The sequence below is a fragment of the Taudactylus pleione genome, unplaced genomic scaffold, assembly GCF_031769625.1.
Source record: "Taudactylus pleione unplaced genomic scaffold, aTauple2 ptg000374l, whole genome shotgun sequence".
Taxonomy (NCBI): domain Eukaryota; kingdom Metazoa; phylum Chordata; class Amphibia; order Anura; family Myobatrachidae; genus Taudactylus; species Taudactylus pleione.
In genome coordinates this window covers 4135136-4207224 of record NW_028284775.1, presented here as the reverse complement: position 1 = coordinate 4207224, position 72089 = coordinate 4135136, and the positions used below count along the sequence as shown (strand labels likewise).

The window sequence follows — 72089 nt, the reverse complement described above, 5'->3', positions numbered from 1 at the left end:
GAATGGTGACCATATCAGATGGAGTCACGGTAGAGGTCTCATTAATTTAATTGTAGTCAATTATTTTAGACCCGACCAGATGTCAAAACTTGGTTGTCTTGACTCATCTGCATCATCAATGGGTCTTTTGGGAAAGTTTAGTTTTTCCTTGGCAGCTGCACTTGCTGGAGAAACTGAAGAAGCCACCATTGCTGCATCACGTGCCACTTGAGCTGACAATTTGCTTACTAACAGGTCTTTGCATCTCTTCAGATCTGTGTCTGTTGGGAAGACAGACATGACATATGACTTAAACCTGGGATCGAGCACAGTCGACAAAATGTATTGAATCAATTGGAAGGTGCTGGCAACCATTGGATCCTGGTGAAGCGAATAAAGGACTTGATCCAATGTACTTTGCAAAACTGCTTCGTTTCAGCTCCTCCTTCAGTTTCTCAAGCTGCTTTTCCAACAGTCTAATTAGGGGAATTACCTGACTCAAGCTGGCACTATCTGAACTCACTTCACAGGTGACTACTTTGAAGGGTTTCAGCACTTTGCACAACACGGAAAGTATATTCGACTGAGCTTGAGTAAAGTGCATTCCCCCTCCTCTTCCTATGTCATAGTTCACTGTGTGGCTTTAGATGGCTTTTTGCTGTTCATCAATCCGCTGAAGAATATAAAGGGTGGAGATCCACCTTGTAACTACCTCTTGCTTCAGCTGGTGGCTGGGCAAATTCAACATTTCTTGCAGGTGCTGTAATCTTATACATGCACCTGCTGAATGATAAAAATATCCATAAATTTTTCGGGCCACAGAGAGCATCTCCTGCATGCCCCTGTCATTTTTGAAAAAAATTTGTACCACCAAGTTGTTTGCATGAGAAAAACATAGGATGTGTTGGAATTCACCTTGCTGTAATGCTCTCACAATATTGGTGGTGTTGTCAGAAATCGCAAATCCTGAGGAGAGTCCAAGCGGGGTAAGCCATTTTGCAATGACTTCCCCAAGTTTTTCCTAAAAGGTTGTCAGCAGTATGCCTCTTAATGAAACCGGTGATACACAGAGTAGCCAGCATCTGAATGAGCTGCTGTTTCTTAGATGCTGCTGCTGCTGTTGGTGCCACTGAAGGCAATACACACACCCAGTGGGTTGTTACAGTCATGGGATATTTGCGTTTGCTCTGTTCCACTTGTCCACATATCTGTGGTTAAGTGGACAGTGGGTACAATGGCATTTTGGAGGACACTAATTACGTTTTTTTAACGTCCCTGTACAGTCTGGGAACTGCTTTTCTAGTGAAGTGGAATCTAGATGGGATTTGGTAGTGGCGACACAGCACCTCAATTAGCTGTCTAAAACCCACTGCATTATTGGCGTATATTGGATACACATATAACACCAGCATAGATGCTATGGCGTCAGTGATCCGCTGTGCAACTGGGTGACTGCTGTCATACTTGCTCCCCCTTGCAAAGGATTGTTTAACAGTCCATTGTTTCTTTTAAACTACTAATAGTAGTCTTTCTGGTTTCCTTCTGGGATGAAGATCTACTCCCAGCAATAGGTGTAGCGCTCAAGGATTCTTCTGTGGCAAGGACTGATGTGAATGATTGAAATATTTTTTGTATTTTTTGTAAATGCCTCCCCTCCTCCCTCATAAATTGGCATTCGGAATAAAAAAATTTAAGTAAATGTAAGACTAGTCAAACCTTAATTTCCCTGCCTTCAACTACATACATACTCAAACTCCCTCAGGCCTCTTGAATAATAAAAACATTTGTTTCCTGATGTGCCATGTTGGAAGTTGAATTGCCAAAGCTGTTGCAATCTTTGACATGCGGTTGCTGAATGCCGAAAATGTCCAGAAATGTTTATGGCCACAGAAAGCATCTCCTGCATTCCCCTTTTAATTTAAAAAAAATATTCTGAACCACCAAGTTGATTTTGTGAGCAAAACAAGGGACATAGGCCCTGATTCAGAGCCGGACGCTCTGACCAGAGCGCTCGCTCTGAATCAGGGCCCACCTCCATAACTATGGAGCGTCCTCCTGGACACTCGTATAGCTGTGGGTCACCACCCACAGCCTATACGAGCGTGCAGGATGATGGTCGCGATGGTCTTGACCATCGCGACCATCGCCAGTGCGAACAGAAGCCTGCGGTTGAGTTTTTCAACCGCAAGGCCAGGAGTGATTTTGGCTCTATCAGAGCCAAATCACTCCCACTGACATCACTAGTGATGTCAGTGGGGCCGGCTTCTGACGGTTGGTGTTCCCTTGGGAACGCCTCCGTCTGGCAGGCACGCCCCCGGCACGCCCACCAAAGGGGGCGTGCTGTCAATCAACATCGACAGCATGCCCCCTTTGATCAGACACAACGAGCGAAGGAAAGTCCTTCACTCATCGCATCTCGTGCATGCGCACGACGGAGCTCCCTCCATCGTGCGCATGCGCAGTGCACACCATCGACCCACTTGCGAGCGGACAGCCGCTCGCGAGTCGGTCTGAATCAGGCCCATATTGTTCACCCATGCTCTCCCCTCCTTCATAAAAAATTTAATTAAATTTACTATTATTACTATGAATCAACCCTTCACTGCCTTCAACTACATACATACTCCATCTCCCTCAGGCCTCTTGATTAATGAAAACATATCTTTCCTTATGTGCCATGTTGGGCATTGAACTGCCATATGATTGTGCCATCCACTGCTGCCACTTAGCTTAGTTAGCCAGCTAGCTTGGTGTAACTTTTGGGCCTAAACTGGATGAAAACTATATTGTGAGGTGGTCAAAATTGACTGGAAACGAGTTGAAATTAATGTTATTGAGGTAAATAATACTGTAGGAACAAAAAAAAAGGTAAAATTATGTGATTTTATCAGTTTTTGTCAATTGTTGAAAGAAAATACAGATCCAAAACCAAAACTAAAACATGCAAGGGTGGTTTTAGCAAAACCAAATCCAGATCCAAAACACGAAGGAGATACAGATCCAAAACCAAAACATGGGGGTCTGCGCACATCCCTAAAAGGAACCCAAGGTAACCTCTAAGCAACTGAAGGCCTTTCTCACATTAGCTAATGTTAATGTTCATGAGTCCACCTTCACGAGGACACTGAACAACAATAGTGTGCATGGCAGGATTGCAAGGAGAAAGCCACTGCTCTCCAAAAAGAACTTTGCTGCCCATCTGCAGTTTGCTAAATATCACCTGGACAAGCCAGGAAACTATTGGAACAATGTTTTGTGAACAGATGAGTCAAACATAGAGCTTTTTGGTTTAAATGAGAAGCGTTATGTTTGGAGAAAGGAGAACACTGCATTCCAGCATAAAAACCTCATAACATCTGTGAAACACGGCGATGGTGGTATCATGGTTTGGGCTTGTTTTGCTGTATCTGGCCTATGATGACTTGCCATCATTGATGGAGCAATGAATTCTGAATTATACCAGAATATTCTATAGGAAGATGTCAGGACATGTCCATGAGCTGCATCTCAAGAGAACGTGGGTCATGCAGCAAGACAACGACCCAAAGCACACAAGTCATTTGACCAAAGAATGGTTAAAGAAGAATAAATGTAATTTTTTGGAATGGCCAAGTCAAAGTTCTGACCTTAATCCAATGGAAATGTTGTGGAAGGACTTGTGAGCAGTTCATGGAGGAAACCCAACAACATAACAGAGTTGAAGCTGTTTTGTACGGAGGAATGTGGTAAAATTCCACTGATGTTCAGGACTAATCAAAAATTACTGGAAACATTTAGAAGCAGTTATTGCTGCACAAAGGGGTCATACCAGATACTAAAAGCAAAGGTTCACATACTTTTGCCACTCACTGATATGTGATATTGGATCATTTTCCTCAATAAAAAAAAGTAAGCACATCTCATTTTTTGTCTCATTTGTTGTAAGCCAAACTTCAGCAGAAATCTAGAAAATTCTGAAGGGTTCACAAACTTTCAAGCACCAGAGTTTGAAGGGTGACCATTAGTTGAATATAAATATATTGCCTACACTGTTTACTGTGGGCACAAAGTTTGTACTGAGCTGTACTGTGGAGCAGAAGTACTTACTGGGTAGCATCGGGACTAGAGGACTGTATGGCCATGGCTTGCACTGCGTGACATGTGGAGGAAGGGATTATGACATAAACAAATGACATACAGTGACATGAAATTAAATATAAAGCTATCCCTGTCCCATTGAGCTTACAGTCTAAGAGGTTTGGGGAACACCTGATACATAAAGAAGGGAATTAGTATTATTGCCCCTTATTTATAACAATGAGAATTGTAGCCGATAGAGGTGACAGTGTGTTGTTATTAGAGGCCAGCAACTTTATCCTTCGTGAATGTCCTATTTGTGCAGCTATCGATGGGGGGTCACACAAATGTGTACTGATGCTATATAAATGTGGCAGGTAGGACACAAAGCTGATTTTCCCCCAGTTCATACTTTGAGGCAGATGTATGAAGCTCTGTGAAGTGATAAAGTACAGAGTGATAAACCACCAGCCAATCAGCTTCTAACTGTCATGTTACAGGCTGTGTTTGAAAAATGACAGTTGGAAGCTGATTGGTTGGTCATTTATCACTCTGCACTTTATCACTTCCCAGAGCTTCATACATCTGCCCCTATGCCTGTTGCATGTCATTTGTTTCAGGCTGCTGGTACAATGGTGTTAAAGGCAGAACTATAGTCTACAAACAACAATATTATATAAGAGTCCTTGTTCTCCAAATGACAAGGAACCTTATGAAGAACCGTGAGAGCAGCATTCTCGGTGGATCTGTTTGACCTATATGCAAACTGATGAAAAACCCACCGGTATGCTACTCCCAAAGTGGCCTAAAACAGCTCTCTCAAAACACTTCATCAATAACGATGTGAGGGCATTTGTATGATAGTCATTCAGGCCCATTACTGTTGTAGAGTTAGGGACAGGAATAAGTGTAGACACTTTAAAACATTGCAGAACAATACAATGAGCTAGTGAAAGATTAACAATCTTGGTAAAAATGCCTGCTAACTGATCAGCAGATACCCGCGAAACTTAACCCGGAATATAATCCGGACCTGGTGCCTTACTAGCATTAGTTACTTGTTACGATAGACTTCCAATATTATGCCCTCAACCAAGATGGCCGAGGAAGCCACTTCCACCCGACCATCAGGTGACAGCAGCTTGGTGCAGTGTGGGTGTGTTGTGGACATGTTGCCGTGTGTCTGAGTGTGGTATAACTGTTGAGCCTAGTTCCTCTTTGCCGTAAGGACCTGGTACTTATGGTGAAGGGGAACTAGGCTATCTTATATCAGCAGGCTATTTCCCCTTCGCCTTAAGGACCATTTTGCTTCCTAGTGGTCAGGTCCTGCATGTGAAGGGGAACTAGCTGTATCTGCACAAACATGGCTACTTCCCCTTCATTGAAAGAAACTTTTTAGCCCCCTAGTGGTCAGGTCCTGCAAAAGAAAGTGACTGCACCTTTTAGCACCCTAGAGGTCAGGTCTTTACGGACAGCTATGTACAAATACACCTATTTCCCCTTCGCCGTGTGAACCATTTTGCCCCTAGTGGTCGGGTCCTACATGTGAAGGGGAACTAGCCATATATTTACAAACCGGGCTATTTCCACCTTTGCTGGAAAGACCTTTATAGCCCACAGTGGTCAGGTCCTCCATGTGAAGGGTAACTAACCCCATCTGTACAAACAGAGCTATTTCCCCTTCGCTGAATGGACCATTTTAGCCCCATAGTGGTCAGGTCCTGTAAATGAAGGAGACTGCACCTTTTAGCACCCTAGTGGTCAGGTTTTTATGGCAAAGGGGAACTAGCCAGCTATGTACAAATACACCTATTTCCCCTTCGCAGTAAGAACCTTTTTGCCCCTAGTGGTCAGGTCCTGCTTATGAAGGGAAACTAGTCATATCTGCACAAGCATGGTTATTTTCCCTTTGCTGAAAGAACCTTTTTTATCCCCCTAGTGGTCAGGTCCTGCATATGAAGGGGACTGTACCTTTTAGCCCAATAGTGGTCAGGTCCTTATGGCGAAGGGGAAATAGCCCAATTTATAAAAACAAGGCTATTTCCCTTCACCAAAAGGACCTTTTAGCCCCATAGTGGTCAGAAAGCAACTAAAGCTGAATACGCATAATATTTGGGGAATCACATTGTATGAATTATCCATCAGTTTTTTCTACAGCTAAGGCCAATGTAAAACTGAATATTTCAAACAATAGGGGAGAAATCGTATATTGATAGGTCTTAGCTCTATTACTTAACATTAATAAAGATTCTCCACGTATATCCACAGCTTGACTCTAGATCAGGTGAACAGATTGTAATAAAGAAGGAAAATTATATCCAGCAAACCGCTACATATTGATAAACCAACTTATAAATGAGACACAGTACACAGGCACTTGTTTTATACACTATCTATATTCTTCTAGCACAATTTATATGTATATATCTTTGTTTTTCTTCGATTTTAACCTTTAGACTTTACCCTACCCAGTGGAAATGGGACAACAATTTTAAACATATATAATTAAAAGTGAAGTTTATTTAATGTGGCTCTTGTGCACCTAATATATACAATCACTCTCTTTTCTTCTATATTTCAAGTAGTTTAAATCAAACAGATTTAACCAACTTGCCTGATTAACCTTTTTCTGGTGTTTGGGAGCAAATTGCTGATTGTCATTTGCTCCCACGCATTACCGGATTTTCATTCCAACCAACCAACTGGTTGGAGGAAAGTTGGTCTGGTGTATGGCCAAAGTTCGCTATCTACATTATTACCAGAATCGACGCTACAACTCCATCTCCTCCCTCCCCCAATGCCGCCTTCCCTATTGCAGAGGGTGAAGCTCACATTTTTTCCTTATCTCCTGTCTCTACCTGCCCCTGATGACCCCATTCCCTCTCACCTCTGCCACTCTCTCTCTCCTGATGCTTGCTCCCATCTCTTCAACCTGTCCCTTTCTCTGGTCTCTGTCTCCTCTTCTTTTAAACATGACATAGTCTCATCCAACCTCAAGAAACTCTCACTTCCTAGCTACCACCCTATCTCTGTCCTCCTCTATGCCTGCAAGAGCTCTTTGAGATAATTTTCCATCACCTTATTCCTCACCTCCAAATCACTTCCTGACCCTTTCTTAGCCCCTTTTCTCCTGCTACACCTCCTCCCTTGGAAATCTCATGAGCCTCCAATACCCTCAATCATCACTGATAACACACAAATCTACCTCCACTCCCCTGACCTCACTCTCTTCATCCTCTCGTGTCTCTGCCTTTCTCCCATCTGATCCTGGAGGTATCAGTGTTTCTGAAACTTAATATGGTCAAGACCTAACTAATTGTTTCCACCCTTACAGGGACTCTCTTTCCTTACTCTGTTATCACCCTCTCCTCTGTCCACCAAGTCTACTACCTCAGAATCAAGACATCCTCTCCTTCACTCGCCACATTCCAGCAATCTCTAGAATCTGGATCTTCCTCACCCCCATGCATCCAAAACTCACATCACGGTTTCATCATTTCTAACTAACCTTCTCTTCACTGGCCTCCCACTCCCTTCTAACCTGTCCCCACATCTATCTTTACTACTGCTGCTTGCCTCATTTTCTTCTCTTGATGTACAGCATCTGCTTTCCCCATCTGTAACCAGCTCCACTGGCTCCCACTTCTCCCCCTACATATCTAAGCTCATTTCTATCCACTCTCCCTCCTGATCTTGCCACCAGGGGTGTATCTAGGGATCCAAGTGCCCCTGGCAATGTAATGGACTGGCGCCCCCCCTATGAAGTGCCCTCAGTAGTAACCCTCCAGTAGCAATCCCCCTATGCTGCATTCCCCCCATTAGCAGCCCCCCCTATACATTGCCCCCAGTAGTAGTCCCCCCTATACAGTGCCACCAGTAGTGGCGACCCCCCTAAATTACCCCCAGTAGTGGACACCCCTATACAGTGCCCCCAGTAGTGGCCACCCCTATACAGTGCCCCCAGTAGTGGCCACCCCCCTAAATTGTCCCCAGTAGTGGCCACCCATATACAGAGCCCCCAGTAGCAGGCACCTCCCCCCATAAAGTTCCCCCAGTAGTGGACACCCCCTATTTCAGTGCCCCCAGTAGTGGCCACCCCCCTAAATTGACCACAGTAGTGGCCACCCATATACAGAGCTCCCAGTAGCAGGCACCCCCCCATAAAGTGCCCCCAGTAGTTGCCTCCCCTATAGAGTGCCCCCAGTAGTGGCCACCACTATACAGAGCCCCCTGTAGTGGGTGCCCCCCTATAAATTGCCCCCAGTAGCGGCCACCCCCTATTTCAGTGCCCCCCCCCCACACACACACACACAAAATAAAACTTACCTGATCCTCGCTCCTGACGCGACCGCCGCTATCCGCTCAGTCCCGGCCACTCTTCTCCTGCATGGGAGAGACATCATACGTATGACTTCTCTCCCATCACATGCTGCAGAGGGAGCCGGAAGACGGAGCTCATGAGTGAGCTCCAGCCAGCTCTGTCCGCGGACGACGCAGCAGCTAATGAGAGTTAGGCAGACTCTCATTAGCTGGCTGCTATTACAAACACATAGCCGCCGCTGGCGGATATGTGTTTGTAAACTGTGTAGGGCAGACCGCTATCACTGCGGTCTGCCCTACACTTGTGGGGCCCGGGGGACTTGTCCACCCCTTGGCTACTGGTGGCACTGCTGGGTGGCACCCCCCTTTGGTCGGCGCCCCTGGCGAGTGCCATCCTGGCCAATGGGTAGATACGCCCCTGCTTGCCACTCCTTCTCCGATCGCCACTTTGAACACTAAACCTCAAAGATATCACTCTAGGTTCCCCTCTAACTCCTTCACCTTGTCCACTCTCTCTACCAGTCTCAATACTGCAACATCACAACGAGACTGATATATTCACAGATTATTTCCTGTTTTAAACCAAGAACATAGGCCAGGGCACACTTCCTATATTCACTTCCTATTTTACTATTATTTTTTTTAATTTTACATGCTAACAAACAATGCATTTAAAATTGATTTAATAGTTAAGTTTTAATACATTTGCAAGGTCGCAGTGCACTCCCAAATATAAAACTACTTTTCTCAGTAAATATTCAATACATTTTTAACATTCACCTAAGCTTTAAATGTGCACTTAAAATATAAATTTTTATTGGGATGTGGTTCAGATCCTGACAACCGGTATGCTGTCTGCCAGCACTGGAATCCTGATTGGCGAGAGAACACCGGCGATGAAATCCCGATATGACTAGGGATGCCAACGTCAGAATCCCGGCAGATGGCATCCCGATCGTAAGAAGACTGGGGAAAGGTAAGTATCAGCCGCTGGTGGAAGGAATGTCTAGATTTAGGCACCCCAGAGGGACTTAGGGTTAGGCTGCGGAAGGAGGGAGTTTAGGCTCTAGACAGGGAGGATTAGGTTCAGGCACCATCGGGGGAGGTTAGGGTTAGGCACTAAGGGGGGATGGTTAGGATTAGGCACTTACCGGGAGGGTTTAGGGTGCGGAATCAGTATGATTTACCGCCGGCCGTTCAAATCCCGACAGCGTCTGCCCGACACAGGAGGAAATCCCGATCGTCTAGAAAGGTAAGTGTAACTAATCTAATTCCCCCCTAACCCTCCTTTAGGGTGCCTAATCCTAACCTCCCCCCAGTGCCTAACCCTAATCCCTCCTCTAAGTGCCTAAACCTAACACCCCCCACCTAAGGGCCTGATTCAGAGCCGGACGCTATTTGCGGTCGTTCGTTCTGAAAAAAGGGGTGGCTATTCAAATGAACCGTTCGCTCTTTGCGGTCTGTTGCCGCCTCTATGTCTGAACGAGCGAACAAAACATGCGGACGTTTATTTGAAAAATATGCCCCCTGGCTGCTCGCATCATACGTCATGTCCGCTATTTATTAGATTAATCGAGTACATCGAACAGCGTATGAACTGCTCGCTATTCTTGTGGTTGGTTTTTGCTACCACTATATTGCGAGCAGTTCTGACTATAAAACAACCAGGTGACGTGGTCAATGACGCTGCTGTATTAATTATGCACACCCATAAAACGCCCGTTTTGACCTTTAAGCACGCCTGCGTTCTGATCTCCACTCCCCGTTTTCAAGCACCTTCCCCTGTTACCACCCACATACGCCTCCTCATGTCATTCAAAATAGCAGGCATTCGCTATATAGCGAACAAATGATTTTCGTCCGCACTGACTGGTTCGCGCATGCGTAATAAAAACCGTACACATGCGCAGATGGGCGAACATCGCTCGGAACGAGCGTACTGCCGCTTACGAGCGGCTCTGAATCAGGCCCTAAGTCCCCCAGGTGGGTGCCTAACCCTAACCTCCCCCCAGGGGTGCCTAACCCTAACCCCCCCCCTTCCCCTAGCCTAACCCTAACCTCCCGAGGGGGGTGCCTAACCCTCCCCCCATGGCAGCTGTCAACGGCGGCCCCCAGCATCCCTTCGATCGGGATGTCGGGCGCCAGTCTTCCGGTGTAGGTAAAATGAAAGGCGTCGGGATTTCGACTTCTGTCATTTAACGCTTGCCGGGATTAAGCAGTCGGGAAGCCGGCAGTCGGCATTGCATCCGCCGGCTTCCCGACTGCTTCCCTTTGGGTGCTAGGTAGGGAAGGTTAGTGTGTGTGTGTTTGGGGGGGTCTATTAATGTGATTCTGTGTGTGTGAGGGGGGTTCTATTAATGTGAATATGTGTGTGTGTGTGTGTGTGTGTGTGTGTGTGTGTGTGTGTGTGCAGGGGCGTATCTACCCATTGGCCAGGATGGCACTCGCCAGGGGCGCCGACCAAAGGGGGGTGCCACCCAGCAGTGCCACCAGTAGCCAAGGGGTGGACAAGTCCCCCGGGCCCCACAAGTGTAGGGCAGACCGCAGTGATAGCGGTCTGCCCTACACAGTTTACAAACACATATCCGCCAGTGGCGGCTGTGTGTTTGTAATATCAGCCAGCTAATGAAGAGTCTGTCTGACTCTCATTAGCTGCTGCGTCGTCCGCGGAGGGAGCCGGCTGGAGCTCACTCATGAGCTCCGTCTTCCGGCTCCCTCTGCAGCATGTGATGGGAGAGACGTCATACGTATGATGTCTCTCCCATGCAGGAGAAGAGCGGCCGGGACTGAGCGGATAGCGGCGCTCGCGTCAGGAGCGAGGATCAGGTAAGTTTTTTTTTCTTGTGTGTGTGTGTGTGTGTGTGTGTGTGTGGGGCACTGAAATAGGGGGTGGTCGCTACTGAGGGCAATTTATAGGGGGGTGCCCACTACAGGGGGCTCTGTATAGTGGTGGCCACTACTGGGGGCACTCTATAGGGGAGGCCACTACTGGGGGCACTTTATGGGGGGGTGCCTGCTACTGGGAGCTCTGTATATGGGTGGCCACTACTGTGGTCAATTTAGGGGGGTGGCCACTACTGGGGGCACTGAAATAGGGGGTGGCCGCTACTGGGGGAACTTTATGGGGGGAGGTGCCTGCTACTGGGGGCTCTGTATATGGGTGGCCACTACTGGGGACAATTTAGGGGGGTGGCCACTACTGGGGGCACTGTATAGGGGTGGCCACTACTCGAGGGTTACTACTGAGGGCACTTCATAGGGGGGGGCGCCAGTCCATTACATTGCCAGGGGCGCTTGGATCCCTAGATACACCCCTGTGTGTGTAGGGTTCTATTAATGTGAATCTGTGCGTGTGTGGTTTCTATTAATGTGAATCTGTGTGTATGTCTGTGGGGGGTTCTATTAATGTGAATCTGTGTGTGTGGGGATCTATTAATGTGAATTTGTGGGGGTGGGTTCTATTAATGTGAATGGGGGATCTGTTAATGTGTATGTGGCATGGGGAGATCTAGTATTAATGTCAGAGTGGCAGGGCAGAGATATTGTCAGTGGGGGTGCTAGGGTGTCAGCATATAGTAAGATTATAGTATAGTAAGTGTCACGACTCTAGAAAAGTTGGCCTCCTGTGATGAATCAGACTCTGCAGGCTGAGACCGTGGTAATAAGAACTGAGGAGGTTTTAGATAGCTTTTCCTCATAGTAGAATTAAGACTTAAATCTTAGTAGCTTTTGAAAGAACACAAGGTGTTATTGAACAAACAGCGGAGAGTTGGGAATGATGGGTAGCATCAGAACACAAGTCCAGAACGATAAGAACATGAATCTGTGACAAGAATGCAGCAGCGTAGTAGGAGTGGGACGACTGGTATTAGTGCATGAACTCCACAACAAACAGGACACCAGTCAGATGATGCTGACATCCTCAATTGACAGATGCAGGAATCCTGGGTCCAAGTCACCGGGGTTCACCCAGTAAGACGAGACAGGAATCCTGGGTCAAAGGTGTAGAGGTAAATCCAGCTAGACTGTGATGTCTTAGGCTTGTGATGAGTGTGAGTCTTGTGTACACAATGTTGCATCGAACTCCAGATATAGTACACTGAGATGTGTCATGGTGATATTGACAAAGGACCTGATTCAGAGCCGGACGCTCTTTCAGAGCGCTCGCTCTGAATCAGGGCGTTTTTTTTGTTTGTGTGTTTCGGCCTCCTGGCCGCTCGCATAGCTGTGGGTGACCACTCACAGCTTTTGCGAGTGGCCAGGTGATGGTCGCAACCATCGGGGCTGGCGACAAGACCCTTGTGGTAGGGTCTCATTCCTGCAAGCTCCAGTGAGCTTCCAGCTCTAAATAGAGCCGGAAGCTCACCACTGACATCACTGGTGATGTCAGTGGTGCCTCTCACAAACGGCAGGTGTTCCTTCGGGAACGCCTCCGTTTGTGTAGCCACCACCCCTGCCCACCTCCAAAACGGGGCGAGCTGTCAATCATAATCGACAGCCACCCTGTTTTGGTGCGAGACCCGTAGTGACGGAGTGCCTGTCGCTGGCCGGGTCTCGCGCATGCCAGAGCCGGCATGCGCAGTGGGGGACCATCGACCCGCTTGCAAGCGCAGTGAGCTTGCGAGCGGGTCTGAATCAGGTCCAAAGTACACAGGTGTGCGTCAATGGGTGCTTCGTGTTTTGTACCCAAAGTGGCGTCTTTTAAGTGCTGCGGGCTTTGTACCCAAAGTAGCGTCTTTAGGTGCTGTGGGCTTGGTACCCAAAATGGCGTCTTTTGGTGCTGCGGAGCAGGACACGAGGATAACAGGAAGTCAAAGATCAAATGATATCAGGAGCTAAATACTAGGACTTCAGAAGACGTTGTACAGGCACTGAATGAGCATCCAAGAAGGGTTTATATATGCAGTGCCTGTTGCTGATTGGTGGCTAACTCCCAGCTGACTAGAGAATCAGGAATCACTTGTGAACTCTGGCTACAGCAAGATGGCCGTGCCCATGAACTGGAGATTCCGCCGGCAATTCTAGAGGATGACGTCACCCTACACGAGGGACACCAGTCAGTGTGGAGGAGAGGTCTGTGCTTTGCGACTGGAGCTTTGCCGCGAAGAAGTCCGGCGGATGCCCAAGCCCATGAACCGGAGAGCAGAGGTAAGTAATGTTGCTGGGTGGGCTCTCCGTCGGGACCCAATGTCGGTGTTCCTGACAGTAAGTTTATTATGTAATAATCATTTGTGCCGGTTACCACAACAAATGTCATCTGAAATGCTGTGTGATCATATATATATAACTAAATTGAAGGTTGAAGCATTTTAATTCTAATGATTGTGGAGGAGCATATTCTTATTTTGTCCACATTTCCTTTTGCCCACTTATGCTCCTGTCTCCATATGGAAATGTACTGACGCCAATTTGCCTCCACTGTCAGCAATACAGAATATTTTGGTGACTTACATTGTCATATGTCAAGTGTTTACATAGTCATTGCAATTTAATTTGGTCTAAAATAGGGATGTGCAGGCTCGGTTTTACTAGGATTTACTCGGTTCTTATCGCCACTTTACCGCAAATTCAGATTTATTCTATTGGCTATCCAAAACACGATAGGCGATAGCCAATAAAAAGATCCGAGTAAATCCGAGTAAAACCGAACCCGCTCACCCCTAGTCTAAAACACACCCAATTGGCAATACATATGCCCATAGGTGGATCTAAACACGCCTTTTGGGTGGTGCTGGCCATGCCCCTCAACGGTGCGGTGCTTGCTACTTCCGTAAATGATCTCCCTGAAACTGTTTTCCAAAAGTAGGCAAGTATGATTCTCACCCACAACACGTCATGACATGCTCCTGCTAGCTCCAGCAAGTTGTCCTACCCTTGCCCTTGTTAGCTTTCCTTACCTGTCTGTGGTGTTATTGCAATGTTTGGCACTTTGCCATGTACTGTACAGTACTTATGCGATTGTCAGTTGTCAAGTATTGTACTTATTATTTGATACTCCACTTTGTGGCACCTTATTCAGAACAATGCACTGCATATACATTTTGTTTTTAATAGGAAAAATGTGTTTTTACTATTTAACTGTACATAGGTATTGCTGATAGAACATTTCTATATATGGTTTACTTAATGTATATCATGTGTTTATTGGTTTTTCACATAAATATGACTGCAGATATAGGACATGATTCAAAGATGTATGCTATGCTAATATCTACACAGATTTAGTGATTGTTAGCCACAGTGCATTCGTGAAATCCGCACTGCGCATGTGCAGCGAATGTTTTGCAATTACGCTCTCAGAGGATTTACTCACAAAATGAGTGACAGGTAGTCAGCGTTTGTGGGAGGTAAAGGGGCGGTGGTTAATGACACGCAGGCCTGTCTGACCTTTTAAACTCCATTTAAATAAATGAGCCATTGCCAGGGGCGCCGAGAGGGGGGGAGAAGGTACAAATTACCCGGGCCCGGGCTTGCTGGAGTGACCTGGCGGGGGCATGGCACCCCCCCCTTCTACATCACAGCAGCCCAGTGTGCTGAGCCGCTGTGTGCTGAGCTGCAGTGGGAGACTGCTCACAGCTGCTAAGCAGCAACTGGAGCAGTCTCCTATGTTTATGGGGGGAACGATCACGCTGATCGCGCCCCCCATTGGCTGTGACCTGGGCTGAGAGGCTCACAGTACCCCCTCCCAGCGCCACTGCAAATATGTTTTCTTTTTCTGTTTTTTCCCTAAGGGGGCGTTGCCACGCCCCGTCACCCGGGCCCAGTGCGGATCTTGGCGGCCCTGGCCATTGCAACCTCCTTCGCAACATGAGAGCTCTGTGTGTCAGGAGATACGTAGTGTTTGAGACAGGTGAGACCTGCCGCAAGAGCTGCATGTGTTAATATTCCAGATGTTTATGCTCTTGGACATTATCACATGGATATGAGAAGGCAGCTATGGGCGTCCCTATGCCCGGGTAAGCTTTGGAGACCTTAGCATATTTTTCCATTTGCGTTCCGCGAGAGATCGTAACTGCAGTGGCATCAGCGTACATCTCAGAATCAGGCCATGAGCAATACTCAGTTGTACAACCACACCAAGGCTTATCCCTAGGACAACACCTGTCCCTAATTAATGACTAGTGACTCATCCTTGTACCATTGTTGGCTTCAGAGTATAGTAGACAGGCTTGGGGATAGATTTGCTAAAGTGCATCACTGTTGGCTTTGACGAATCAATTTAAAATTAAATAGATGCTAATCGAGGCTTGTTCAGCCACTGAAGTTTGAAGTCTTTGACAACCCGCGCCTAAATAAATCTACCCTTTGGAGCCTTCACAGCCAGGATTTGCATAGCTGGCTAATACAGTTTCAGCTTGGAGAAAAACCAGTCAGGGTAGAGGGATGTATACCACACCCTGTTATCTAAGCTAGTGGGGTCAAATGCCAAAACAGTACAAGACCTGGAACACTGCAGGGGACAAACTTTGCCTTTAAATGGGAGCTTCCACAGCATTATGAGGGTATTAACCAGATGGTAATGGCTGTGTAAGATTGGCCTTGAGGCTAAACTTTATGCCAGGAAGGTACAATTGTTTCCTGGAAGACTGTCCAAAATAGGGATGACCAAGTACGGTCCTCAAGGTCTATTGGTCTTCTTTTTCCAGATAACCTGTTAATCTTTTACATTTGTCAGTTAGTAATGAATTCCTACGCACCATCTAGGAGATCTGGAAAACATAAACTGTTAGGGGTCCTTGAGGACTGAACTTGGCTATCTCTGGTCCAAAGGATATACCCATCATAGACCTGCAATACTACCTTTGTACTGAACCCTCTCCTGGTCTTATGGAGCGATGACCATCAAAAGCAGAGTGACAGAGACCCGGGGCCACTGTCCTGCAGGCAGCCATGAAATGAGAGTCCCTTTGTGTCCCTAGATAAGTTTGGATGGACACCCAAAGAGACTGGTGAGGTGTTTACGTTATGTCCTGTATATTTATAGTGTGTATAGCTCATTTAGAAACCTTCTTAATACTGTGTGGTGCAACTGTGATGTTAAATAAACCAACTTCTCATATGTCAACTGATACTTGCCTGGGTGATTCTGAAACATAGGTGGGTACTGGGTATTCTCTCTAGAATGTAAGCTCTGACAAGCAGGGTCCATTCTCCTTTTTGGAGTCCCGGTATGTTGTCATTATGTCAACAGTCAAAAGGATGACACCAATATGTTGAATGTCAGAATGTCAACATAGTTATAATGTCGATAAATAACATGTTGACACCTGCAAAAGTGTCAACACATGAACTGTTGACATAGTGAGACTGTAAACAAAATGTCAGGGTTTAGCGTTAAAATTTTCACAGTGCTGACATTGTTTAAGTCAGCATTCCAGGCATGTCAAACTTCCTGACATTATTATGTCTACATCAGAGGCTCCCAAATGCTGTCCCCAAGGTACACCAACAGTTCAGGTTTTAGAGAGATCCATGGTTAAGGTGATTAAATCAAATTGACTTAAGTCACCTGTAGTCAAGAATGGAAATCCTTAAAACCTGGAATGTTAGGGTGCCTCGAGGACCATGTTTTGAAACCTCTGATCTACCCAAATATACCAAACCCTGTGGTCACTATATAGTTATATAATTATATAATAAAGATATAAGACATCCTTCATAAAAGGAGTTTCGCCCATTGTACATGACCCTCTGTTATGGCAATGATGTTGCTCAGTTTTGTAATATTTTGAAAGATACCTTATATGTATCCATTGTATGACCACTTACAATTAAATATAATTTAAATTACATGACAGAAAAATAAGCCCCAAAAATTGTAGCATATTTTAAATGTTCAAAACATCATTACAACCAACATCTAAAATCATATTTACAAGAAAATTAATAAATTAAGAATCTAATGTAGAATTTATTAAGGTATTTACATGTAAGAGTACAGGACATATTGTCATTGATTCCCAGAGCAGCTCTTGTATATGTAATGCAGAAAGATCTCCTCTTTGTTGTAATGCATTTATCATTTATCTGTAGCTCAACACAGTCCAGATGGAGGGTTCAGTATGTTAGGTCAGCGGTGACCAGGTAAACATGAGAATGTAAACATGGTCATAGTGTGGACAATGTTTTCTGTGGTAAGTCTAACCTTAACTTTGACACCATAACTGTCGACATTTTAGTCTGGACAAGCTGGCTGCATCCTCAAATGAAACCACCATTTTTTTTTTAAATATTTCTTTATTGAAGCAAAATACTTGTGTACAAATATTACAAGTATAAAAATAATATTAATTTAGACAGTGACATATTTCTGGTATTTATACAGAAAACTCAACATCTGAAAACAAATTCAATAGCTAATCAGTAAATATCTGTACCAATACATCACTGCAATATAATCAATAAAACACTATAAATGAATATATAGACAATATTAACATTATCGTATTATATAGATGTAAATATAAGCATAAGCGTAAGCCCAGGTTCTGAACACTTTTTTTTTCCCCTTAACTCTCAGCGAGGTGATTATGCACCTTAAAGTGATATTGGGGGATCATCTGAACAAATACGTGTTTCATACCAAAGTGTATTTCTAAAACACTTCTCTAATTGTTCTTTCAATGGTTGGGATAGGGTTTCAATATAGCTTTCCCAAGTGGAGAAGAAAAGTTCAGTGAACCTTTCTTTCTGCAACATGGCCTCCAGCACTCCATACGAAAGATATGGAAAAGTTTCCCTTTAAACATTGTTAGTGTGGGTGCTGTAGTTTTCAACCATATCTGCAATATACATTTCTTAGCCACCGCTGAGATAATAATCAGTATCTTTTTAACGCCTCTTGGTACTTTGGTTTCCTTAGGTGTAATTCCGAATATTGCCCATTCAGGCGTTAATGGAAGGCAATTCACCAAATATTTGTTCACATAATTCCCCACCATAACCCAAAAGCCCTGTATGATTGGACAGTTCCATAAGCACTGCATCAATTCTGCATCTTGTGCTCCGCATCAGAGACACTTTGAATTCTCCAACAATCCCATTACATGTCTACGGTGAGGGGTAAGATAAGTTCTGTGCAATGTATTTAGGAAGAAATGTATTTAGAAATATGGGTTTAATGCATGTTTGTGCCGTAGAATATGCCATAGTTTTCTGATAGTCATCAGAAGGGGATTAATCTGAATCGATTCCTCATCGTGTAGGTGTATAAAAGATATAATATTGATTTTATCCAGGAAGGCTGCTTCTAATGTCGTATTAGCATATTGGTTTTTGTTTTGAATCCAATCCCTTAGGTAACGAAGGTGTGCAACATGGCTATATAATGTAATGTTTGGCAAATTGATACCCCCCATTTGATTTATGTTGTTGGAGTCGCACCATGCCAATTCTGGCCCTTCCCCCCTTCCATATAAATGGTCTCATCAATTTTTCAATTTCCAATGTGTCCCTTTTGGTCAATAAGATGAGAAGAGACTGGAGTGGGTAAAGGAGTCTGGGAAATAATATCATTTTTATTAAGTTGGCACAACCCAAATAAGAGATCTTAAGATGTTTCCATCTCTTGATATAATTTTTGATACTAAGTAAAATGTGTTTCATATTAACTGCGTATAGATTTTGCAAATATTTAGGCAATTGGATCCCCATGTAGGAAATGGACTTAGTAGTCCATTCAATTGGAATTTCTCTAAACCAAAATGGTCTAGAACAATTCTTTTTTAAATAAAGTGCCTTTGATTTTTCAAAATTGACCTCGAAGCCAGATAATGATCCAATTTCCGATATTCACCTTATCAATTAATTTAGTAATCTCCGTGGTCAGAGATAAATAAAAGGACATCATCAGCGAATGCTGACACTTTAACTGTCTCTGTGCCAATAGTGATTCCCTTGAATTGTGTCCAACCTTGTAGTATCCTTAGCATAGGGTCAAGCGCCAAATTAAAAAGCATAGGGGAAAGTGGGCACCCTGTCTAGTGCCCTGGTCATCGTTATTCCTTCGCCTATAGTTCCATTGATAAGTAGTGATGTTGTTGATTGTGTGTAGAAATTTTTTATGAGTGATTGAAATATCGAACCAAAGCCTCGTCTGTCAAGAATCGCATGTAGATAAGGCCATGAGACCATATCAAAAGCCTTGGTGGCGTCCAGGCTCAGAAGCATAGAAGAGGTCTCGGGTTGTAAGTTGGCTGCCATTACCGCTGCTATTGCAGTTCGTATACCTTTCACTGAATGTCTTCCTTTAGTGAAGCCTCATTGGTGTGGAGTAAATAAAGTCGCGAAGAATGTTTGGAGATGGTCTGCCAATATTTTTGCTAATATTTTGAAATCGATGTTTAGTAGAGTAAATGGACGGTATGAGGACACTAATGTCAAATCCTTATTGGGCTTTGGGATTAAGGAGGTGTAAGCTTGGTTGAAATTTGGGTAACAAGGGATATCATCTCTTGTTTTTTTTATAAAGAGTACATAATGTAGGGATCATTTCATGTTGTAGAATTTTGTAATACTCAACTGAATATCCATCAGGGCCTGGGGATTTGTTTAAATGACCATCGCGATCATCACCCGAGCGGTCGTTAGTCTGTGGGTGTTAACCCACAGACTAACGACCGCAACAGAGGCGGGTGGTCAGGATGCAAGTGGTCGCCCAGTTTCTGAGCGACCGCTTGCATCCTCCGACCGCCTCTGAATGAGGCCCCAAGTCCCTCCGTCTTTTAAATGCTGAGATAATTTTTTCCTTTACTCTATAGTCTAAGAATTTCGCTATCACAGGTCTCGGCCTATTTCCCGGCCATCTCTCTCTGGGCCGAGTCTCTCTATTTGTGGTACCCCTTATGTTGGATATGAAGATTTGTGATTAGGGTTTTTCCCAAATATTCGAACAATGCAGATCCCTTGACCTGTTCTGGTAGGCCTATAAACCTCAGATTATTATGTCTATGCCGATTCTCTAAGTCATTGACCTTTTCTAGTAACAACTTGTGTGATGTTATATAGGAATCGTGCAAATTATGTAAAATATGCAGTTGATCTTCCACATCACTCGTTCTTTTTTCTACAGCATCTAATCTGTTAGCATGTTCCGATATTTTAGATAAAACAGAGAGGTTTGAATTTTGTCTAGACTTTTATCAATTTTAGGGGCAAATTGTTCAAGTTTTTCTTCCATTTTCGGAAGAAAGTCAAGGAACTTCTCATCCATTAGTGGTTTTAGTGTTTTAAATTTTCGTCTATTTTTGGCATGATAGCATTTAACAAAGCAGCCGCTATGTCTGGATTTGAAATTACAGATTCAACTTTCCTCGTATCAGATTGATCGACGGGGGGAGACTGTATGGGGGAGGGAGGCGAAGTACCTCCTTTTGCAGGAGTTTTAGTTGGTTTACCCATCATACGAGAAGAAGTTCTTTGTGGTAAAGGGGGTATGGATTTAGGAAAATATCTTTCCATATACCAGATACACCTATATAAACCCGATAAAAATTCAAATAGCTGATACTAATGTAATCCTTCCAGTATTAAGGTGAGTGTGAATTGTGATATGACCAGTAGATGGCAACACCTATGAGACAAATAGAATTTTCCTTCCCAGCAAAATGTACTGACTGTAGAATATTTGTCAATAAGGAATGGTGAAATGAAATGGAAAGCAGAGAGTTTGTGGTCTATTACAAGTGATGGTTTTAAGTTATACAGCAGACACTTCAAATACAATATGGATGTCGTCCTACCTCTCAGATCAATCCTTCTCTGTCTCTTCTTATGACTCCTCTTCCCCACCACAGCCTCTTACAGTAGGTGTTCCCCAAGGTTCCGTTCTTGGACCTCTACTATTCTCCCTCTATACGTCATCTCTAGGTGAACTCATCAGCTCTTTTGACCTCCATTATCATCTCTATGCTGATGATACTCAGATCGACCTCTCCCCCTCTCTCCTCACTCGTATCTCCAACTGTCTCTCTGCTATTTCTTTCTGGATGTCCCAGCGATTTCTTAAACTTAATATGTCAGACTAAGCTGATCATTTTTCCACCCTCCAACATAACCTCACTTCCCACTATTTCTTTAACAATTGATGGCACAACTATCTCTTCTAGCCCCAAAGTGCGCTGTCTTGGAGTTATCCTGGACTCCTCCCTCTCCTACAAACCACATATCCAGAGCCTCTCACATTCCTGTCACTTCCATCTCAAAAATATTTCCAAGATTAGACCCTTTCTCACCAAGGATGCCACCAAAACCCTCATACACTCACTGGTCATATCCAGATTTGACTACTGTAACCTTCTCCTATCTGGCCTCCCCAACTCCCATCTCTCTCCTCTCCAGTCTATCCTCAATGCTGCTGCTCGACTTATCTTCCTCTCCAAACGCTCTACATCTGCCTCCCCTCTCCTACAAGCCCTCCACTGGCTCCCCTTCCCTTTTAGAAACCAATTCAAGGTTCTCACACTTGCTTACAAAGCCCTCACCCATTCCTCTCCCATTTACATCTCTGACCTCATCTCCCTCCACTCTCCTGGCCGCCCCCTTCGCTCAACCAATGCACGCCGCCTCTCATGCCAACTGATTACTTCCTCCCACTCCCGCCTCCAAGATTTGCCCGTGCTGCGCCCAACCTTTGGAACTCTCTTCATCTGCCTATCAGACTCTCCTCCTCTTTACAATCCTTCAAACGGGCTCTCAAGACCCACTATTTCATCAAAGCCTTCCAGCTCCCATCCTAACTTGCTGCAACATGCTTCTTCCTCCGAACACAGAAAAAAAAAGAGATTTGCCCCCCAGCACACTGCAGCAAAAACAATACTTAAATCCTACATGATAATAGCGATTCAGAGGTATTAGTTACATACATTTGCAAATATATGAATAAGCGCCAGGCCAATCGTCAAGGCTCCTCTATACTGGCGTCCCTAGCATTAAGGGGTTCACGTCCGAGAAGCAAGGCACCCCAAAAAAATTCCAACCAAGGGCCATCCCCAGGGCATCACACGAAAAAGGTGATAGTGAAGTATAAAGAAAAGATGTGTAAGTAGAAATCAATAAGTGTTAATGAAATGAGAAAGAATTAAAATGACACAAATGATATACAAACAAATGGAGAAGTGATAAAGGTATTCTATGTGAATTAAGTGGTGATGCCATGAGAAAGGCCCAGTCAGAACCCCCCCGGGGGCCCCACTCCCAACGCTCACCCCAAAATAATTATTGCTACATAATGGTAGCACCCACTCTGGGTCATATAATTACAATTGATGTACTGCATGATAACAGTACATATAAAAGCTGAGAGCTAACTTACCTTGGAGGTACCCCAAAAAACCTCCACATGGCACTATAAGCATCAGCACATCCTCCTAATGCTGACTGCCTTCATGCCTCTCCAAACTTGCAAAAAAAATGGTAGTTGCTCAGATCAGCTTAATTGCATAACACAGGTGCTTGTAAAGGGCGGGGTTTACTCTGAACACAGAAAAAAAAGAGATTTGCCCCCCAGCACACTGCAGCAAAAACAATACTTAAATCCTACATGATAATGGCGATTCAGAGGTATTAGTTACATACATTTGCAAATATATGAATAAACGCCAGGCCAATCGTCAAGGCTCCTCTATACTGGCGTCCCTAGCATTAAGGGGTTCACGTCCGAGAAGCAAGGCACCCCAAAAAAATTCCAACCAAGGGCCATCCCCAGGGCATCACACGAAAAAGGGAAAAAGGTGATAGTGAAGTATAAAGAAAAGATGTGTAAGTAGAAATCAATAAGTGTTAATGAAATGAGAAAGAATTAAAATGACACAAATGATATACAAACAAATGGAGAAGTGATAAAGGTATTCTATGTGAATTAAGTGGTGATGCCATGAGAAAGGCCCAGTCAGAACCCCCCCGGGGGCCCCACTCCCAACGCTCACCCCAAAATAATTATTGCTACATAATGGTAGCACCCACTCTGGGTCATATAATTACAATTGATGTACTGCATGATAACAGTACATATAAAAGCTGAGAGCTAACTTACCTTGGAGGTACCCCAAAAAACCTCCACATGGCACTATAAGCATCAGCACATCCTCCTAATGCTGACTGCCTTCATGCCTCTCCAAACTTGCAAAAAAAATGGTAGTTGCTCAGATCAGCTTAATTACATAACACAGGTGCTTGTAAAGGGCGGGGTTTACACTGAACACAGAAAAAAAAAGAGATTTGCCCCCCAGCACACTGCAGCAAAAACCATACTTAAATCCTACATGATAATAGCGATTCAGAGGTATTAGTTACATACATTTGCAAATATATGAATAAGCGCCAGGCCAATCGTCATTTTTTGCATTTTTTTTTGCAAATTTTTTTTAGCATGCTTCTTCCTCCGTTTACCCCATCTGTGTCACACCTGTTTGTCTGCCCCTCCCTTTTAGAATGTAAGCTCTTACGAGCAGGGCCTCTACCCTGTTGTGCTTCTCCTTTACTTTCACCTACTTCTTACCCCCCACCATGGCACCTAACACTTGGTTGCTTACGCTCTGTTGCATATCTAGGTGTTATGGTCACTTAAGTATCAATGTATATTATCCATGTCCTTGTCCTATTTATTACTGTAAGTCCGTTGTCAAATTATTTGTATATGTACTTTGTAAGGCGTTGCGGAACACTTGTGGCGCCATATAAATAAACGATAATAATAATAATAATAACAGTGATTGTTGGTGTATATTAAGTATACTCACGGAACCACTGTTAACTACAATAAACCAATTAGAGAATTCACCAATTCTAATCCAGTAGATCAGATTATGGAGGTAGGAACACGGTGCAAGTCCGGGAACTCTTTATAGATGGCAGAGGGAGCCAGTCTGCCTCGTCTGGCAGCTGTTTAAATGGACCATAAAGTATGATGCAGTTCAGCAGGACAGGACGCCACTGATGTCAGGAGATGGCAACCTCAGGAATGCAGGGGATCCTTTCAAACTTTAATCTACACACAGAGGCACTGGGGGAGTTGTCTTGTAGCAGCGCTGTAATGATATGGGCACCAGCAGCCCAAAGTCCAAGGTGATGGTAAGGGATCAACAGCGATTATATTACCAGGGAGCTCAAGCACACAGAATCCAGGATGCGCCCGAGTATATGAGGATACCTGAGGTTCCAGTCAACATCCTGGGAGGAACAACGTCGGTGTGCACCGGGTCTCAGGAGGATAGACGGCGCTAAGGAGTGTTTGTTGACCCGCTATCTTGCGCGCTCTCCACGTGTGCCTTCCGTAGCTGGCTGTTTTGGGCACAGGAGACACACCAGGTCGCCTCTAAAACCGCAGCCAGTGAGGAGTAAGGGTAGCCGGATTCGTCCCTCCAGGTGCAATAGCAGTTGCGCAGGACGCAGCAGCCGCCGCCTCACAGGAACATGTAAGTGATACCCGGGGAGGGGGAAGCACTAAGACAATCCTCGTCACTGTCAGGAGAAGCCAGGATTTCCGAATCATCCAGGGTTTGGTAGGTATGCGCCGCCAGGCATGTGGATCAGACAGGAGGGAACAGTGTCGGGTAAGCCGGGTCTCAAGAGGGTAGACGGCGCTAAGGAGCGCTCTGGTTTGCTGCGTGTATTGCCCCGCTATCCCGCACGCCATCCGCGTGAGCTTTCAGTAGCTGGCTGTTTAGGGCACGGGAGCCGCACCACGCCACCTCCAATTCTCCCCGCCACCGTCTTCAGTGAGGAGTCAAGGCAGCCGGAGTCATCCCTCCAGGAGCACCAGCAGCCGCTGCTCTACAAAAACAAGTAAGCAGCACCCGGGAAGGGGGTAGCGTTAGGACAATCCTCGGCACTGTTAGAAGAAGCCAGGTTTTCCGGATTCTCCAGGGCTCTGTAGATATGTGCCGCAAGGCAGGGGGACCAATAAAGGGAGATCAGCTAAGGGTTGAAGGCTGTTCTCCAGCGTAAGATGGCTTCCAGCACTTTTCGCGCCAATAGAGTCACACTCCGTGACCAGACTCCGGGGATCAAATTAAGCTCCTGTCTGGCTATAAAGTGCCACCAAGTCAGTCTATATAGACTCCCCTGTCCAGGGGGTGCACTTTTGGTCAATAGATTGCCGTTGATATAAGCGTTTTAGTAGAGAATAGCAATACCAGCTATGGAGCTGAATTAAAATGCACCAACTCAGTTGCTTCGCCCACCGGGAGTCTCATGAAACCACCATTTGTAATGATTACATTCTATCATAACTTTGGCTCTGAATTTTGCAGAGGAAACATTCTGACACTTGTATTTTTTTGGAATTATTTTTTTGAATCTTGTTTAACTTTTCTCAAGAGCAAACATGGGGGGAGATGTACTATAGCAGCACTTATCCTGCAGCTATAGCTTTTCCTGCTTCACCTCTTGAGCAATAACGCTGAGATGTATTAACAACTTGGACGTCAGAGTGGGGGAGAGAAAAGTCCTCCCTCTGGCGATCCATGCAAGATCCAAAGCGCATTAGCCTAGTGTCTTCCCTCCTGGCCGGTCCCACTGCGCAGATCTTGCAAATGCCAAAAGATCTCATGCACAGCCTGAGAAGCCCACAGAAGCTCCCAAGCCACTGCAGGTTAGCAGATAATCCTGCCGATATGTGAGACAATAAGCCACAAAAGCCTGCTTATCTTTTTAAATAAATTCTGAATGATTTTCCATCGCCATTTAAAAGTATGGCAACTGCAAATTTGTTATATGTTTGCAGATAATGTTGAGATTATTTTCTCTACGTTATCTGCTTTCATACATACCGACAGGGCTGTAACTAGGGGTGTGCGAACTTGCTCCTGGCTAGCAGAGTGCCTAGAACGGGACCCTGCAACCAGCATTTCTGCAGCAGTGCCATGTGTAGCGTCCTTTGGACACTACAGGCAGGCACCCTTCCGTAATTACAGCTGCAGTTGCGTGTGTCGGTGGACCCGCCCCCTATGTGTGAGGTCATGACATCACTGGGCGCTCAGAGTCCTTGTAACAGCTCTGCATACCGAGGTTCAATGTAAGAGCTGTTTATAGTGCATTTGCCACCTCTCCGTACATCTTCCCCATGGTTATTTGTTGCTCTTACATGCACTGGATTAAGAACACCAATGATGTACCCACTGATTTGGAGGAATGCACTATCACAGGTACAGGAACTGGCAAATAAGCCCAAAGGGAAGCCCTGCGAATCAACAAAGGAATACACCTGGCTATGGAATGTATGGAGCTGCTCCATCTCTCCTGTGGACATTATATATAAACAAGAGGCCATTAATTTTGTAAATCCTCTGCCATATAACAGACATCTGAAAATGTCCAGAGATATATCCCTGTCCAAAGACGTTATGTAATGTTCTGATACAGCTAAAACCGAGACACCACTTTTTGATTTAAAAAAAAAAAAGATGCTTGATTCTAGCACGGATTGGTCAGAATAGAAAATAAGGAAAGGAGACCAAGAAGACAGAGCCTGATTCAGAGATGGACGGTATTGCACAGCCGCAAGGAAGCAGCTGTGCAATACTGTCCAACTCTAATGCAGCAGGAGGTGTTTGTAGGTCATAGACACCTCCTTGCTGCATCTGCTATCCAAGTGCAGCGTTCTCAGGGCCTGATTCAGAACTGAACGCTCTGACCAGAGCGCTCGCTCTGAATCAGGGCCCTCCTACCTGTTTTAGGAGCGTCCTCATGGACGCTCGCATAGCTGTGGGTTCCCCCACTGCTGTCGATGGTGACTGACAGCACGCCTCCTTTGGTGGGCGTGCCGGGGGCGTGGTGGCCAGACGGAGGCGTTCCCATGGGAAAGCCTACCGTCTGAAGCCGGCCCCACTGACATCACTAGTGATGTCAGTGGGAGTGATTTTGGCTCTGATAGAGCCAAAATCACTCCAGGGCTTGCGGCAGCGAGACCCTACCGCAGGGTCTCCGTCGCAAGCCCGATGGTCGCGATGGTCTTGACCATCGCAACCATCATCATGGACGCTTGCATAAGCTGTGGGTGGTAACCCACAGCTATGCGAGCGTCCGTGAGGACGCTCCTAAAACAGGTAGGAGGGCCCTGATTCAGAGCGAGCACTCTGGTCAGAGCGTTCAGCTCTGAATCAGGCCCTGAGATCTCAATGCTCTATAGGACAGATGTATGGAAGCTGAACGTGCATCTTTCCCTGTAAGAAGGTCTGCACTTCAGAGAAGAGAGTCAGTTTTCTCTGAAAGAAAAAAAAAGGGCTAAGATGTGGAGATCAGCTTTACAGCTTTACAGCAGCAACAGCTCCAAATTAAAAAATGAGGGAACATCAATCACAATAGGTAATACAGCTTCCAAACACTTTGGTAAATCTGGTCTGAAACAGGTTTTAGAGCCCTAACCATGGTTTGAAGTCAGTGGCGGAACTTGTGAGTAGTGGGCCCAGGTGCAAAAATTTGCTTTGGGCCCCCTCCTCCGTCCTACTCCAAGTTCAAAGTGCAGTGGGTGACAGAGAGGTAGAGGGTGACAGGGAGAGGCAAGAGGTAGACAAAGAGAGGCAAGAAGGTGACAAGGAGAGGGTGAGAGGGAGAAGCAGTGGGTGACAGGGAGAGGTAACAGGCAGTGGGTGACGGAGAGGGTGATATGGAGTGGGTGACAGGGAGCGGGAAGAGGCAGTGGGTGACAGTTGAGAGGTGACAGGGAGAAACAGTGGGTAACAGAGGGGGAGAGGGTGACAGGGATAGTTGACGGGCAATGGGTGAAAGGGAGAGGGGATAGGCAATGAGTGACCGGGAGAGAGTGATAGGTAAAGGTGCCAGGGAAAAGCAGTGGGTGAGAAGGAGAGGGTGACAGGCAGTGGGTGACAGGGAGAGGGGAGAGGCAGTTCGTGACAGGGAGATGCAGTGGGCGCCTGACACATTATACCACACTGTAGTACCCCCCATATTATATCACATTGTAGTGCCCCACACATTATACTACACTGTAGTACCCCCACGTTATGCCACCTGTAGTGCCCACACATTATGCTACACTGTAGTCCCCACAAATTCTGCCACCTTTAGTCCTCACACATGCCACCTTTAGTGCCCACACATTATGCCACCTGTAGTGCCCACACATTATGCTACCTGTAGTGCCCACACAGTGTACTCACCAGCAGCATCCACAGGCAGCTGGCATAGCAGCAGTCACAACCTCACAATGAGTCACACCCATGAGGCTGCGCTGCTGCTGGGTCAGAGGAGCATGTGATGGGCTCCTCCAATCAGAGCTCAGCACATGCGCCTCTGACCCCACTGCAGAGCATAATGGGATTTATTACCCAGTAGTGCACTGCAGTGGTAAGCCTGACTGCACTGTGCTCCGGTCCCCTGCGTGTATGTGCCAGCCAGCTCAGGCACAGCCTTGATGACTGCCCGGCAAGCAGCTGCACTGCACCTGCCATGCAGGCAGTGTGGACCCCTATATTGCGGAGGGCCCCGGTGCAGTGCACCAGCTGCAGTGCTGGTAGTTCAGCCCCTGTTTGAACTACACTATCAGAAAAACCCTAGTTTACATCAGGCCAACCTTTGGCCCTCCTGCTGTTGTAAAAGTCCCAGCATGCCCTGCTACAATTTTGCTATTAGGGAATGCTAAAAATATGGAAGGGAATGCTGGGGCTTGTAGTTTCACAACAGCTGGAGAGCCACAGGTTGGCCAGGCTTGCCCTAGCAGAAAGGTGTTAGGGAGGAGCGCTCTGCGAAGCCTCTACTCATTAGCCCAAAGCAGACGAGAACTAGGACCCGGAATGGCTCTCTCTGAACGTCTGACCTCTGACGTGCTACTACACATATGCGGTTATGCTGCATGTCTTTCTATTGTAGCATCCTGCGTGGATAGACATGCCCCTGAATACTCCAAACTGTGGAAAAGCACAAGACTCCCAGCACCAATGCTTAGCATAGCAAGCATCGCACTGGCACTAATGTATGCTACAAACACTCCCAGTGCATATACTGCACCAGGCACTATAAAAGGATCGTTGCATCATCAAACAAGATGTTAAAGCCTGCCAAGGTAATCTCTTGAGATCAGAGAAGCACGGATTTAAGAAATCAAGGGTTCTATTTACTAAGCAGTATTAGGAGACAAAGTGAAATGAGATAAGGTACCAGCCAATCATCTCCTAAATGCCATGTCACAGGCTGTGTTTGAAAAATGACAGTTAGGAGCTGATTGGCTGGTACCTTATCTCCTTTCACTTTGTCTCCTAACACTGCTTAGTAAATAGACCCCCAAGTATTTGAGGCAAATTCCAAGGTGGTCCCTTAGCAATGGTAAAGACCGGTATGATGCTACCAGATGCATCATAACATCTTCCGTCTTTACCTTCTTGAAGACCCAAGGAAGCATCACTACTAGAATAAGTACCAGCCAGATGGTGGGCTGAAAACCCTTTACGCCCTGCTGCCAATAGGACAGAAAAACCTACAGGTTTGAAATTCAGATACAGTACTTCACTGACTCCTCAAGCGAATGACATTCCATGTTTTAGCTTGAAAACACAGCAAAGTGGTCATCTTCCTATTAATCCTGTATGATAAAGAGATAGGGTTGTTGGTAAAATGAGGAAGCATACAAGGTAATTTGGATTTTGTTTAACCACTTAACTGGCGCCATTACACGGATTGCGATTGCAGCCAGCTATGCTTCAGCTGACAAGGTCGCATGCGACCATACCATCCCACTGCGTCCCCTGGTATTTAAGGAGGAAATCCTCTCTGCTCGTGCGCAGAACAGATTTCCTCTTGCTTATCTGTCTTCCCTGCAGTGACCGCCAACAATTGCACTCCAGAATGCCGTGTGCATGCCCCGGGGACAAAAGTGCAAGGAGAGAAACTTATTCCCCCTCAAAGCACTATTTCGATGTACCCCTCTACCCCCTTGCCAGGAAGACCTAGCCCAAGTACATCCGATGGTGCACAAACACGATACAACCTGCACAACCAACGATATCGCTGATAGATTTCCCTTCACCTTTCTGTTGTGCAGGGCAAACGAGTTTGGGTGTATACACTGATAGATATTTCAGTGAAGTCATCTCTTAACATGCAAATCGTTATCGATATCGTTCATATTGTTCATTAAAATCATACCGTGTGTACGCACCATTACTGTCAGCCAGCCGGAGAACCACCAGGCGCTGGCCGCATCCACTCCTGGGGTCCCGCTGCCACCCGCTAGCCATACAGCACGGATGCCCCGAAGCACCTTAGACTGTGTACTTTTCAGTCACCACTCATTAACCAGAGTCGACACTCACCACTAGGGATGGCCATCAACCATCGACGATTATGAATCATCGATGGTTTATGGGTGATGTCTAATGCTTTTGCCATTGATGGGGGAGAACCAGATGGTTTCCCTCCATCGATGTCTAAGCCTTCTTTTTTTTTTTTACAAGCCCCGTCCCGAGTTTCTGATTGGCCGACGGGCCAGTCAGTCACAAACAGGGATGACCATTGGTTGGTGAAACTATCGATGGTCATCCATTGAATAGTTTGTAGCCATTGATGGCTACTTACTATTTTTTCCATCGATAGTAACCATCGATGGTGCAACCACCGATGGCCATCCCTACTCACCACCGCCACCACTTCGAGTCCCACCTCTGCCTTTGGCCCCACCCTCAACTCCGCCCAAACGCCTGACGTCGAAAAGGTACTTCCCGCGAAGGGGATCCCCTTCAATAGATGTACCCTGACGTCATCAGTTCGTGATGATGAGAAACTTTCCGGGTGACTTCGGCACATGCGCAGCGGCTATGTCAGCAGGCGCAGTGCACATACATTACATACAGACAACGGCGCATGCGTGCTGCAGTGAAGTATGCGTCCCAAGTACGTATGACGTCAGCACGCACACATTGACGGGAAGAATTATGGGAACCGTGGTCCGGCGCTCCGGCACACACTCCTCCTCCATCTCTACTTGAACAGTGAAAAGCAGGTATTGCTCCTTGTCCCTCTGTCTCATATTTTGTGCCCAGTTATGAACGTTTTCCAGGGTTGTTATGGAATTAAGGCGGGATTTTACTGGGGCTGGTGATGTTTGTTACATAAAAGGGACTCCAGAGGCTAAATAACAATGGGACAATAATTATTCCTATGGGAGTTATGATGTGTACTGGGAATAGTGCGGTATGGATTTGGAGAAACGCAATACCCTTTGTTACTGTGTAGTTACTGTACTGGGCGCTGTGCAGTACGGCTATATGGGATTATTGTGTGAATGACTGACGATAATTGGGAAGTAGTAATATTTGGACTAACATTGTCATTTTCATGGGAAGGAAAACATTGGGAAAGATATATGGTGATGAATAGAATGTTGCACTGTATTGTAGTGATAATGTGTTATATTACTATGCTAGGTAAGGGATGTAGGTAAGATACCAGTGGTTGGGGTGCTGGCTCTCAGATTGCCGGTGCTGGAATCCCGACACCAGTCAGAATCTCGGCGCCAGCATCCTGACCGCTGACATCCCGACAGTAAGTATTGGGTTTAGGGTTAAGCACTTACGGGAGGGTTTGGCTGCGGGAGGGGGAGGGTTAGGTGCAGGCTGTGGGTTTTCTTTTTTTTAGGCTGTGGAGATGGAGTGTGGGTTAGGGTATTTACTGTCGGGTGTCTGTATTCTATCCCAGTTGGTATGTTGGCATCAGGATTCTGAGTGCCTTCACCCTATACCCAACACCTAGGTCAGTGGTTCTCAAACTCTGTCCTCAGGACCCCACACAGTTCACGTTTTCCAGGTCTCCTGGCAGGTGCACAGGTGTAGTCATTACTCACTAACACATTTTGAAAGATCCACAGGTGGAGGTAATTACTTTAATTTGTGGTTCTGTGAGGAGACCTGTAACACATGCACTGTTTGGGGTCCTGAGGACAGAGTTTGAGAACCTGTGACCTAGGCAGTGCTGCATTTGAGTTCGTGACGAGGTTTCTATATGGGAAATGTACACATACAAATGGTTAGGAATTCTTTATTATACACTGTAAAATCAATAATGAAATTTAATTTAGCTGGACAAAAATGTGCCTGGTTTTACCCGGGTAGACCTTTTGATATTTATTATTTCCTTTATTCCATGTTAACTTAACTTATATGCTTTGTTCATTTTATGCCTCTGGGGTAAAAGAGAGTGGTAGCAAATTGTTTTTTTTTTTTCACTCCTATTAAAAAAACGAATTCACCTAAGGGATGATGTGGGGAAGCAGCCTCAGAATCCTGTTTCCCGACAGTGGGGGTCATACAGACCCACTCGCGAGCGGCAGTACGCTCGCAAGTGGGTCGATGTTCCCCACTGCGCATGCGCATGACGGAGGGAGCTCCGTCGTGCGCATGCGCGAGACCCGGCGAGCGACGGGCTTTCCATCGCTCGGGGTCTCGCACCAAAGAGGGCGTGCTGTCGATGTTGATTGACAGCACGCCCCCTTTGGTGGGTGTGCCGGGGGCGTGCCTGCCAGACGGAGGCGTTCCCATGGGAACGCCTACCGTCTGAAGCCGGCCCCACTGACATCACTAGTGATGTCAGTGGGAGTGATTTTGGCTCTGATAGAGCCAAAATCACTCCTGGCCTTGCGGCTGGGAAACCCGACCGCAGGGTTTCCCTCGCAAGTCCGATGGTCAAGACCATCGCGACCATCTTTTTGCACGCTCGTATATGCTGTGGGTGGTGACCCACAGCTATACGAGCGTCCAGGAGGACGCTCCATTTTAATGGAGGAGGGCCCTGATTCAGAGCGAGCGCTCTGGTCACAGCGTCCGGCTCTGAATCAGGGCCAGTGTCCCTTAAGCTGGCCATACACACTACAATTATCGAGGCGATCCGCCTGATATCGGTGGATCGTCCCGATAATTGTAGCGGTCGGGCATGCCGGATTTTCCAGCATGCCCGTCCGATGCAATATTTACCGGTAAACTGTCGGCCGCATCGGGCAGTGTATGCCCAGCCACGGCCGCCAGACATTTCCTGTGTTCCTTCCTACGGAAGGAACAGGGAAATGTCTCCTTCCCCGGGGGCGGAGCGCGGATGTCGGGCTAATACACTGTGAGAGAAATCTCATAGTGTATGCCGGCGACATCTGCAGCTGGCAGGCTGCCAGATAAAATGTCTGTCGGTCTGACAGACATTTTATCTGGCCGTGTATGCCCAGCATTAGTTGTATGTAGCTGTCTGCCCTCAGCTGCTCCTGGTTATTCTTAATTTAGTTCCACCTCTCAAGGTGCATACACAATGATTTTTTGAACGATTATCAGTAAAGATATCGTTCAATTGTTGAAAAAATCGTTCACTTTCTGAGATAAAACGATTACCGTTCATGCGCGTTCACGTTTGTAGTTCAGTCAGTCTGACCAACTCAACGATTTTCATTAAGGGAATATGCAAAAATCGTTTGTAGTTAAAAAAAAAAAAATCGTTCATTATATTTAGTAAATGAACGATGTTAGTAAACGATTTTCGTTAATTTTTCCCTTGATAAAATGAACAAAAATCATTTACTAAAATCGTTCATTTACTAAATCGTTGTGTATGCAGCTTCAGTCTTTATTTTGGCGTACATGTCAACCAAAAATTGACTGAAGAGGCAGCGGCAGTAACTCCCCAGAATTTTTTTCCAGCTGGGTGGCATCAAAAAGTGCCAGGTGGGGGCCTTCGCAATAATAAAATTATTTAAACCCTGACCTTATAATGATTTAAATTTGAAATAACACATTATATATTAATTCTCCTCTTCGTAGAGGTCCAGTCGTTTCATTATCAAAGTCTGTAGGATTTGGTCCCTCTAGTGAAACGAGCATCACGTTATTTACTGCTGGCACCTCAGAATTTATTTTTTATACAGCTCCCAGATAGTGTCCCCACTTGCAGTCTACACAGATACTGTCCCCACTTGCTGGCACCACATCATTTTTTTTTTTTTTTATACAGCTCCCAGATACTGTCCAGCACTCCCGCCCCCAGTCCACGTGGCAAGTACGCATCGCAATGGTCCTGCATGAAGTGTAGCCTCTTCACAGGGAAATGTTCAGCATGTTAATACACACAACTTTTACTCCTCTAGATCTGCCACAGCAGTAGCCTAAACATTGCTGATTGTGTGTTGCAGAGTCGGTGGTATTTTTCCCTACACCCACTCTGGGGCCATAGCCTTAGTACTTATACATATTGTGAACTAAAACTTTCCCAAAGTTAGTTTGATATACAAGCTAACCTCCAGGAAAAATGTTATCAAAATTGGAAATGGTCAGGTGGGGCTGAACTTCAAAATTGGTCCACTTGACATTGAATGACCCAATGGCAACACTTCTGGATGTCGATGCCCAATTAATTTAGGGGTAGTTGAGACTACTCTGGGAAACTGCATGGTCGACATTGTGAATAACGACATTTGCCATGTCAAAATGCTGAATGTCAACTTCTCATACCACACCATAGTCTAGGGTTTGTGTATACAAATGAAATGTGTGTTGAAATTTAATTGTAACAGTAAATCTTTCAAATGTTTGGTAACAAATGCTTCTAGTTTTCTGGCAGGGTGGAGAGGTGGGGGTCAGGACAGCAGAGATGGGGGCAGATTGGGGGGCAGAGACTGACGTGATACATACACTATGGGCTGTATTCAATTAGCCGCGAAAAGTGCCATGTTAGAGAGAAGTTTTTGCAGATTTGGACTTTTTGCCTGTTTTCAACTTATCTCCGTATTCAATTGCAGTTTTCGCCTAAGCTGAAAATAGCCAGGCAGAAAGTTTTTCTCTATGTATAGGCAGGCGAATTGGAAGTGCAAAATCTCTATTTTGGGGTGCAAATGTGGGGATTTGATCCAGAACCCTTTGGACACCCCCCTAATGACTAATCAGTCCAAAAACTTTTACAATTATCTGAGAAACTTAAGTGTTGGTAAATGGGTAAAAAATAGGGGGCCTGGTACTTTGGGGGGCTATATGGATGGGACAGGTGTTTTTGGGATGGCACGAGGCTGCAGCAGGTGTATTTTTGCGTTTTTTTTTTTTTTTAACTTCACTTTAGAGACCTCAAAATTATATTAGTACCCATTTTCATGTACCCCAAATTTGACCTCTGTACTTATTTTTCCAAAAAAGAAATTGCTTTCTATCATTTTTCAGCACTTATGCATATAACAGCCAAATCTGACACTTTAAGAACACGAAACACTTATTAGGACACTTCTATATTGATTTCTAATGTTAGCGCAGCTTTTTCTGGGGTACAGACTGAGTTCCCCAAAATCTTAGGGACTTTTCGCCAGTTTCGCTTTCCGCCGACTTTGCCTGTTCTTTTCGCGTCTTTTGGAATTGAATATGGAGATAAGCAGGAGCGCTCAGGGAAAAATGATCGCTTAAAAACATGGGAAGGCGGCGATAACATTGCGGCTCTGCTTTTTGCGTCTAATTGAATACAGCCCTATATCACCAGTATGTCGACACTCTTAACATCAGAACAATATCTCTTTCCAAAACCAGGACCATTAATATAGTGTTGGTAACTCCTATGCTACAATTCCAGGCTCCGCTCTTCTGGGAAGGTTATCCACTTGATTTTAGAACATGGCTGTGGGGATTTGCATCCAGTTAGCCACAAAAGCAATAGTGAGTTGGGTGATGAATTCTGATTGCAGACTGTGTTCAGATTGTCAGGGCTCTATGCAAACCAGTCATGTTCTTCCACATCACGCTCAGGAAACCTCATTTTTCCCCAAACTGTTGCCAGCACATAATTGTGTGGAATGTCATTGCACTTTGTAGCATTAAAATTCCCCTTCACTGGAATTAAGAGGAAAAGGCCAAACTGAACCTATTATTGAACCTCCACCCACACTTTACAGTTGGCATATGCATTTGGGCAGGAGCATCCACCTGATATCTTCCAAACCCAGATTAGTCCGTAAAACTGCCAGATCAAACGTTAAAAAAATGGTAATTCCTTCAAAATACTGAATAACAAAAGTGCGCTATCCATATATTTATACATGCATTTCCACAACTCTACAACTGTGCATAGTGCATTAAATATAACATGTTAAAGTACATTAAAACAATCCATGGGCTTTGCCAACAGAGCCCTGCAGTCCTCGCCCCAACACCCAGTGCCGGAACTTGCCAATGCAGTGTTCCTATGCCATGCACAGAACAGCCTTACACAGCAGCTTGGGACTAAGTGCACCCGGATGCAGTGATGCGTCTTGCCCCTGGCTAATATATTTACATTCCCTAGGTGCAGTGCACCCTAGGCTAGCACAGTGTCACAGCTGCTGTACTTAGTTTGGCGGCGCATTGCATGCTTGAACAAAAAGTAAAAACACCTTATTAAATATTACAGTACATGGCGCCTAGCACCAATACTGCAAATGAAAATGTTGCAGCAGCACAAGGGGTTAACCCTCGCAGCACCATGGCCACCATCTTGACAAAGTGTGCCGAGTCTTTGGCCACAGCTTTATTAAAATATTTTTGCCATTTAATTAATGAGCTTACTGCAATCTACTCTCAGCCTGTGAACTCTGTGAAATCAATCTGTGGTTTAAATGTATGTAATGCCATGACTTGCTTGCAATTGTTATTACCTGTGTTTGAGATGTTTTTTTAGTGAGGCATAGTTTTCTACTGGCCTGGTTTTTTAGGTATGCAATCGGGAAGCCGGCGGACCTAATCAGGACAGCTGGCTTCCCGACTGGTTAATCCCGGCGAGGGTTAAAAGACAGGCGTCTAAATCTAGACGCCGGTCATTTTACCAACACCGGGAGACCGGCGCCCGTCATCCCGATCGAAGTGATGTCGAGTGCGGACAGCCGCGGGGGGGGGGGAGAGTTTGGGGGGGTAGGTTAGGTTAGTACCCCCCGGGGGGGGACTTAGGGTTAGGCGGTGGGAAAGGGGTGGTTAGGTTTAGGCACTTAGAGGGGGGATTAGGGTTAGGCACTGGGTGGAAGGTTAGGGTTCGGCACCCCTAAGGGAGGGTTAGGGGTTAGAATAGGTTAGTGAATACTTACCTGGGGACGATCGGGATTTTCATCCTTGTCGAGCTGCCGCTGTCGGGATTTGAACCGCCGCCCATACCAATTCCATTTTTTTACATAGTCTAACAGTGCAATTTATCACCTTTGAGCAGCTGACCATTTTGCTCCGATGTAGACTGTCTCCATCAGGCATAATATGTCTTCATATTCAGTCTAGGGCAGTGGTTCCCAAACTGGGTGCTGTGGCACCCTGGGGTGCCTGAGGGCACTTGCAGGGGGGCCATGGATTGGTGGTCCAGAACCAAATAAAATTATTTTTAGTCAGTGTGACAGGCAAAACCAGTAAAAATGGCTGTCAATTAAAAAATATGTGGGCAAAAAGAAGCGCAGCCCTGTCAGCCAGCACATAACTGAACCTAAGAATGACATATTAGCACAATTTAAAACACATTTTTATTTTTGCTGAAATTAGCATTAAGAAAATCGCAAACATTGAACAACATCTCAGAACAGATAATTTCAGCTTAAAAATTGCATTCTTTATGTTCAGTCCCTAAATATCTTGCCTTTTATTCATAAATCACCATGTATTACAAATTGCTTTTATTCATATCACTCCATGGTATCATCTCTAAGGCTATAACCTACTTCACTCTCCTTGCATCTCATCCCTATGTGCAAATTATCGCCTCCGTAATCCATTGCCCCTATTATTAACACTCATGAGGTTCTATCTTATCTTCATACAAACTATTGTCCTAATAAAACCTTCATACACCGCCTACAATTGATTTTATCTCTCTACTGCTTCTATTGGCTGGTGACATGTCACCAAATCCTGACCCCATTCATAGCTGATTTACCTCATATACATTACGTGTCTTCCATCACACTCTAAATCACATAAATGAGCTTTATGGAATGCACACTTTATAACAAATTAACATCCATCCATGGTCTCTTTATTTCAAACAACCTCAGCCTTCTGACAATAACAGAAACATGACTCCCACAATCAGACACTGCCTCACCTGCAGCACTATCACATGATGGTCTCCACTAACACACAACCCTCAAAACCTGGAAACCGTAAAGGAGATGGGATTGGAATACTACTGTCTCAATTTTTGACAATTATTATTATCCTTTATATTGCGCCGCAAGGGTTCCACAGCACCTTGCAAAGTACATAAACAAATGAGCACAGTTCTACCATAGGTTCCGTCCCTCACATTTACATCTTTTGAAATACATGACATCAGGATTTTCATCCCATTCTCTCTGCGTGATGCTATGATCTATCATCCACCTGGGCCACACCACCGATTTCTTGAACATTTTTCTGCATTTTTCTGGTTCCTTAATTTCTTAACCTCTGACATGCCCACCATTATCATGGGTGATTGTAATATCCCTATTGATAATCCACATCTCTTGGTGTCTCCCAGTGGACTGACTCCTCTACTCTTCAGGATGGCCACTGCCTTGATCTTGTAATCAGTTTCTGATTTCATTAACACACCTTTACCTCTCTCAGATCACAACCTTATCACCTTCACACTCTCCTCCTTTACTTCACGCTCAGTGATACTGAAGTCTATCAAGCCTCCTCAAATCCACAGAAATATCAATGCTCTATTCAACCTCTCCAACATCTACTCTTAACTATTTCTACCTTCATTTTTCCTGAGATTGCTGTATCACACCTTAACCAAACTCTAGAAATAGTCCTCGATGAAGTAGTCAATCTAGTTATCACACTACACATAGACTATGCCAACCATTGGCATTCTGAATGAACAAAATACCTACAAAAGCTCTTACATAAAGTAGAACGTCAGTGGCGTAAATCTCATACTCCATGTGACTTCTTCACATATAAGACTATCTACTACTCCTACCGAAAGTTTCTGGACACTGCCAAACATATTTCCAATCTCTTATCTCTGCTTTTAATACATTTTAAATCTTTTCTTACCCCTCCCACACACAACCCATCAGTGCACAGGATCTTGCTTCCTACTTCAAGGGCAGATTGATAAGATCTTTCCTGATCACTTTTGCACCTCTTTATTTGAGCCCACAAATGAATATGAAGTATCTACACTCTACTACCTCTCCTTTTGATTCTATACCCTCACAAATCAGTAAAGCTGTTTCTCCTGTGCTCACCCCAACCTTAACTAAAATCTTTAATCTCTTTCGATATCTTTCCAGAATTATTCAAGCATGCAGTAATTACTTATGTTCTGTAAAAACAAAATTCAGACCCCAACTCATTCAAATTAATCTCTCAACTCCCATGCCCCTCCAAGCGGCTTGAGAGACTTGCCAACACCTGCATCCCACTTCAGTCTGACTTTCGTTCTGCAGAGATTGCACTGCCTAATGTAGTGAATGATTTGATCACTTCTAATACCCATTGTACATTGCAAAAATAACTCGGGATATTGCCGGGTTGACACAGCTTGAGGTGCAGTGTGAATGCGCCACCAAAAAAAATTCCTGTCGAGCAGGGTTGAACACTGGACCAAGCTGGGTTAAAGTGCAGTGTGAACAGGGGCCCTACCCGGGTTATCCAACCCGGAACTCTGCATACAACACTGATTGGATGTTCCTGGGTCTCACTTGATGTCAGCAGCCAGACCCACAGGCAGCACACTGCAGACAACAGCAGAGCAGCATTCTGGCAGTCTGAAAGGGGTTAATACCACTACTGTCATTACAGTGACGGCTAATTGGAGTGATGAAGAAGTGAACTGTACACTATGCTGTCAAAAGCTGCATCATGCTCTCACAGACTGAATCAAATAGCAGTGAAGCACACCCACTCAAGAACTTGGGGCTACAAATCCATCAGCCATGATTCCTGCAATGCTGCGAGCAGTCCCCACCCCTCTCTTTTGTGACCTTATCTTTGTGAGCTGGTCAATTTTTAATGACGTCCATAGGGTTTTACACAGACTACCCGGGTTCAGTGTGAACAGGGCCAACCCGGGAATAACCGTAGTCAAAGATGCAGTGTGAACGGGATCTGACCCGGGCCGCAGTTGGGTTGGACCAGTGTTCAAAATCCTGTGTCGGAGCAGGGTTTGCGATGTGAAAGGGGTATAAGTCTAATGCCCATTATTTCTTAACCTTCTAGATCTCTCTGCTGCATTTGACACTGTTCACCACTCTTTTCATACAAACACTACACCTGTGTAGGTCTTCTGGACACAGCCCTATCCTGGTTCTCATCCTACTTATCAATTTATTCTTTCAGTGTCTGTTTTCTCTGAATCCATCTCCTCTTCACTACTACTCTCAGTTAGAGTTATGCAAGTTTCAGTCCTAGGTCCTCTACTTTTCTCAGTCTACGGGTATACCACATCTTTTGGCAAACTTATCAGCTGTTTTGGATTTCAGTATCATCTGTATGCAGATGATACTCAGATCTGTCACCATCTGTATTGGTCTGCATTACTGAATGTCTTCTGCCATTTCTTGTCTGATGTCCTCTCTCCACCTCAAACTTATTCTTTCCAAAACCAAATTTATATTATTTCCACCAGCCAGTAGTAATCAACCTGATATCTTTATCACTGTTCATAACTCGACAATCAACCCTACCCGTTAAGCTTGCTGCCTAGGTGTCAACCTTGACTCTGAACTATCCTTTGTTACCCACATTGTCTCTTTCCAAGTCATATTACATACATCTAAACATATCCGGAATACGCCCATATCTTACACATGACACTGCAAAAACTGTAATTCATGCGCTCATTATTTCCGGCATTGAATATTGTAATGATCTCCTTACTGGTCTTCCCCAAAACAGACTTTCTCCTCTATAGTCCATGTTGAATGCAGCTGCAGTCTCTCCATTGGTTACCTGTATCCTACCAAATTTACTAGAAAATAGTTTAATTTGCAAATGATGGGTATTAACACAACAACAACATACATCTCTTTGCTTATCTTAAAATATCTCTAAGCTCGACCTCATCCTCACACACCTGCTCCCATTCACGGTTACGGCCACAGTTACAGGACTTTTTTTGGGCTGTGTCCACTCTGTGGATTGCCCTTCCACAATAAGACTTTCCTCTAGTCTCAATTTTAAAGTGTTCCCTAAAACTTCACCTCTTCAGGCAAGCTTATGAAATTCCCGAACCACCCACATAAACTATCCTACCCATTTACATACCCTCTATACAGTTCACACATAACTTTACAAATTTTCTCTTTCTTCACTTTCATATCCTGCTGACCCTAGGCCAACATTCATGTGTGACTGGATCATACAGCCCACCAAGAGCCTCTGTAATCCTTGTGTATTAATGCCTATTTCCCTATAGATTGTAAGGAGGTGAGCAGGGCCCTCTTATCTTTGTCTGTCTGTTACCCAGTCTTGTTTTATTACTGTTTGTTCCCATGTGAGTGTTTCTCTGTGGTACACATGGGACATTTACATACATCAAGTACGTCAATGTTTCTATACCGCATTATTATTTTTTCTTTTTTTAAACACTGTTATTTTTCTTATTATGCTGTGACCTATGCTATTATAAGGGAATCCGCATGGTGGTATTCCACATTCTTGTTGCTTGTGGCCTGCATTTGAGTGAGCTGAACAAATACAGTAAATTCACACAGAGAGAAATAGGGATTATAGGAGATTGAACCAGATCAGAGAGGTACTAAATCTGTCCAGCATCATCTAAGACTTCATAAATTCCTCTCCTAACAATCCTATAGAACAAGAGAAAACCACTACTAGCATTCTCAGTCTTAGGGCCGTAATTTTCACCAAAAGCCAGGCGAAAATGGCAACAGGCGAAAATAAACTGGAGAAAAGTTTTCTCCATCCCAGACCAGCCCTAATGAAAAATATACTTACACCCATTTTAACATACGTGGAACAGTAATTTCCAGGAAAAAAAAAATGTTTTTTTTTCAACGATTTTTTTTTTTTTTTTCCGGGCAAAATTTGCGCTGTCGTTTTTCGCCAAAGTACGCAACGTGTGTGTGTGTTTTTTTTTCTGGTAATTTAAGATATCGGGCATATTATCTAGTGTGTATCCTTAATGTCACTGACGATGTGCGCTCCTGCCTGCAGGTCCAACAGGCGATATCGTCAGCAGGGGCAATGCTGCATTCTGCTGATGGCATCAGCAGGTGTGTACGCACTTGCCGATTACACCACCTGCCGAGTCCTGTTGTGCACAATGTCTGTACACACTAGACATACCGGCCATAAGTCTGGCTCTCTTTTGCTGAGATATATATATATATATATATATATATTATAAAAACTTTGGATTGTTAGCGTTAAAACAAGGTTTCTAATACAAGGCAATGTTTCACAGTATTGATATTATAAGCAGGGTTCATTTGTTTTACATTAAAACATTAATGCAAAAAAAAAAAACAGTTTAAAAAAAACAGAATATGTTCTGGTTCTCTATGAGCAATTATTATTATTATTATTATTATTATTTATTATTATTATTATTATAATAATAATAATAGACGGGAACAGCTTTGCTTCATAAAGGAATTCTATCTGACTGGCAGCTGTTAGAGTGAGGACAGATGCAGGAGTGCTGCTGGGTAATATTGTGCATGGTAATCTCTGACCGAGGTAGGTTGGTAATCGAGCAAGTGAAGAGAAACACAGTATGTATTGTTTACATGCAGCATATAAGCTACAGATTCTTTGTTATTTTATTGTTCACTTTGGCATGGAGAGTACAGTCCAAAAATAGACACCATAGAGAAAAATCTTGTTTTCTTGGAGTGATATCTGAGCGATAAAGAATCTTTCTTAGTAATTTATACAGAGTTTCACACTATTTTGCAATGTTATATAAATTAGTTATATCTTATCTCATAACTTTTTTTTCTTCTTTGTTCTTTCAGGCTCCCAGCATGTTTCAAATAGGATTTCATTGTGATTTACAATGAGCATCAACTCTTCTGGAGGAAATGTTGTGGGAATTGACACTACCACGGAAAATGGGGCGACCATTGTAGCTGAATCTATTGCCATAATTATCATTGACATTCTGATATGTCTTGGCAATCTTGTCATTGTGATCACACTGTACAAGAAGTCCTATTTACTTTCACTCAGCAATAAGTTTGTGTTCAGTTTGACTCTTTCAAATCTCTTCCTATCCTTGTTTGTCCTTCCATTTGTTGTTGTTAGCTCAATACTGAGAGAATGGATATTTGGAGTTGTGTGGTGCAATTTTTCTGCTCTCCTTTACATGCTGATCAGCTCTGCCAGTATGCTTACATTGGGGATCATAGCAATTGACAGGTAATTATTGTTTTTTTTTTGTTGTTTTTTTACTTTGCAATTCCTCATGTGTGGGCACAAAAAAGTGTTTTTTCGATGGATCAGACCTGGAAGAGAACTGATGAAAATCTAGTTTGCCAATGACTGCAATGCATGAAATTAGCAACACTTGGGTCTAGCAATCAAGTATTTCAAGGTGGTGGACACCAGTCGATTGAACACTGCCGCTGTGATTAGAACACTGTCGCTGCGATTAGAGCTTTAACATTGTATATTGTGTTTAAGAGCCACTCTCGGTTTATTGACTTTTTAGTGCCACAATCTGGTTTTATAAAACCTGTCAGTATGTACCCCAAGGGGACAATTCAGTGGAGTGTGATGTGAATAGCGTCGGGAAGGGGTTCCGGAGCTATTCAATTGACCACACTGTTAGCCCGACTAAAGGATTTTTTCAGCAAAGATGAGACAAAAGGTACTGGCTGTGATGCTGTTTTTTTAGCTTAGCGTGGCTCTAACAACATCGCGGCTGGCACTTAAGTTGGAAAATGCTGGTTAGCGCGCCTAAACACCCGGCTCAAGGCGTGCTAGCCGGCATCTCTCGACTAAGTGCCAAAAATGCTATTAAAAAAACAATTGTCACTAAATTTGTAGCGCAAGAAGAAAAAGTCACGTAAGCACTTATTTAGCAAACAGGAAACAGTAGAAAGACAGTCATTCTATAGTATACATCTTCTCAAATCGTGTATGTATGGGACATGGTTTTATACTACTGTGATCAAATTTGCCATAAATATAATTATAAAGAAGTACTTTTAACTGTAATTGAATGTACTTTCTCTTATATGTCCTGTCTACTTGTAAAACTACTGCTAAAGGGTCACACATTTACTAGATCTGTGCTAGCCATACACTGTTTTAAGCTGGGTACACACACTGAAGCGATGTTGGGCCGATTTGCCGCTTTGTAAAGACAAATCGCCTACATTGCTCTGTGTGTACCGGCGATTGCACGCTCCTGCGATCACTAGCAGCGGTCGTTAGGTTTGATGCGCTGCACATGAAATTTAGCGATCTGTAGTGTTAATGAAGGACAGGACAGTGATCTTTCTGGCGTTCATTAACTTGTTCAAGTGTGGACGGGCAACCCCTATACAAGGGCATTTGTTCCGATGTCGGAATGAATGCCCATCGCTCCAGTGTGTACCCAGCTATACTTTACAAAATGTAAAAACTGTTTCTAATCACTGATGACATAACATACATAAATTCTGGTGTCTACTAAAAAAAGTCTCTATTTACAATTTTTCTGCAAACAAAGAACGCCACTCACAGGTATCTAAATGTACCCCATTGCCTAGTAGAGGGGCTATTAATGTTACTAATGGAATGATAACGCATTCACATGAAAAACACTATTGCCTAACTTGTCAGCGGAAAAGGAGACAGATCTTTTGTAAGGGAGGGGGCCACAGCTATTTCATCTCTACATCTGTCTCATGCTGCTATTGGTGTCAGTGGGTGTGAGTTTTAGGAGAAATTCTGTTTGTTTTTTTAGGGTAGGAGAAGGAGTTCAGCTGTTGGAGGCTTTGGGCCTGGGGAATTGGAGACCAGACATGTTTATTGATTTGAAATTCTTAAGAAATGGCTCATGGCCCAGAATTTACCAGGGCAATGTTAGAGCTACAAATGTTTCTGTATAAGAAATATCTGTTAACATTCCCTTCTATCTTGGATTGGGGCTCAGAAAAAAGTATTAGTAAAATGGAATATCATATTTTTCAAATTTATAATGAAAATACAAGTCAGTACCCAAAACTCTCACACGGCCTTATTTGCGAATTGTTAAACTATGCTAAATGCAGTAAGTTCCTCATGCAGTAAATGGTTATTTGGTAGATTGTATTGTTTTTTTCCCCCTCCTAATTACAATGCAGCTGATAGGATGACAAGTGATTTAGATATTGTTAGAATAAGTCAACTAAACAACATTTAATGTTTGTACATCATGTTGAATGTTGCGGCTCTGCTGCTTATGTACAGTCTCTAGGTGGTAGAAGGTTAATGGATTAAATAGAGATAACAAAAATGCCTTATCTAAATTGAATCCAAGGTCTATGTCAACTTGAAAAAAATCTTGCATGTAAGCTTCATGACCAGTGCCACAAGCACATTTTGCGAGCTCCCCATAAATAGAAACCAATCTTGATTGAATACTGTCTGGATTTCTTGGCCGGGTCATATTTTTATATACTATAAGAGAAGCCTCTCCTGACAAATCTGATCAAATGATCCAAAACCACAATTTGCCTTAAGCAGAAAGTGTATTTATCATTTATTTTTATTTTTTCAAGTTGTTATACCAAAGGCAAAAACAGCTTTTTACACTTTCTTGTATCTATGCATTAATAATTAGTCCATGACGTAGTGATTCTGTTCCAAGAAGGAATTTATAAATAAACACATCTGGGTATAAGAGTCATTATGTTCATTCAATTATTTTGTTTCTATTTTTATTTTAGGTACTATGCTGTTCTTTACCCAATGGTATATCCCATGAAGATCACTGGCAACCGGGCAGTACTGGCTATAGCATACGTGTGGCTGCATTCCCTTATAGGGTGCCTTCCACCTCTTTTTGGATGGTCGTCGCTGGAGTTTGATCACTTCAAATGGATGTGTGTAGCTGCGTGGCACAAGGAGGCAGGCTACACAGCCTTTTGGCAAATTTGGTGTGCTTTGTTGCCTTTCATCACTATGATGGTCTGCTATGGCTTCATATTTCGTGTGGCTCGAATTAAAGCTCGAAAGATCCACTGCGGAACTGTTATAATTGTTCAAGATGTTTCCCATAAGAATGGGAGAAAAAATTCCAGTACTTCTACATCCTCTTCAGGAAGTAGAAAGAATACCTTCTCCAGTATTGTTTATTCAGCTAACCAATGTAAAGCCTTCATAACAATATTAGTTGTTATTGGTGCTTTTGTGCTTACCTGGGGACCTTACATGATTGTTATAAGCACTCAGGCCTTATGGGGGAAGCACAGTGTTTCTCCCGTGATGGAGACCTTAGCTACTTGGTTGTCATTCACAAGTGCAATTTGCCACCCTCTGATTTATGGACTTTGGAACAAAACTGTGCGCAAGGAACTTCTTGGCATGTGTTTTGGCAACAGGTACCGAGATCCATTCCATCAGCAGCATAGAACTTCACGGATGTTCAGCATTTCTAATAGGATAACGGGTAAGGTCAGCAGCACATACATTTCCTATGAAATGAGTAACTTCTGCTAAATATACAGGTATGGGATCTAATGCCAAAACTCCTTATATAGAAAATTCCAAAATAGATGTAAAAAACATACATAATTGCTATGATTTTTTCATATACACAGACATTATTACCAAGAGTTAAATTCACTAAGCGGTGACTTTTGCTTGCCAAAGCTTCTTGGTGTGTTTAGGCCTGAAATTCTAAAATGCCAATGTTATTAAAAGCATAGCACGCTTTTGTAAATATACCGCTAAATGTTTCTTTTCTTCTCTTGTATGTGAAGCTCTGCCGATTAAGGGCCTGATTCAGACCCACTCGCGAGCGGCTGTCCGCTCGCAAGTGGGTCGATGGTCTGCTCTGAGCATGCGCACGACGGAGGGAGCTCCGTCGTGCGCATACGCCAGACGCGACGAGCGAAGGAAAGTCCTTCGCTCGTTGTGTCTGATCAAAGGGGGCGTGCTGTCGATGTTGATTGACAGTATGCCCCCTTTGGTGGGCGTGCCTCCCTGACGGGGGCGTTCCCAAGGGAACGCCTACCGTCAGAAGCCGGCCCCGCTGACATCACTAGTGATGTCAGTGGGAGTGATTTTGGCTCTGATAGAGCCAAAATCACTCCGGGCCTTGCGGTTGAAAACCTCAACCGCAGGCTCCGGCTCGCAGTTTCGATGGTCGCGATAGTCACGACCATCGCGGCCATCAAACTGCACGCTCGTATAGGCTGTGGGTGGTGACCCACAGCTATACGAGCGTCCAGGAGGACGCTCCATTTTTATGGAGGGCGGCCCTCATTCAGAGCGTGCGCTCTGCTCAGAGCGTACGGCTCTGAATGAGGGCCTAAGTTAATAAGGCGGGGAACTCCAGGGACAGTATAGTTACAGATGGAGATGGGGGAGGCTAGACTTTAGGCATGGCACTGCAGATGATGGCAAAATACCTGGAAAATATAAATCCACACGGATAATAGAATCCATACTTTAATGTTTTAATTAAATTAATTGTATTGGATATTTGTCTGTGTTCGGAGCTTTGTTATAGAAAAAAAGGGCTTTGAGACTGCGGCTACAGGTTTACTTAATTTACTAATGTCCTTAATTGACAGATGAGAAACAGAAGTGGAGTCTTGCACATCTTAGCTAGTGATGCCCCTGCTGGAGTATTCATAGTGCTCAGTAGCTTCTAGTGATCTAGGACACAGGACTGTAATGGGTGGGCTGGAATAGCAATACTCAAATAGCAAAGTTTATATATAATGCATGTAATATATTTTTCAGAAGCCAGGGACACTTTTATTTCTGTGCATAGTTACATTTATCTTGTGTAATTAAATATTGTTTTGTATTTTTTTATTAGATCTTGGATTATCTCCGCATTTAACTGCTCTTATGGCAAGTGGGAAAGATTCAGATCACCAAAGCACTACAACAAACACTGGTGTCAGCTATTCAAATGATTCGGGTAACTTTTTTTTTCCTTGTGCAGTTTTGCAGCATATTGTAATAAAGATAATCATATGAGAATGGTTTGTGTGTTTGCTCAGTATCTAATGGCAGTAAGACTTAAGCTAGGTATACACTACAGTATAAGACTTTGCCCAACGTAGACCGATTCAGACTGAACAAAACGATCCTGATGTACAGCGAACACACTAGCCAATAACAGGTTAGTTCTAAACAATCCCAAATGTACTCACCGATGGTGTCTCCATACATTAGACATCAGCCGAGGTTCTTGCACACAATTCGACCATCGGGCCCTGGTGCAGCATACACACTAAACAATTATTGGGCCAATGATCCAATATCTGTCAGGTCAGCCCAATACAGGTTGATTCTCCCATATCCAAATATTCCGAAATACGGAATATTCCGAAATACGGAATAATTTTGGCATGACTGAGATAATGAAACCTTTTGATTTTTGATGGTTCAATGTACACAAACTTTGTCTAAGGCACAAATTATTACAAATATTGTATAAAATCACCTTCAGGTTGTGTGTATAAGGTATATATGAAACATAAATGAATTTCATGTGTGTACACAAACCTTGCTTGAGCCACAAAACTATTGAAAATATTGTATAAAATGACCTGCAGGCTGTGTGTACACGGTGTATATAACACATAAATGCATTCTGTGTGTATATTGGGGTCTCATTCACAAGATATTTCATTATGATATGCAATTATTCCAAAATACGGAATATTCCATTATCCAAAATGCCCCTGGTCCCAAGCATTTTGGATATGGGAGACTCAACCTGTAATTGTATAACATGTAAATAGCTTTAGTCTTATGCATATCCAGAATGTAAGGAGAACATAATTGGTAGTGCAGAGTAATAAGTACATTGTAAGGAAAACCAGCCCAATTATATTTGTAATTTAGGGACTAATGTCATGGTAAGTTTTTAAATGGTTAAATGTTTCATTATTTCCCACCACTTGATTGCTCAGAGTGATAATGAGTATACAAATTGAATATAAGGGAACAATCTGCAATTGCTCTGAAGAATCACATTATGGCCCATATTCAATTTGAACCGAGCCGCGATACATTTTTAACCTCCCAGACTTTTCGCCTACATCGTGTGTTTTGCAGGCAGAAAAGTATTGCGAGTGTGCCCGCGTATCGCCGTATTCAATTTGAAAGTAAGCGAAAACGGGACCTGGCGAAACTTAGACAAGCGGAAAGTACTGTCAGATTTGGGGAAATCAGCCTGACACCCCCCAAAAGATGCTCTGACATGGGGGTTCTCTATGATACCCCCCGATTTGGCTTGCTGAAGGTATTTGGTGTTTTTAAACGGGCTCAATAGCTGCTAAATAGCTTTTTTGTATAAGTGGTGAAGAATAGTATTCCGGAGGTTTTTTTTGCAGAAAATAACTTATCCCAGCAAATTTGGGGTACTTGAAAATCGGGGTCAGCATATTTTAAAGTTGCTAAAGTTAAGTTGAAAATATTGTGAAAAATCCACCTGCCGCAAGCACCTGCAATGAAAAAAACACCTGGGGCATACTTGGGGACCCCCCCAGAGTAAAGTTCGCTAGTTTTTATCTTTGTCCCTCAACTTTTTTTTTTTTTCGCCCCCCTTCCAAATTCAAAGTGATTTTTGGGGTGTCCTTTAGTGTTGTTTTTTTTTAAATGTTTTGACAGTCTACCTTTGGGGACTGTCTGACGGCTGTTTGGGGGTTCCCGCAACGTTGCACCCCAAAACCCCAATTCTGCACTTTTTTCCGCCTGCTATTCATAGGCGAATCTTTTTCGCCTATTACATTGCATTGACTTTCCGCCTAGGCGGAAAGTCTTCCAAATTGAATACGGAGTAAAATCAAAACAGGCGAAAATGGCGTCATATGCGAAAAGTTTTCGCCATAAACACGCAAAAATGGCTTTCGCTCCAAATTGAATACGGGTCTATGATGGGAACTTTTTTTTTAGGGCTGCAAGCATGATGTAATCTGACATGTTGTCTTCTGTTATATTCAGATTAAACTGAACCTAGTTCAATTATTTAATTAAGAAAAAACAAGTAAATGTGAAGAATTGTGCAGTATGGTTAGAATCTGTTCCTTGCATGTTATGTATGCAAAATCAATTCTAGCTTTGTGCATTTCATTAATAAGTATTAATTTGGATCCGGGTGAGAGGTGTCTGGCTCAGCCTCCTGTGCATAAATAAGAAGGGTTGGTAAAGAATTAAGTTTTGCTGATAGGGAATTCAGACTAAAATTCTGCACTCATATCAGAAGGTTTCTTTTGTAGAGTACTGTAACACTAGTAATTAAAACACTGACTTTGAAATGTACATCTATGACTGCACGAACACACAGCGTTCATACTAGGGAAGGCAGGTGGCAGGGCGGCTATTTAAGAAGGGCACTTCTGCGCATACGGAAAAGGGGACACGCACCTTTTCTTCTTTTTCACCAAACCGTTAAAGCTTCTGCTCCCAGCATGCCCCGGGTCCTCCTCCATATATACCCCGCCCCTAGCCATAGGACTTCAGTTGTTCGTTTGGTGCGGCAGGATCAAGATGCACCTTTGTAACAGGGGACTGATCTGGCAGACCTAAGCTTTTATTTCATGTTTTCTTATGTTTGACTGAGCAGTACTCAGCTCTGATAATGCGACTCCATCTACTTCCGCCGGGCCGCAACAACTGTAATTGTGCTGGTGATTTTGGCGGGTCGCGGCTGAGCTTAGCTAGCAGCAATGCTGCGACCTGGACTGCACCAGATACTCGAAGATGTCAGTTAGGGCGATTCCTTGCTTATGAGGAATCGCGTGCGGCAGTTCTCTCTTCTGGTGACAGAGATGCACCAGAAGCCGCTGCTGTCAGGGCCCGGAGTCGGGGCCTTAGCGCCTGCTGCCGGTCCCCGGAATCAGACGATATTTGCTGCCATGAGGCCAGCGTACCCGGCTGGTTAACGCAGCTTAGGGGAGGTAGGAGCTCCCCCGGCAGCTCCGACCCAGACGCAGTGCCTACGAAGGGTTTCGCTCGTCTGGGTTGCTCCACCTACCCTCCACGTGTATATGAGAGGCTCACGGTCCACGCTCAGTGCGCCCTGTAGCTGTGGTTACAGGAGGGTCTGAGTCAGTCTCCCTGTATACCTCTCCCTTGGTTAAGGTATATGGTGCTCTATGTCATACCATTTGTGATGCTGTAGTTGATTTAGAGCCGATTGTAATTATATTACATATGTGTTGTTTGTGACTGTTTTGCTAGCTGCTGATTGACACTGTCTTTTATTTCTAAATCTGTTAATTATAACGATCACTGTTTTTCTCTCCATCCTCTTGGGGTGGAGGTTTCTTTCTGAGTATTTAACTCTCAATTGAGATTTTGTGAAGGCTGTCACATAATATTGCAATTATTGCCTTTATTGACATGTCAAAAGATAAAGGGAAACAGGACGGGAGCAGCCTGTGATGGTTCCATGTAAGTCATGTACGGCTTATGTGTCATCTCAGAATGTAAAGGATGGTTTGTGTGTTGTCTGTTATAAAGAGTCACCTCACCAATCCAGTTTACCTGTCCCTGGACAGGAGCCATCTTGGGTGTCCTCTTTCTCCCAGGTTATGATGAAGGTTGTGGATTGTATGGCTGCTCTTACGATTCCTCTTTGGATGGGGTGTCCACAGTATACTATGTTTGCTCCTGCTATGCATCCTTCATGGAAGGATGTTTATGGCCATTCTAGTCTGAGTATGGCACCATCTAATGTTGAAAGCAGATCGGTAGTTACTAAGGCGCCTAAGCGCAAGAAATCTTTTTTTATCAGTCTGCCCAACATATGGATTCAGACGCATCATCAGGGGAATCGGATGATGCACAGGGTTCCTCTCCAGGATCTAGCTCTGGGGAGGAGGATCATCCGTCCACGGTGGATGTTCCTTCTTTAGTGAGGGCGGTTAAGTCAGGCCTAGATATGCAGGATGATGAACCGGCTCATAGTAAGAAGGCTCCAATGTTTAATCACCACCGGAAGATGTTCAAAACGGAGTTCCCTGTATCTGAACAGCTTGCAGAGCTTATCGAGGAGGCATGGGGTAACCCTGATAAACGATTTTGTGTGAATAAAAGGTTAACATCATTGTACCCATTCCTACCTTCTGTATGTACTAAGTGGGAGGTACCTCCTACTGTGGATACTCATGTAACACATTTAATCCGAAATGCTAAATTGCCTATTCCATCAGCGTCTTCGCTGAAGGATTCCACAGATAAAAAGATTGAAACTGGTCTTAAAAATATATTTTCGTTATCTGGAGCAGTTACTCGTCCGGCTATAGCTGGAGCCTGGGTAGCTAAAGCTGTTGAAGAATGGATAGGGGCATTGGAAGATTTGCTACCAAATGCTACTATAGAACAGGTGATTAATATCTCCCACATACTGGATGCAGCTTCCTATCTGGGAGGGGATGCAGTAGATGCTGGAATTTTAGCTTCTAGGGCATCATCTGCATCAATAGTGGCACTCAGGGCCCTTTGGTTAAGATCTTGGAAAGCTGATACAGAATCTAAGACAGCGGTGGAAGTCTCACCTTTCTATGGAAAGGTGCTTTTTGGAGCAGAGTTGGATAATATAATCACTACTCTGGCAGCTTCAAAATCTGCAGGTCTGCCATCTATGTCAAACTAGTAAAACTAGATCTAGGCAGGTTTCTTTTCAGTCCTCAGGGACAAGCAAAGGATCAGTCTTCCTCTAGGCCAACTAGTTTCCGCAAGTCTAAGCTACAAACTTGGAGGTCTGGCCCAGCAAGGCGTCCAGCTTCTAAACTAGGGATACTAGGGTGGGAGGCCAACTTCTTCAATTTGCGGATTATTGGCATCAGAAAACTACAGATTCCTGGGTCCGAGAAGTGGTCTCTCAGGGGTTTTCCCTCACTTTCAGGAGACATCCAGAAGTTTTTTTGCTCAGATCCTCCATCAGATGCTGTCAAGGCCTTGGCCCTTCAGGAAGCCATTCACTCCCTGCTACAGATGGGGGTAATAATCCTGATTCCTGTGTCACAACAGGGAAGGGGTTATTATTCCAGTCTGTTTCTGGTTCAGAAACTAATGGGGCTTTTTGCCTTATACTAAATCTAAAAAACCTCAACAGGTTTATCCATGTACCCAAGTTTCGTATGGAAACTCTCCGGTCAGTTATTTTGCCAATGGAGCTGGGGGATTACATGGTTTTTCTGGACATTCAGGATGCATATCTGCATGTTCCTTTTATACCATTCCACCAGCATTTTTTACAGTTTGCTGTCCTTCAGCAACATTACCAATTTCTGGCTCTACCCTTTGGCCTATCCACGGTTCCCCGGGTATTTACCAAAAAAATAATTGCAGTCATGTTGGTTTATCTCGGGCATCAGGGAGTCAGAAGGTCGTTCAGATATGGCAGAATTCTGATATTGGCGCAGACTCCGGTTATATTACAAAACAATCTTCAGATGACCATAGCCTGCCTACAAAGGCTCGGCTGGATAATCAATTGGAAGAAATCGTCACTTTCTCCAACACAGCGGATGGTACAGCTGGGAGCGTTTCTAGATTCTCGGGCACAAAGGGTGTTTCTGCCTGAGGCCATCTGAAGATTGCGGATCTATCCTTGTGAATATGCAAGCTGCTATGCAAACGAAGGGTATCCATTCTTTTAGCAGTGCAGGTACTGGGATCAATGGTATCCACCTTTTAACATGGTGGGGTATGCTCAGTTCCATTCCAGGCCTCTACAAAGATTGATACTCTCCAGGTAGAACAGGCAGCATTATCTTATAACGTCTCAGAGGATCCTTCTCACTCCAGAGGTTCGTCACTCCTCTGATCATCTAATCAAAGGGCACCCGTTCTGAATTCCAACCTTCGCGGATGGGGGGCAGTGACAGGTCATCACAGCCTTCAGGAAAGATGGGCAAATCAAGAATGTTATCTGCCAATAAACATTCTGGAACTGCAAGCAGTATACAGAGCACTAATCATGGCACAGAACCTGCTCCAGGGCAGGCCATTTCAGATCCAGTCCGACAATGCGACTACTGTGGCCTACCTCAATCATCAGAGAGGCACAAGAAGTTAACAGCCATAAAGGAAGTGACAAAGGTTCTGATGTGGGAAGAACGTCCTCTTCCGGCCATCTCTGCAATATTTATTCCGGGAGTACTCCATTGGGAAGCAGACTTCCTAAGTCGCCAGGACATACACGCCGGAGAGTGGTCTCTCCATCCGGGAGTATTTCAGCGCCTGGTAAACAAATGGGGTCTAGCAGAAAGAGATCTCATGGCATCACGCCACAACCACAAGGTACTCAGGTACGGGTTCAGGTCCGGAGACCCATCCGCAGCCTTCGTGGACGCACTGGCAGTAAGATGGGATTTCAAGTTGGCGTATCTCTTTCCTCCGATTTGTCTACTCCCAAGAGTTCTCAGAAAATTCAAGCAGGAAGGTGGAACGGTAATACTGGTAGCTCCGGCTTGGCCCAGACGTCATTGGTTCACCGACATCCAGAATCTGTCCATAGACAGTCCATACCTCTTCCCCTAACGCAGGGTCCCTATCGACATCCGGACTTACCCCGTCTGGCTTTGACGGCGCGGTTCTTGAATTTTTCATCCTAAGAGCGAAAGTTTTTTCTAGTTCTGTAATTCAAACGATGATTAGGGCACGGAAGCCTGCCTCTGCCCGCATCTATTATAGAGTTTGGTATTCTTGTGGTCAATTGTGTTCCCATAAGAAGTATGATTCTAAGATATTCAGAATTTCCAGGGTATTGGCTTTTCTTCAGGCAGGATTAGACAAAGGTCTATGCCTGACCACTTTGAAAGTGCAGGTTCCTGCACTGTCGGTCTGTTTCCAGAAGAAGATTGCTTCATTATCAGATGTTAGAATTTTTTTCCAAGGAGTTTTGTGAATTCAGCCTCATTTTGTTTCACCGGTCGCACCGTGGGCTTTGTCTTTGGTTCTTAAAGGGTTACAAGCTTCCCCATTTGAACCTTTGCACTCTGGATTTGATGTGGTTAACAGCAGACACTTTTTTTTCTTCTTGCTATTTCTTCTGCTCGCAGAGTCTCTGATTTTGGCAGCGCTCTTTTGTTGCTCGCCATTTTTGCTTTTTCTCCAGGATAAGGCTGTTCTTCATGTAAGGTAGTATTCCGTTTTCATGTGAATGAAGAAATTGTTGTTCCAGCCTTTCAGGCTCCAGACTTTTCTGTAGGTAAAGCCTCCCTGGATGTAGTTTGTGCTCTCCGTGTCTATGTGGAGCATACAAACGAGGATGACTAGCTAGCAGACCCTGGCTCGATGGTTACGTATGACTATCTCTCAGGTGTACACACAGGCTGAGCTCTCTGTCCCAAACACGGAGACGACTCATTCTACTCTGTCTGTAGGACCATCGTGGCCTTTTACGCGTGGTGTCTCTGCTGAGCAATTGTGCAAGGCAACTGTTGATCTTCTGTCCACACCTTTTTTAGGTTTTATTCCTTTGATACTTTTGCCTCTCAGGATGCTTCCTTTGGGCGATGGGTTCTCCTTTCTGCTCAGGAGCGTCCATCACCCTAGGGGAACTGCTTTGGGACATCGCCATGGTATCCCTGTGGATCCCTATGGACCCCGAAGAAGAAAATTTGAGTTCTGGTAGACTTACCTAGATAACTCCTTTTCTTCGAGGTCCATAGAGTCCACAGGGCACCCACCCTGACGTACCTGGCTTCATTTGAGTTATTTTCTTTCGGTCACAGATTCCCTCATCTTATGTAAGTGTTTCTGGTGTACGACTGTTCTTCCTTCTCCTGCCTTGAGGCTTGTTGACTAAACTGAAGTCCTATGGCTACGGGCAGGGTATATTAGGAAGGAGGACTCGGGGCATTCTGGGTGCAGAAGCTTTAACTGTTTTGGTGCCTGGTATTCCAACCATAATATCCCAATAGTATCACTGCGGACCCTATGGACCTCGAAGAAAAGGAGTTATCTAGTTAAGTCTATCATAACTCTAATTTTGATCACTGTAGGGGATATGCCCAGCGCTCATGGAGATGCTGATCTGCTATGCGCACAGCATATATTCACCGAAACTCACTCCCTCCCCCGTGGGACACTTTGGCCCGTGGTTGGGAATGTCTGTTTCAGCGGGGCGACGCCATAAGGGCAGGGCGCCTTTTAGGGCTTTCAAATTGGCCATACAGCCTAGCGAGAACACTAATGACTGTCGCTTACTTAGGTCCTGGTTCAGAGGTGGACGTGATGCCGTTGTTTGCCGAGTTGAGCAATTTATTTTGTATGGCGCATGTGTATGAGTCGCACTTCACATGTGCCAAGATTGATTACTGTACAGATCCTGGCGGCACTTACATATTTTTGCAGTACTGCGGCGTACAGATACAGTTGCACCGGGATTAGCGTCCAGCTCTGAATAAGGCCCTTAGTTGCTGTACTATCTGTCTGTTTGATTGGTCGCCTTGTACTGTCTATTTAAACCTTTTTGTTATAATGTTGATTGTGTGTGTTTGTAATTTTCTCTGTATGGCGCTACGGATATTTGACGCCATAGAATGAAAGATGATGATATATGGCTCATCAGATGACTCTTACATGGAGATATCAACTAAGTGCTCTTATTTTATGACTTTAGTTCCAGCTTATGTAAAAATACAAAACAATCAGTCTATAGCAGTTATATTATCTGTTCTTTCACCCTTATTTAAAAAATGAATATGCTAATATTTATGTACTTCCTCTGTTCTGCAGGTACTGATGTCATGCTGCTTGAAGAGTGCAGCTCTGATAGCACACAGCATAATCGGCTTCTCTACCCCAGAAGGAAAAGTTCTGTTACATTTGAAGATGAAGTGGAACAAAAAAATGGTATATTTTACATTTAGTTTATTTTATAATAACCAAGAGTAGTTATTGCCTACTTGGAAATTGTGTTTCATAAATGAGGTGTATATACAGTCAGGTGCATAAATATTGGGACATTGACAGAATTTTCATATTTTGGCCTCTATTCACCACCACAATGGCTTTGAAATTAAACAAACAAGATGTGCTTTAACTGCAGACTTCAGATTTAATTTTGAGGGTAGTTACATCCAAATCAGGTGAACGGTGTAGGAATTACAACGGTTTCTATATGTGCCTCCCACTTTTTAAGGGGACAAAAGTAATGGGACTATCAACTCAAAAGCTATTTCATGGACAGGTGTGGGCTATTCCCTCGTTATTTCATTATCTATTAAGCAGGTAAAAGGTCTGGAGTTGATTCTAGGTGTGACATTTGCATTTGGAATCAGTTGTTGTCGACTCTCAATATGAGAGCCAAAGAGCTGTAACTATCAGTGAAGCAAGCCATCATTAGGCTGAAAAATCAAAACAAACCCATCAGAGAGATAGCAAAAACATTAGGTGTGGCCAAATCAACTGTTTGGAACATTCTTAAAAAGACAGAACGCACTGGAGCGCTCAGCAACACCAAAAGACCCGGAAGACCACGGAAAACAACTGTGGAGGATGACAGAAGAATTATTTCCCTGGTGAAGATCAAGAACACTCTCCAGGAGGTAGGTGTATATGTGTCAAAGTCAACAATCAAGAGAAGACTTCACAAGAGTGAATATAGAGGGTTCACCACAAGATGTAAACCATTGGTAAGCCTCAAAAAAAAGAAGACCAGATTAGAGTTTGCTAAACAACATCTAAAAAAGCCATTACAGTTCTGGAACAACATCCTATGGACAGGTGAGACAAAGATCAACTTGTACCAGAGTGATGGGAAGAGAAGAGTATGGAGAAGGAAAGTAACTGCTCATGATCCAAAACATACCACCTCATCATTGAAGCATGGTGGTGGTGGTAGTGTCATGGCGTGGGCATGTATGGCTGCCAATGGAACTGGTTCTCTTGTATTTATTGATGTGACTGCTGACAAAAGCAGCAGAATGAATTCTGAAGTGTTTCAGGCAATATTATATGCTCATATTCAGTCAAATGCTTCAGAACTCATTGGACGGCGCTTCACAGTGCAGATGGACAATGACCCGAAGCATACTGCAAAAAGCAACCAAAGCGGTTTTTTTAAGGCTAAAAAGTGTAATGTTATGCAATGGCCAAGTCAATCCCCTGACCTGAATCCGATTGAGCATGCATTTCACTTGATGAAGATAAAACTGAAGGGAAAATGCCCCAAGAACAAGCAGGAACTGAAGACATTTGCAGTAGAGGCCTGGCAGAACATCACCAGGGATGAAACCCAGCGTCTGGTGATGTCTATGCGTTCCAGACTTCAGGCTGTAATTGCCTGCAAAGGATTTGCAACAAAGTATTAAAAAGTGAAAGTTAGATTTAGGATTGTTTAGTTTGTCCCATTACTTTTGGCCCCTTAAACAGTGGACGGCACATATAGAAACCGTTGTAATTCCTACACCGTTCACCTGATTTGGATGTAATTACCCTCAAATTAAATCTGAAAGTCTGCAGTTAAAGCACATCTTGTTTGTTTCATTTCAAAGCCATTGTGGTGGTGAATAGAGGCCAAAATATGAAAATTCTGTCAATGCCCCAATATTTATGCACCTGACTGTAATTGCTTTGTAAGCACAGTTGCTTAAAATAACCAAAATCTAACCAATATTCAAACCCGCGTTTGATGAATAAAGGAAAAATGCAGCTCTATAACAAGACATTCATCTAATCCAGAGGTTCCCAAATGCGGTCCTCAAGGCTCCCCAACAGTTCAGGTTTTAGAGCTTTCCATGGTTAAGCACAGGTGGCTTAATTAGTAGCTCAGTCAATTTGATTTAACCACCTGTTCTCAACCATGGACTAAAACATGAACTATTGGGGAGCCTTGAGGGCTGTGTTTGGGAACCTTTAATCTAATCTATTACTGCTTTGAACTTTATGAAACTTGAACAATATTTGTCCAACTAGAACTAGATTCAGATCAAATTCCGCTCTGAAAGAGATGGCAGATTTTTTGGCCTCTCCCTGCATCTATAATTCTAGGGATCCGTTCCCTGGGTATCCATATTTTTGTACCAGGGAACTCTTGATAGCGTGTAATCCTCTCTGGAGGCGCTGACAATATTAGTGAGTACAATAAATGTGACACTGGTATCCAAATGTAAATATCCAGGTTCATGACTTGGTTCAGATGTATCCTTTAATTTGCATATAGGTGCCCTGACAACCAAAATATCTTCTAAACTAGGACTGTTCTTTAGAAATCAATGTTGCCTTCCTCCAGAAAGCACACTAGTATAGACTGGTAAGTTAGGTTACACTATTCAACACAATCAGCCATTTTGTCATGATGTCAGGCCTTATATGGTTGTACCTGTGGTCCAGGTGAAGTGTTTGGTCTAGGAAATGCATGAAGGTTTGACAAGCAGTTTCTCAGTTATCTATCAAGATTTATAAATCCTACAACTGATAGCACTTCTCACCTTAGACCCACTTCCAGAGGCCTGCAAATGGTTCCTAAATTCAGTAAATAATCTGTTCTCCCTACATTTGCACACAAGGCTCCAAATATGGACCAATGTACCAGCACCGGTTAAATCTGCCACCAGCATAACATCTGTTATTACATGTAATAATAGTAAACTAAAAGAGCCAGCACAATTAGTTTACTCCCTAACTGCCTTTATAAGACAGAAAAATTAAAAAAATTAACTTGTATATTATTAGGATTAACAACATTTATCATTGTTTCAGAAATGGAAAACTAGATTTTAGTGTGAAAATATATGTGAGTGTGTGTGCATGTACTTAGAATATGTATAATGTATATTCGGCTGAATCAATGCGTCTGACGTATACGTATCTCCACATTTTTGCTTGATTAAAAGTCCTGTATGACCTGAATAAACATTCAGGTTCTCTGTGATCTATTTAGCATCATACTTGGGGTGCCGCTGCCTTTATTCATGTACGTTTGTATGTACACACATGTATGTAGGTATATATGTATGTATCAAACCACAAGCAATTTATGGGCAGCTCCAAAGGGTACTCAGAAAAGCGGCCTAATGACATTCCCATCACACCACACAACTGAGAACTTAAAAAAATATATATATCTCCAGCACTTAAATGAATGTTTAGACCCAAGAAGTTGTCTCGAGTGGCCTGCTTGTAATAGGGCAGCTGGGAATAGACTGTACCTTACTTGCCAAAAGGTGGAGCTATATTTATAATGGCTCTGTCCAGTGAGTTATTACAGCCTTCCAACACACCAAGGTCAAAGCCTTTTTACTCCCTTAGGTTGTAAGCTACCATGATAATAAGGAATGACTAGGGAGTGTATAAAATAAAATGAGTGATTTTATTGATACAAACATCAAACTACTGTCATTGATAGTATTTGAAATGCAAGTACATTTTCACTATTGCAGACAATTAAAAATGTTTGTTTTTATAACAATCTAAAACAAAAAATTTACCGTATACACTCGAGTATAAGTCGACCCGAATATAAGCCGAGGTACCTACTTTTACCACAAAAAACTGGGAAAACTTATTGACTCGAGTATAAGTCTAGGGTGGGAAATGGCAGCAGCTGGTTGTGCCCCCAGTAGTAATTCCCCCTGGTTGTGCCCCCAGTAGTAATTCCCCCTGGTTGTGCCCCCAGTAGTAATTCCCCCTGGTTGTGCCCCCAGTAGTAATTCCCCCTGGTTGTGCCCCCAGTAGTAATTCCCCCTGGTTGTGCCCCCAGTAGTAATTCCCCCTGGTTGTGCCCCCAGTAGTAATTCCCCCTGGTTGTGCCCCCAGTAGTAATTCCCCCTGGTTGTGCCCCCAGTAGTAATTCCCCCTGGTTGTGCCCCCAGTAGTAATTCCCCCTGGTTGTGCCCCCAGTAGTAATTCCCCCTGGTTGTGCCCCCAGTAGTAATTCCCCCTGGTTGTGCCCCCAGTAGTAATTCCCCCTGGTTGTGCCCCCAGTAGTAATTCCCCCTGGTTGTGCCCCCAGTAGTAATTCCCCCTGGTTGTGCCCCCAGTAGTAATTCCCCCTGGTTGTGCCCCCAGTAGTAATTCCCCCTGGTTGTGCCCCCAGTAGTAATTCCCCCTGGTTGTGCCCCCAGTAGTAATTCCCCCTGGTTGTGCCCCCAGTAGTAATTCCCCCTGGTTGTGCCCCCAGTAGTAATTCCCCCTGGTTGTGCCCCCAGTAGTAATTCCCCCTGGTTGTGCCCCCAGTAGTAATTCCCCCTGGTTGTGCCCCCAGTGGTAATTCCCCCTGGTTGTGCCCCCAGTGGTAATTCCCCCTGGTTGTGCCCCCAGTGGTAATTCCCCCTGGTTGTGCCCCCAGTGGTAATTCCCCCTGGTAGTGCCCCCAGTGGTAATCCCCCCTTTCAGTGCCTCCAATGGTAATCCCCCCTGGTAGTACCCCCAGTGGTAATCCCCCCCCTTTTAGTGCCCCCTGTAGTAATCCCCCCTTTTAGTGCCCCCTGTAGTAATCCCCCCCGCTGGTAGTACCCCCAGTGGTAATCCCCCCCCCTTTTAGTGCCCCCTGTAGTAATCCCCCCTTTTAGTGCCCCCTGTAGTAATCCCCCCCCCCCTGGTAGTGCCCCCAGTGGTAATCGCCCCTGGTAGTGCCCCCTGTAGTAATCCCCCCCCCCCTAGTAGTTCCCCCAGTGGTAATCGCCCCTGGTAGTGCCCCCTGTAATAATCGCCCTCAGTAGTCACCCCCCCACCCACCCACCCAGAGTAGAGAGATGTAATAAGAATAATAAAAAAAAAAAATCACTTACCTGAAACTCCCGCTCCTGGTTCCGCCGCTAACAGCTCCTCCGGCCGCTGTGCATGGGAGAGACGCCATTACTCATGACGTCTCTCCCATTACCCACTGCGGGAGCCGCAGCAGCCGCTGAGAGTCTGACAGACTCTCAGCGGCTGCTGATTACACCAAACACACAGCTGCCGGCTCCGGCGGCTGTGTTTGTGCTGTGTAGCGCTGACCGAACTCCGTCTGGTCAGCGCTACACTTCACTCTAGTATAAGCCGAGGGGGTATACGGTAATAGTAAAAATTCATAAAACGTAGAGTGAGCACAGTATCACAAGGTAAAAAATGCACATAATTGATAAACCTAAAAATAAAGCATAAATAAAAGTTTTAAGTCTCACTGAACTGCTACTTGTGATGTGTTTCCCGGCAAGTATCCACCTTTTACGAGAAAAGAGAATGAACCTGTTAAAGCTCTGGTGGTGCTGAGAGCCTGATACTTGCTGCCCTACATTGTATCACGCCATTGGCGGAAATACCATGGTGCCCCCTCTGCTGTGCACCAGGTTTTACAGCCATGGTAATGCAAGGTTAGGAAATAAAGGGAGGGAATGGGATAATCCCTGAGTGGAGTGTAATAGGGTGGCTGGTCCCTAGGGTGGGGCAAGCCACCAGGATGTAGACCCCGATTAACTGTCCAAAAAAGACGCCCTGCTACAAACCGGCGGCCTTGTCTTTTGCTTACATGTACACGAGACCTTTTTTAGAGCATGTCCCTGTTTAATACAGCCGTTATTGCACTCCCTGATGCATAGATATAAAATGCACATTAAGCAGCGTGTGTATATAACATGCAATCTCAATAGGTTTAGATATACAAAAAAATGAATGGAATGCAACTAATGAGCTATGCTGGGTGAACATTAAGAAACTTCTATAAACATTAAAATCTATTGTAAAATATATTGTATGTGAGAACTGGTGAATGCTGATGGGAACAATTATGAGCTGTATAAACCAGGAATGTCTAAACAGAGGGTAAAAGATGACACAGTCAATATACAATTAAAGTCTTCTTAAATAGTTAGTAAATTGTCATGGAGATAAACGTAGAATTATCGCAGTATGTGCTTTTCTCTCTATATCAGACAATACATTTCATGTAAACAGTTATAAAAGATATATTTGATAAAATGGAAATAAGATCACAGCATCAAATATTAAAAAATAAATGGCATAAAAACAAAACAGAATCACAGCAAAATATGACTTTTGAAATTTTTTACACGTTTCAAGGCGCCAGTCCACTTCTTCAGGCAGTCAGTGTGAATCACTATTTCAGTGCCTGAACAAATGGACTGGTGCAGTGAAACACGCATCGGATTTTTGCAGTGATTTTGATTTTATGGCTTATTCTTTTGTATTTTATGCCAATTTTTTACAATTTGATACTGTGATCTTATTTTAATTTTATTGTTTTAATATTTATTTTATAACTGTTTAGATGAAATGTATTCTATGATGTGGAGAGAGAAGTGTATATTGCGATATTTGTACACTTATGTCTATGACGGTTTGCTACTCTACTTATTGTTAAACTATTGTTTTAGCTTTCACCCTCTGTTTGGACATTCTTCATTTATATAGCTCATTTTGTATGTGAGTAAGGTATTTGTCCTTTTGAGTGTTACAGACACAGCTCTCATAGATGGCACATTTGTGGGAACCAGGGGCATTACCCCAAATAGAACTACAGCATTATAAACACACTCTCTAGTGGATTTTTAATATATTTATAAGTATATCTATTAACGCCGGAGAGTAGTTTTTCATTTACAGACTAACCCTTAGGGTCTTGTTGGGAGACCATTTCTCCTTAGGCCACTGATTCAAAAAGACACCTTTTGTGTTGTGGTGCTGATCCCATTTCTATTCTGCTGAATGCTGTACTATGCTTTTTAAATGTGGATTAACTGGAATGTTAATTTTGTATTTCTTGATAAGTCCCCTGCCAGAAAATAACACTAGAGTAGTTTGATTACCTTTTGTCTTTGGTGTTTCAAATAATTTTGCTCAAAGCTTTGCTTCTAATATGAGATCAATATACTTCTTTCCACAGATGTTAACAAAACATCCGCTGATGAAAAGACATCCAGCATGTCCTTGGAATCCTATGCATACAGCTTGGCCAAAGCAATTGAGATAGATGCAAAAATCAGTTTGTTTGGAGAAGAAGTAATGTCCTCTGCTGTACAAGCCATGCCAGGGATATCTGCCATTGGCCGTGGCAGCAGGAATCACGTGATCCAGAAACAGAGGATTGTACTGCAAAGCATTGATGAAGGAACCATGTGATGTGTCTTTAGTACTATTACTATGCTGTCAGTGGGTGACTTCCATGATAGAAGATTAATACGAAGTGATCCCATAGCATTTATTTCATGCAAAGGGAAATGAAACGTGCACTTGTTACAGGTGCCAATTGTTATCACCTTTTTTAACCACTTCTAGATGTATCACTATGATGCTTTGCACTAGTGACATATTAATAACTAAAGTGGTTGAGAGTGAGAGATGCTTCCATTTGCCACCCAGTGTTTTATACCAGTAGTATTGAGCTGCTCACATTTTGACATAATACATTACGTTCCTTTTGCATAGCAAAATTAATTGGTTTGGGTGCTAGGTGTTGCTTTTTAATTTTAAGTGCTAGACTACAGCACACTTTTTTTTTTTAAGTTTGCTGGATTTTATACAATGAATGTATATTATTTTCATAGCACTAGATCTTTTGTTTACATATATTTATTTTTATATACTTAATGGTTACATTGAAAATTACTGTTTTAGAAATGTTTTTTCTTAATATGTCTTTAAGAAAAAGTGCATTGACCTAACACTACATTTCAAGTGCTGGTGCTTGTCTCTGCTTATATGGTACGGTCAGTATCCTTTAGGTCTTTTTAAGTGTACAGTATAAATCCCATTACAAAACATGTATATCAGTATTAAAAACTCTTTTCATATATGACAGATCTACATGACGACTTAACCATATCAATTATTTGAGTTTAAATACCTGTATGATTGAACCACTTTTGCAAAAGACGAGAGGTTTGGCCTTTGTGAATATATTTTTCGAGGTATGTGTGGATTAGCTTTGTTTTATACTTATCCTTGATCAGTGGATATTTTCTTAATATGAAATCACCTTTTCTTTGTCAATGTCATAGCAGTGTTTGTGCATTGAGGTGAAAACCCTAGGCTTTGAGGCCAGTAATCCCAGTTTAGCTTTAAATTTGGAATTTCTCAAGCATATCCTGAAAAAACAGAACCTGCTTAGATTCGGTATTTGATTCTTTGTTTTATTTTCCGTAAGTATTTTATTCAGCATAATGTCCTTATAAATTATACGGCTCTCTAAAGGAGGAATTAACAGAGCACAATATGATTTATGGTCATACACTCAGAAGGTTCCTTTGACTTTCATGTTAAATGTGCACAATGCTTGCTTGTGCATTTGCTGTAATACATATGCTGAAAACTATAGTATCTTCTGGTCAATGTTACTTCACTTTGTTTACAAGCCTTAGCACAGGACTTTCATATCTTATATTTGCGAGATGACATAACAAGAGGTTTGGTTTTTTTTCCCTGTTTGGGGTGTAGATACATTTTGGAGCACTGATAAGTTTCAGAAATTGGAACAGAAATTTATGGGTTCTAAAGAAGTGACCAAAGACTTGAGGACCGAGACTAATGGTTGGTTGGAACTACTTTAGAAATGTCTGAAAGTGGATATCCTTGGTGATTCACCTTCCTACTCTACACACTCTTTACTTGTATTTGATCATGCTGCTGAAAATAATCCAAGTATTTTTACAGGCAGAACTCTTAAGTGTTTTAATGTTTAATTACAGTTTTACAGTTTGTTCTAGAATTATGGGCACGATTCTATTCTATGCGATGTGAATAGCGCCGGGAGTGAGCTCCCGGAGCTATTCAATACACCGCGCTGTCAAGTCCGACTAGGATTTCTTCTCACATCCCCCCGGGGATGAGAGCAGAAATCCGACAAAAGATCCGGCGCGAGGCTGTTTTCTGCCCTTAGCGCTGGGAAAACAGCATCGCGCCGGGAAGTTAGGTCGGGGAATGCCCGTTATTGCGCTTTAAACAGGGTGTTTAGTCGCGAGAACGGGCATTCTCCGACTAAACACCGCGCACAATTGAGCTATCTCCCAGCGCTATTCACATTGCATAGAATAGAATCGTGCCCAATGTCATTTTTATAGTACCTTTATTCACATTTTTGCTTTACGTCTAGAGTTGGATATTCCTAGCCCTAAATGTCCATTTCCTCCACATGGTCTCTAATGGTGCATGGTCAGATTTTGTGTCAGATCTGAACGAGAACGTTTTTGAAAATTATTCAGTCGTTCATAACTGAAAGAAAATCTGACGTGTGAGCCTGCAACGATGAACGATGCGCGTTCCCGCATGTCAGATAACGATATTTGACCTCTGATGTGTTTGCGGTCAGAATTGGACGATTCCATTCATTTTAATCCTGTCTGAAAACGTTGGTAAAAATCGTTCAATCGTTTATCTGACAGATCTGACCGTGTGTATGCTCCATTAGGCAATACTGACTATTTGTCATCCTCTGAAGCACTCTTACGTTCAGTATCACCAATCTTAAAACACATTTTGGAACAATTCCTATATAGTTAGGATTATTCTCCTAGCACAACATAATGTATGTGGAATATCTGCTTTTATTTAAAGGAATTCAATCCTAACATTCACTCAGCATTCCCATTACCATAAAAATTGTATTATCTTCTCATTGTATTATAGAAAACAGTCCTGGAAAATCATTGAGAGTTTTAGTTTTTGAATGCAAAGGTAAGGGCTGTGCATTACACTATATGCTATAGGAATATTTTTGGTGGGGAAACGTAGGTAAAATTGAAGTAGACATTTCATAACAGTTTATGTACAAGCCGAGGGAAACAAATGCTGGCCCATTCCGCAGCCTTGATGCTGTTTTGAGACATCGTACACTTCATATTTTGCAGATGCACCTGCTTATGAAAGAAGAGGCATGGATTTAGGGGCCCAGGTGGCTGCCTCTGTGGGGGTGCAGAATATTGATTGTTCTGACTACACCTTCCAGTGCATTCCCAACAATGTACGATGGTTACACATGAAATAGAAAAGTTTACTATGTCACACTCCTTAATCAAAAGCATAAATGAGAATCTAACAAGTAGTATTTAAGGACAAAAATGGAAAAATGTAAATTAGAGTGTGGGTTTCTATCTGAATTCAGATTTGTGCTGATTTTACAGGAGCAGTCCCCAAAGCAGAATAAGTTTGCACATGTATGGTTGCGATACATGGTTCACTTGGCGCATTTGCTCATAAAGAATCGTGCTGCAGTGATGATACCTATTGTTATTAAAAGTATTTAAACCTGCAGAGTTTTTTATGTATTTGTCTCCCTTCACGACAATAAAAGTGCGGTAGAAGGAATAGTTAATGAGTGAATTATCCAATATTTTTTTATTTAGTCCCCACTGGCTAGCAGAATGGCGATCCCTGTCCTTGGCCAGTGGATCAACCTATATTACTTCTTTGTAATTTTGTAGCCGGTGCCTGAGGTAAGAGCAGTCACAGGACTTACATTGCATACACACACTCACCCATACATATATATACACATACCCTGGGCTGAGAGGAGACTGCTGGCCACTGGATAATTTGAGAACTGAGGGAGCTGCTGCGGCTGGGCAAGCGCAGCAGCTCTCCCCCAGACATTCTGTATACAGAGAGCCCTGACGATTAGGGCTCTCTGTAGCGGCAGCTCCGATTGTGGACACTCACTGTGCTGAGACGGAGACGCAGTGGTTTCCGTCTTTGGAAAAAAAAAACTCATCAAAGATGGTTTCTAGTTTCCCAGAAACCCCCTTTCATGGCATGAATATTGTTGCGTGCGCCATAGTGAGAGATTTAAAATGTGTAATGCTGGGCAACATTTCATGTGAGGGAGAGGTATTAATCATAGTTAAGTAAAGGTGGCCCGGCGCTGATGGAGGGAGCTGCTGGCAGCGCATGGATACATGACAAAGGGACAACGGTTTGTTCAATGAACCCTATTGGAAGTGTTAGTTTAGTTGCTTACCAAGCCGTAAATATAGTTTACAACGAACATGCCACAGCTGATTAAAGTTACAATATTATTTTCTTTAAAGTTTAGATTCCTGATCTTGGGAAACAGTGAAGAGGCACATCCACTAGGCGATATTAAGGAGCGATTGCACAACTACGATATCGTAAATGTGCAAACGCTCATTAATCGTGCACTATGTTGTCGGAAATTACCATCGATGCGCGCTCCCGCTGGTCGCTTTAGACATCAATCATAGCCCGAACATGCCGGTCAATCTGCCAATAACGACAGATTGGCCATGTTCAGGGATGATAGAGGATTAGTAGTTCAGTGTAGGCACTACAGGGGATAGGGAACGACGGTACGACTACGATGTTGTAATCCTACTGTCTTTCCCTAGTCTGCATGTGGATGTGCGCCTGGAGTGTTTGATTTTGACTAATCAGTTTGGTGCCAGTCTTAAATAAGTGTCCTGCTAAATATGAATACTTTATTTCTGCCTTACCAGTTTATCCAATATGGTCTATGCCAGTGTTTGTACTTTATTTCTGCCTTACCAGTTTATCCAATATTGTCTATGCCAGTGTTTGTACTTTATTTCTGCCTTACCAGTTTATCCAATATGGTCTATGCCAGTGTTTGTACTTTATTTCTGCCTTACCGGTTTATCCACTATTGTCTATGCCAGTGTTTGTACTTTATTTCTGCCTTACCAGTTTATCCACTATTGTCTATGCCAGTGTTTGTACTTTATTTCTGCCTTACCGGTTTATCCAATATTGTCTATACCAGTGTTTTTGTACTTTTGGCAACTTTGAACTGTATTTTTGTTTGTTGTTTGCTTCAAGAAAGTTTGCATGTAGTTTGTTTTTTACTGATCTGTAAATATCTGCACATTTTGTATTTCAAATTCATCATTTCACTTGATAATTAAACACATTTTGTACTTTTAAAAATAAGTTGCATTTTTGGTTTGATAAAATCTATTTAAGACCTACTTTGCTCCTATAAAGGGACCTATCCATTAGCAGATAAAATGAACGATTGAACAATATATCGTTCAATCGTTCATTATATCTGCTAATGGATAGGCCCTGAACGATGACAGATGCGCACTCACGCGGCTGATAAATCGCATCTATCATCTCTCCGACATGTTGGTCAATTATCGGTTATAGCTGTACGATATTAGCAATATCGTGCAGTTTTATATGCAGTAAACGACGAAGGGCGAAAGATAGCAGCAACTACAGAGCGCTGCAGAGAATAAAATCCACTCCCTGATTTATGTCATGCGATATCATTCATTGTTCGTCAAAATCTGTCATTTACATGACAGATATCGTTCAGCACAGCCACCGGAGTTTTCAAGGGTATTGTCTTTCATCGCTCAGAAATACATCTGCTAATGGATAGGCCTCTTAACTCCTAAGGTGCTTCTCAATCTGGTAAGTGGTGATCATCAATAATTTATGCACTGTTGTGCAGAAAATTGTAAGGTGACTGATTTGCAGAACCATTTCCAAGTTTCAACTACAACAGAACATACCACTTACAAATAGATAGTACTTTAGTACTTTAAGCTAACTATGTTGTGAGAAAATGTTTGCACATGCTGCAATATGGTTCAGCAAAACGTTTTGTTATGTGACCATACTTATATGTTACATCACATGTCAGTCATGTGTAAATGTTTTATTTTATCAGATTACCAAAACCATTGGTATAGACAAGAGGTTCCCAAACACGGTCCTCAAGGCTCTCCAACAGTTCAGGTTTTGGAGAGATCCATTTTTGAGCACAGGTGGCTAAATCATATTGACTAAATTAAGTTGCCTGTGGATATCCTTAAAGCCTGGACTGTTAAGGGGGGTATCCACTTAGCGATTTAACCAAGCGATTGCACGATAACAATGTCATTATCGTGCAATCGCTTGCAAATCGCGCATGCATCGGCCATGTTTTGGTCAGAAGGGACCAGCGATGCGCATGCCGCTGGTCACATCCGACATCACCCATACATGCTGGTCAACCTGATGATCTCGTCAGGTTCAGCATGTGTGGGGATGAGGGATGTGCCTGGACTGAACGAATGAAAGTTCAGTCTAGGCACATTACTAGTTATACAAACAAGAGCACGATTGCAATGTCGTAATCGTGCTCTTGTTTGTATATCTATAAGTGGATACCTGCCTTTAGGGTGCCTTGAGGATTGAGTTTGGGAACCTCTGGTATAGACGATACCCCAGCAATGGCTTCTTTCTAAAAATCCACTATATAAGCATCAGCAGAGAAAAAGTTTATAGTACATCAAGGGGTCAATCCTAATAGCCATGAAAACTGTTCGCAGGACCGTACTCACACCTAACTAATCTGCACTGCAAATTACACTTGCAATCAAATTTCAAACTCGCATTGATTTTCTACATAAAATGTACCTTTTTTTTTTTGCTCATCCTGTTGATGGTGTGAAACGTTAGAAAATCTTTATTTTAAGTTAAAAATGTCGGGATTTGCTTCAGAAACCCTCGTCCCCCCATATGACTAATTAGGTAATTGGAAGTTTTCATTTGGCTTAATTGGGCCAATTACATGTCCATTATTGTGGTTAGAAAAAAAAAAAAAAAAGTTGCTTCAAATCAACTTTGTTAGTTTAGGCAGCCCAAATTTAGTTTTTTTTTTTGTTTTTTTTAAGTGAAATTTTTATGTGGCTTCAAATTAGTGTTTAATTCGTTCGTGATTAAATGAAAAAGGTTTTCTTTATCATTTTTTTTTTTTTTTTCTTTAAAACATAAAATAATTTAAAAACCTCCAGTACTTTCCTTTTGGCCACTAACAGCTTTCTATATGATTCTGCTAACAAAGTCCCTTTTTGGGGTCCAGGATGGTCTCCCCACACAAACACCACGAATAGGCATTTCTAATTAGAGCTTGCATTTCTTAGGAGTGCTTTTGCAAACTCGCACTTATTTAGATTGACCCCAAAGTGTTTCAAGATCTCACTAATAAAGAATGGAAACACATAGAAAACTGTTTAATCTTGAGAATTAACTATATGTATACCTTTTTCAAGATGAAGACGCTGCTAGTTTCTGTGTTTAAAATTGTTGCAACCATAGTCCACCTGTTTTCAAAGACAGCTATCCTATTAGAAAATGAATGTTCATTAACTGTTCCATTATATAGAACAATAGAAATCTGCTTTAAGTAAATCATGTACTTCAGGAACTGTAATGTCCAACGTGCGATGGCTTCAGCCTCCAGAGTGCCTGCAGTTTAAGAACAGATCCTTCATAAGGATTCTCAATAGAAAGTAAATAGAAAATATTTAATCAAAAGCATTAAAGTGAGGCAAAAAGGATATTATTTTCTTTGTGAAGCATTTCTGGGCAGAGTTTCTCATCTAGCAGTAATCACCAGGAGAGCCTATGGCTGTGGCCCTGGGTTTCAGACCAACAATTAAAGAACCATTTACCACACTTTCCTTAGTTGGAGACTTGTTTTGTTTTTTTGTAATTACTGGACATAGATTTTAAAACTCATTGGAAGTTATCATTTCTCACCATCTCGCCAGTACTTCAGGGTGGCACAAAGTAAAAAAATTATTCATGCATGGAATCACTACAGTAGCTCTGCAAGATGCATATTTCCACATTATTATTATAGTTAACATCTGTTTCTCAGATTTTTCATGCTGGTACACTATTTCCACTCATGTCTCTCCCACTCAACAACTTCTCCACAGACTTTCACCAATGTGCTGGTTCTTGTGGCCACTTTTGGGAAACCAGGCCTAACCGCATGGCTTTATCTTG

The 72089-nt window shown here is 43.5% G+C and overlaps 1 protein-coding gene across 1 annotated transcript; it reads left to right on the top strand.

The window, feature by feature from the left end:
• Positions 1-31230: 31230 nt before the first annotated feature.
• Positions 31231-69222, top strand: GPR161 (G protein-coupled receptor 161). The gene is made up of 6 exons (XM_088444957.1): positions 31231-31306; positions 43241-43643; positions 46142-46863; positions 48244-48348; positions 57132-57248; positions 64222-69222. The coding sequence occupies exons 2-6, from the start codon at positions 43282-43284 to the stop codon at positions 64455-64457; spliced, it is 1542 nt and encodes a 513-aa protein (XP_088301083.1). The 5' UTR covers positions 31231-31306; positions 43241-43281; the 3' UTR covers positions 64458-69222.
• The last annotated feature ends 2867 nt before the right edge of the window (positions 69223-72089 follow it).

Excerpts from the sequence above, each read along its gene's own strand:
- GPR161 (XM_088444957.1), top strand. The coding sequence starts at position 43,282 with ATGAGCATCAACTCTTCTGGAGGAAATGTTGTGGGAATTGACACTACC. Across the intron at positions 43,644-46,141 it reads GGGATCATAGCAATTGACAG|GTACTATGCTGTTCTTTACC; the intron begins GTAATTATTGTT and ends TTTTTATTTTAG. Across the intron at positions 48,349-57,131 it reads CAGCTATTCAAATGATTCGG|GTACTGATGTCATGCTGCTT; the intron begins GTAACTTTTTTT and ends TCTGTTCTGCAG.